The sequence below is a fragment of the Arachis stenosperma genome, chromosome 4 (genome assembly GCF_014773155.1).
Source record: "Arachis stenosperma cultivar V10309 chromosome 4, arast.V10309.gnm1.PFL2, whole genome shotgun sequence".
NCBI lineage: Eukaryota > Viridiplantae > Streptophyta > Magnoliopsida > Fabales > Fabaceae > Arachis > Arachis stenosperma.
In genome coordinates this window covers 120,015,119-120,087,207 of record NC_080380.1, presented here as the reverse complement: position 1 = coordinate 120,087,207, position 72,089 = coordinate 120,015,119, and the positions used below count along the sequence as shown (strand labels likewise).

The 72,089-nt window shown below is 32.0% G+C and overlaps 1 protein-coding gene, 1 long non-coding RNA gene and 1 pseudogene across 5 annotated transcripts; 2 read left to right on the top strand and 1 right to left on the bottom strand.

Moving 5' to 3' along the window:
- Positions 1-15,735: 15,735 nt before the first annotated feature.
- On the top strand, positions 15,736-19,345 carry LOC130976441 (uncharacterized). 4 transcript variants are annotated; one of them, XR_009084679.1, is made up of 7 exons: positions 15,736-15,953; positions 16,381-16,485; positions 18,047-18,147; positions 18,332-18,622; positions 18,752-18,794; positions 18,892-18,932; positions 19,158-19,345. It is a non-coding gene; the product is annotated as an uncharacterized LOC130976441 (long non-coding RNA). The 4 variants fall into 4 exon arrangements; XR_009084678.1 differs by having other exon boundaries at positions 18,039-18,147; XR_009084681.1 differs by having other exon boundaries at positions 15,736-16,071.
- A 1,932-nt stretch (positions 19,346-21,277) lies between these two features.
- LOC130978488 (small nucleolar RNA U3) lies at positions 21,278-21,473 on the bottom strand (annotated as a pseudogene).
- Positions 21,474-42,025: 20,552 nt separating this feature from the next.
- On the top strand, positions 42,026-43,915 carry LOC130975389 (protein MAIN-LIKE 1-like). Its single transcript, XM_057900194.1, has 5 exons — positions 42,026-42,097; positions 42,735-43,022; positions 43,132-43,376; positions 43,600-43,687; positions 43,784-43,915. The coding sequence occupies exons 1-5, from the start codon at positions 42,026-42,028 to the stop codon at positions 43,913-43,915; spliced, it is 825 nt and encodes a 274-aa protein (XP_057756177.1).
- Positions 43,916-72,089: the final 28,174 nt, after the last annotated feature.

Here is a 72,089-nt window from a genome sequence, read left to right as displayed (position 1 = left end):
TGTATGCATTGACACGTGAATGAAGACGTGCACAATGATAACACTATTAGGTGGGATGATAGTGACACGTACATATAATATATAGTGAAAGAGACTAACTCAATTGCGGTGAGTGAGTTTTTAGCCTGCACCTGATACCTGATATACCTGATACTTTTTTAGTTTGCTGTCCTTACTACCGTATTGACGTGTGGAATGTGAATTGATAATTTAACATGAAGTGAGTTACTTTATAACCGATGAATTGAATTACAAGTCTTTATGCAATATAGTTATTTTGACGTTGCAATAATGCAAATTTGGCATACTTAAATATAAAATATTCTTTTGGCATTGTTTTTTAATTTTTACTATATTTTATATAAAAGGTTTATATTTTTTGAAGTTCATAATATATAAGTTGTTAGATAATAACAAAAATGATAAAGAGCAAAAGTTACTTTAACAATTTTTTAAAAAAACCAACTGAAGACCGAAAAAAATTAAAACCAAGTAAAAAAAAAAAGAAAAAAGTCAAGTGAAAAATAAATATAAAGTACATAAAAATAAAATAAAATATAAAATATAAAAAATTTTTAATCCCAATAAATACATGTTATATTCAAATGTTCTATACTTTGTTTGGTCCGAATCATTTTCAATGAGTGAGATAAAATGAGTTTAAAAAAAATAAAATAACTATTTTATTTAATTATTGGTTTTATCTTATCGGAGAGTTTTACAATTTTTATTAATAGTTATATTGAACAATCTAAATAAAATAATAATCTTTTGAGGTTTAAGATAAACACCCTATAAGAATCTCATTATAAAACTTGTATGCATAATTTACGAGAATATTATTATAATATTTACATATATTTAAAAATTAAAAAGTTCTTGTTTCATATGCACATACTTTTGGTTACAATGGAAACAAATATTTATATAAAGTATTTGTTAAAAAGTATAGTATCAATACTTAATAAAAATGTGTATTTATTTTGTGATTTTTTTGCATGCAAAAAAAATTTCTGAAATAAATTAAAAAATAATTATTTTTATATCAAATAATTTTATTTTTAATTTTTAAAATATATTTGTTTTTAAGAATTTGAAACAAGTTTGTCCACTGAAATCGCAAACTTACTCTTATTTTTATATAATCTAGATGGTATTGGTATGTTTTTTAATTTAATTTACATAATTTAAATAGATATAATTTAACTTAATAATTTAATTTAATTTGATTAAAATAAAGTAACCATATTATTGTATTGATGTGATTAATTATATTTATTTAATTTAAAAAAATTAACTTAATTTACTCTTTTAAATTAATTTAATATTTAACAAGTTAAATATTTCAATAATGCATTAAATATTATAATATTTATATCTTATTTACTTGAGTTCCTATCTTGAGTTTAATGTTATATATTTTAAAAATTTTATTAAATTTTAAAATGAGTCTAAGATAATTATTCACATAAATTGTCTATTTTAATATAATATTTTTAAAACCGTCCATTTATTCTTGTGTAAAAGCATGTAATTAATTTATGATATTGTGAAAAGATTTAAATTGTTGATTTATTAAGGGTCTATTTAAAGAGTGTTTTTATTTATAATTTTTAATTTAAAAATAATATTAGTACATTGATTTTATAATTTAAAATTATCAATTTTAAACTATTAATTTTTTTAAATCGAATAAACATAATTAATCATGTGAGTAAATAATATGACTACGTTTATCTTTATCAAATTAAATTAAATTATTAATTTAAATTATACTTATTTAAATTAAAAATTTTATAATTTAAAATTTTAAATTATGTGAATTAAATAAAAAAATATTCTAATACAATTCAAATTATATGAAAATAGGAACTTATTGGTTTCACTGAAGTTTGCCAGCAAATTTCGTTTAGTAAATTTGTAATAAACTTGTTTCAAACTCCAAAAAGTATTCTAAAAATTAAAGATGAAATTATTTATTTTAGAAAATAAAATAAATATAAAATTTCAAATAAATAAGATCATTAATATATATATATATATAATCGAGTAAGCTCACGAGCTAATGAGTTGAGTTTATCCAAACTCAAGCTCGACTTATTTAATTTATGAACTCAATTCCAAGTTCAAGCTTGGCTCACTAGCTCACGAGCTTAGCTTATCAAGCTATTAACGAGTCGAGCTCGAGCTAGTTCATGAGCTGGCTTGACTCACTTCCAGCCCTACTTCTGACCTAAGTTAGTGCTTTGGTGTCCAGTTTTTGCTAGGGGTGGCAATGGGGCGGGTAGGGACGGATTTTTACTCTATCTGACCCTGTCGTACAACAATCCGCGTAGAACCCGCCCCACTTCTACCCGCAGATAATAAACGTTGAACCCTAACCTGCCCCACCCCTACCCGTCCCTATAATTATTAAAATTCAATAAATAAAATTAAATTTCAAAATTTATATAACCATCATCACATACATAACATAAATTAAAGTAAAAATTTAAATATAATATAATATTATTAATCATTTACTAATTATTTACATATATTATATATATTATATATTAAAATTATATATATTATATACCGGGGCGGGTATTACCTAAATCCGATCCCGCCCCGCCCCTCTAAAAAATTCTCCCATCTGAAAACCCGCCCCGATGCGAGACGGATAATTATCCTCTCCGAGCGAATAGGAGCGGGATGGGTACCCGCGAATTCGGATGATATTGCCATTCCTAACTAATTTTTGCATGAAATTCATAAAATCTCATCAGTTGCTCAAAATTATTTAATAGTCTTAAGAAAACAAATATTTTCATAAAAATCTCATACTGAACAGATGAGCCTATAAAATTATAATAATACGAATTATTTTACTTTTTTTTTGTCATGTAAATCATTTTTCTTTAAACAAGATAAACATGCGTAAGAAACTAAAGCGAAACAATAACATGAAAACCAATGTACAACACTAAGAGTTTTTGAAAAATTAAATAATGAGTTATTCATGATTTATTATTATATTTAAAAAAAATTATTTTTTAAAAATAATTAAATTAAAATTTAAATATTTTAAATTTAAAATTTATTAAAATTTTAAAATAATTTTTAATATAATAAAATATCTCAAAAAAATAAAATCATCAATAGTTTTTTTCTTCCTACTAGCCAAATGCCATAAAAAAAAAAGCCAAAGCCAAACAAAGAAAATAAGATGGCTTATATATACACATGTACATACATATATAAGCTTGGGTCACTTTTATTAGCAATAACTTAAATTATCATTTGTTTTAATCACAATGCCTTAGTTTCTTTCTTTCTAACCGAAGAAAGAAAACAACGTGGCTAAATGTATTCATATATATATATATATATATATATATATATATATATATATATATGACACCTATCCTTCTATTTATTAAGGAAAAATATATAGAATCAAAAAGGTATCGACCAAAAACTAAACAAAACTATATTAATTTATATTAATAATTAATTTAAAATTTTTTAAATTCAAAATTTAAAAAATTTAAAATTGATTAACTAAACTTAATTAAAACCTATAAAAACCTTCATTTTCTCTCTCACATTAATCTACCCACCTCTAACAATCACACACACAAATCTTTCTCTCTCATCGTCAGTCGCCAGTCCTCTCCGCCTCTCCACTGTGATCCACTCCTCCGATCGCTCCGCTTCCAGTCGGAACTGTCTTTACCAGATCGAGAACTCGTGAACCTCATGTTCGGACTCGGACTCGGCTCTCGGAGCTTCCACACGTCAGCGCACGTGACTTTCCCCTTGGAGCCGGCGTCAACAGCGACAGGAATAGACGCGTCGAAACCAAGTAGGATCATGCCGAGTAAAGTGCTGTCATCGATGAGGAAGTCGGAGTCTTCAAGTTTGCGTTTTGATGGAAGGTGGTGATCGATGGTGGGGCCACCGTGGAAGACTCCGTCGTGGTTACGGATGAAAGACATGAAGCATGCGGCGCTGCGGGTGGTCAGCAGAGGAAGGCCATTAACAGTTGAAAAGTTGGGGTTTGTGAGTTGAGGCCAATCAAATGGTGTGCAATCGTACAGAGAATTGAGAATTTCAGAGGCTTGGGGAACTTTCTTGGGTTTATTTTTTGGTGCATTTTATTTTTTTGGGTACTTTCTTAGATTTTGCTTGGCTGCTTGCATTCTTCCTTCCCTTCTCATTGTTTTCTATTTATTATTTTTAATAAAATATTTTTATCTTCAATAAAATTTTATTATTTTAAAAGAATTATTTATCATCACGATGTTGCTCTCTGCGTTTTGGGATATTAGGTGCCATTTTGATGATTGAAGAGACTGCAAATTACACAATTATAGAAATATAAAAAAAACATTCATTTAATATGAAAAAAATATCCTAATACTTAACAAAAAAAATATCCAATTATATTTTAGCAAAAATAATTAAATATCTATAAAATTTAAAAAAAAATATGAAATTCTTAAAGAAATAGAGGCATTCACATTTGCAATACAAAAAAATTCGAAAAATATATAAAAGAACATCCATTTAGTATGAAAAAGAAACATTCGGATACTTAGCAGAAGAAACATCCATATATATTAACTCGTAGAGATTTTGAATTCACCAAAAGTATTTTGGCTGGTTTTTAGCTAATACCTTTTTGGTTCCCTAGCATTACTCATTTATTAATTATCATTACCATCTTTACTTCATTTGATTTCTTTTATTACCGAAACCAAAATTCAAGGATTAAGGGAAAGAAAGAGTGACCGAAAGTGAGGGAGAGAAACCGTCGAACCTTCAAATTTTCGACTCCGATTACTTTAAATTTCTAACTCCAATAAAAAATCTAATCCGATAAAAGTATTTGTATCCTCCTTCTCTACATGTTGGTATTATTCTTGTCCGCTAAAAGTTGACGGTGACATAGTTCCTCTCCTCCTTGAATTTGGCCAATTGGAGTTCTAGGAGGCACAGAAGATTTTCGACGTTTTTTTTGGCTACTCGGTCAGAAAGTTTCTTCAGAATTTTGAGTATTTTGATTTCGTAAGAAGGTAGGGTTTGGTAACTTTATAATAATTAAATTTGAATTTGATAAGTGAATGTCGATTTTGTTAATTATTGTTTGAGTTTGAATGAATTTGTGTTGAATTATTATTGTTGCTTGTGATTTGTTAGTTTGGCTATGAGGAACAGCTCAACTGTGGTTGTTTTATTGATTTTGAGACTGTTGTGATATGATATTTTTGAGGAAATTGGTGAGATTTGGTAGTTGAAAGATTGAATTAAAAATTGAAAAAAAAATCGGTAATAGTAAAACTTAAAAAATAGACTTAAAACTCAAGCTAAAAACTTGAAGAATTTTGGAAATGAGATTCAATTTTTTGATAAAGTTATAATCGGAGAATTAAGATTTATATTTGAGAATGAAATAGTAATTTAATAAAAACTTGAAGTTAATTTTATAATTATATATATTTTTTGGGTATTTTGGGTAATAAGTAAAATTTAGGGGTAAAATAGATATTTTATAAAAGTTCAAACTATTTTTATAGATATGAAAATAATTGAGGATTTGAATATAATTTTATAAAATATTGAGGTTAAAAAAATAGAACATTAAAAGATTCGTGATTTAGAATGCAATTGATAAAAGTTTAAAAGTAAGATTTTATAAACTAAGTTTTAAGAAAAGATATAAATATATTATTTATTTACTATTTAAAATATCTTATTTATATTATTGTTGTTATTATTTTATTAAGAATATTATCTAGTAAAGATATTATTAATATTATTATATGTTAGAGAAGAGCAAACAGAGTAATCTTAAAAGTTTTAGAGAACGCAAACTTAATTAAAGTACTTTACAATTCTTTTCCATAAGATACTTAGGAAAATGCGAGGGAAGAATGTGAAGTTGAATTATGATAAAGAATTAAAAGATTGAAAAAAAGAAAAGAGAAAGAAAAGAAGTAAGAAAATAAAAAGAAAGATGAGAAAGAAAAGAATGTATTAACTAAAGGAATATCTGCCACAGGAGAGCAGAGACCAAAGATAAAAAGATTTTAAAAGACTGTCTGCCACAAGAGAGTAGCGAGCAAAGACTAAAAGATTTTTATGAACGTCTGCCACAGTAGAGTAGATAGAAAAGAAAGTATTAATTAAAGGGATCTCTACCGCAGTAGAGTAGAGAGCAAAGATTGAGGAGAAATTGAGTGTTGTTTGGGCCTTAGTGCCAAGTGTCTAGTGAAGACGCGATACGTAACGCTCACTTGACACTATAAGGACGGCTCAGTGAGGACGGCGATGCGTAACGCTCACTAGAGAGTGAAAGAAAGGTTCCCCATGAAGACGGCAATGTGTAACGCTCATGGAGGAGACGTTGATACTACAGGGACGACTCAGTGAGGACGGCGATGCGTAACGCTCAATAGAGACCGTAAAGAATGTTCCTATAAGAACCGATTTAACCGCTTTAATAAAATAATAATTTAATTATCCGAAATAAGTTTGAAAATATAGAAATGATATTTTGAGAATAAAAAGGTGAAATTTGATTTCAATGAATTTTTCTGAGTTGGAAAATGTATCTTTTTTAAAAGTTTTTGTAAAAATACGTACTGGCGCTTAAGCCGGCAATATCGGCTCTAGTCTGTCCAGTACCGCATATTTTGGAAAATAAGATTTTGAAAAAATTAAATTTATTGTTTTGAAAGGATAAAGATAATTTAGAGTAAAAAACCGAGTACTAATTTTAAAGGTTTTTACCCAAAATGGGCCAAACGAACCAAAAACACTTAGCGGATCAGATCGGGCCCAAGTCCAACATATATATGCCCTAACTAACGAGCTTTGAGCTCATTTTCATTGCAAAGAGAGAAAGAGAGGCGCAGTTTGAGAGAGGAGGGAGAAGAAATGGGGTAACACTATTCATTGTCACTTTTCGGGAGCCATGACTTGAGCTACGGAGCTCCGATTGACGAGTCGTTTACGGCCACGCGAAGCTCTTGACAAGATCTTCGTTTCTATCTAGATTTTTCTGGTAAGATTTTGAAACTCAAGCTCCAATTTTCATCCCTAGAATTTCTACTTTTTTGTGTTTGATTTTTTAGTATATTTTGTGATTTTGTTTGTTTAGGTAATCTCTAGTAGCGGGTAATTTCGAGCTTTCTCCCAATCACCATTAAATAAGGTAAAGAACCTCTATATCCTTGTGGTTTAGTGTAGTGTGAGTTTTAGTTGTTAATGCATGGTTATGTTGTATGTATGAAGCTTATTTTTGGAGTTATTGTTGGTGGCTTTTGGTTTGGCTTTGGTGGTTTGGAGTTTGGTGGAAGCTTATTGGAATCCAGTGTGGGGTTTGAGTATATTGAAAATCAGCCAATATATGGTTTCGATTTTCTTTATGTAATATGTAATGTTTCTGGAAACTTAGGCTAGTAGACCTTAGGATAGGATTGAATTGATGTTAGTTGTTGGTTGTTATTGATTATTGTGGTTAATGATGATTGTTGGGAATTATTGGTGTTGATGAGTATTGATGGTGATTGGTTATATTGATGATTCATGAGGATTATGAGAATTTATGGTAATAAGTAAATGTATAATATTTGCGATGGTTTGGAATTATGAATATGTCACTTATTAATTGTTGAATGGATTGTTGGTTATAATGGAGATTTGTGTTATAGGAATTGTGGGAGAAATAGAGGATTTGAAACTAAATGATTTAAGTATAGTGTAATGGTTGGGTGAATTTGGTATGGAAATGATGAAAATGTTAATTTTAGGTTGTTGAATGAATTGGAGGATAAGTGAATATAGATTTTTGGTTAACTTTGACAGATCATATCTTGAGCTACGGTTTTTGAAATTGAATGATTTTTGTATTAAATTAAAGATAATTTAAGGAGCTTTAAAATGGTATAGATTTTGTAGAAATAAGAATTTTGTAGAGAAAGATATTATCGTCGGAAGTTGGTGCCAGGAATATGAAATTCTGTGATGTTGCAGAATTGTGATTTCTGGTTTGTGTGCGCACGCACACTCTGGTATGCACGCACACGCTGGAAGGTGCATTCTGTTGAGGGCGTTCACACGTATTTGTGTGTGTACGCAGAATGAAAAATTTTACTCTCTGTGCGTACGCACACGTCTTGAAAATCCTCCTGGGCGTGCGTACGCACAACCCTATGCGTACGCACACTGCCCTGTTTTTCAATAAAAATCTTGTTTTTAACCGTTTTACCTTTTCGACAAGCTTGCAAACTTCTGTAAGACTTGTTTAAAACCTTTTTGCCAGTTTTAGGATCTTGAATCAAGGGAGAAAATAATAAAAAAAATAAAAAGTGTATTTTAGTTATGAGTTTAAAGTCAGTGACCTAGGTTTGGAAGGTTTGTGTAATTTCTAGTTTGAGTGGTGAGTGTTGAGTTGTGAAGTATATGGTTGAAGAGATTTTTGAGAAGTTGAAAACTGGTAATGGTTATGATGAGTTGAGGGCTTGGAAATGAATGAGGAAATTATTGGATTATATGGGAGTGTGCGGAGCCTATATCCCTAGCATGGTAGATTTCTTTGTTGCATGAGTGTGCGAGGCTTATATCCCTGGCGTGGCAGATTTTTCTGCTGCATAAGTAGTTGTGGTTGTTTCCTTCTCTGCTACATGAAGTGTGCATGGCCTATATCCCTGGCGTAGTAGACTCCCTACTGCATGAGTGTGCAGAGCACTATATCTCTGGCATAGCAGATTCGCTACTGCATGAGTGTGCAGGACACTATATCTCTGGCGTGGTAGAAAAGGCTACATCCGAAATGATGTGTCGAGTTGGCATTTACGGACCGACAAGTGATATCATGAGCCAATAGGACATGCATTCATCATATACATCTCTTATGTGCTTGTTTGCTTTGATTACTTGAGTTTGCCTAATTGTATAATATGCCTACTTGCTTCTTGAATTACTTGTTATATATGAATACTACCTATATTTTACTTGCTTGCATTATCTGTGATTGTCCAGTGCTGAGGAGGTTAGGTAGGCGGTGGCGATAGGATCGCATGGAGGGTAGGTTGGTGAATGCTGTGGGACAGCGGTGACTAGTTTTAGTTAGAAATCCCCTAAGTTTAGATAACCATATTTATGGTTTATGGTTTACGTTATTTATTTTGTTAAGGCTTGAATATTCCCTATCGATGTGAAGTTCTAGGATTGCCTTCGGCGTCCCAAAACCTTATATCTTACATTATTAGGCCCTGTTACCATATTGAGAACTTTCAGTTCTCATTCCATACTTTGTTATTTTTCAGATGCAGGTTGCAACCCACCATGGTGAGTTTGCAGATGTGGTAACAGAGCGGAGTATGATCTTCCTTAAGTTTTCTTTCATTTTACTTTTGTTGTAGTACTCTCACCTTTTGTATATTTAACGTTGTGGTCTTAGAGGATTTATTTCTGAAAAACTTTGAGAGATAGGTTGTTGCTGCTTTAAACTTCAAAACTCTGTTGTATTCAGTTAGATTAGCTGGCCTAAACTTCGCAGGCTGTGACTAGTCCTCTTTTTGATATTTCATACTTATATATATCTTGTTAATTTAATTATTTCCTTGTGTAACCTGGAGTTATCTACAAAGTTTTATATGTATTACGTTTTGTCTTGTTCGTACTTGCGCTTTTGTTATCGTGTGTGAACGCTCCCCGTTTTGTAAATCCGCTTTATGCTATTCTTGAGTTTTTATTCTTTTATAGGGCTTCTAGTATTACTATTTTCTTCTAAATATATTATATATTATAAGTTTAGAATTGTTGTAGTACTTTGTTATCCTTTACTTTACGACTAGAGGTAAGGTTTAGGGTAATGGGATGTTACAGTTCCGCATGAAGATGGCGATGCGTAACGCTCATGAAGGGGGACGTTGGCTAAGATAAGGACTGCAGTACGAAATGCTTATCTCAGGACCAGTGTCGAAAATCGGGCAACAAACTGACACATGAGCTCATGACCTATGTAGAACTAGACATACATCATACTTGTTTGTGCATACTTATATTGTGATTATGTTTTCATAATTGTGTGTGCTTGAGATTGGATTCTATGTTCTATAATTGCCTTTTAATTTGTGTTTGTCTTGCATTGTTTGTGCCTATGATTGATTCTGTTTTGTGATTGAGTTTTGATGGTGATTCGTGTTGAATTGGACCGTAGGCCGAGTTGATTTGGACCTAAAACCGAGTTGATTTAATTTGGGCCAAAGCCCGTGATTGGAAGGACCAGCAATAGGCTTTGGTTAAAATGGTTTCTTAGTAAGTGGTGAAATATATGAAATGTCATTTTGCGTGAATTTTTTTATAGGAAAAATAAGAGTTTTAAATTTGGATAATGAACTTAACTTCTAACCCCGACCATACTAAGAACTCCCTAGTTCTTACCCCCTATCTCCACCCCTTTCAGCTACAGGTGCGAAGGCTTATTGCGAAGTTGCGGGAGCACAAAGGAATATGTTTATGGGTTGAGTTGTTAGAATTTATTTTTCCCCTCGCATTGTCAGTTAGAGTTTTATTCAGATAAGTAAGTTCTGTAATTACTTTTGTATGTAATACTACAATGTATTATTAATATTAAGTATGTGAATATGTGTTGTTTGTTCTTGTTAAAAAAGTTATAAGTTTTAGTAAAACCATCGATAGTTTCATATGTAAAGGCTCAATATTAAATAGATAATAAAAATAATTAGGTTAGTAACGCCTCGCTTTTGGTATAATCCTGAGGTACTAAAAATTAGGGTGTTACACAATGACTATTAAAAAAAATATATATCAACGAAGAACATAAAATATATGTTGGAGGGAAATTTTTTGAAATAAATTAAAAAAATTATTTATTTCTCAAAATAAATGATTTCATCTTTAATTTTTAGAATACTTTTTTTTGGAGTTTAAAACAAGTTTATCAAGAACTTACTAAACCAAATTTTCCGACAAACTTCATTGAAACCAATAAGTTCCTATTTTCATATAATTTGGATCGTATTTGAATATTTTTTTATTTAATTCACATAATTTAAAATTTTAAATTATAAATTTTTAATTTAAATAGGTATAATTTAAATTAATAATTTAATTTAATTTGATAAAGATAAACGTAATCATATTATTGTACTCATATAATTAATGATGTTTATTCGATTTAAAAAAATTAATCGTTTAAAATTGATAATTTTAAATTATAAAATCAATGTACTAATATTATTTTTAAATTAAAAATTATAAATAAAAACACTCTTTAAATAGAGTTGGCACTTAATAAATCAACATTTTGAATCTTTTCATAATATAATAAATTAATTACATGATTTTACACAAAAATAAATAGACAATTTTAAAAACATTGTATTAAAATAGACAGTTTATGTGAAGATGGATCTTAGACTTATTTCATAATTTAATAAAATTTTTAAAATATATAACATTAACTCAAATTGGGAGCTAAAGTAAATAAAATATAAATATTATAATATTTAATGCATTATTGAAATATTTAACTTGCTAAATATCACATTAATTTAAAAGGGTAAATTAAGTTAATTTTTTTTTAAATTAAATAAACATAATTATTCATGTGAGTACAATAATATGACTACTTTTATTTTTATCAAATTAAATTAAATCATCGAATTAAATTATATCTATTTAAATTATGTAAATTAAATAAAAAATATATCAATACGATCTAAATTATATAAAAATAACAGCAAATTTGCCATATCAGTGGACGAACTTGTTTCAAATTCTTAAAGAAAAAAATATATTTTAAAAATTAAAAATAAAATTATTTGTTTAGAAAATAATTATTTTTTAAATTTATTTCAGAAATTTTTTCGGATACGAGAAGATGCACAGAATAGATACACATTTCTATTAAGTATTGTTCCTACACTTTTCATCAAATACTTTATATAAATATTTGTTTCCATTATAACTATAAGCATGTGCATATGGATTCAAACAAAATCTTTTAATTTTTAAATATATGTAAGTATTATAATAATATTCTCATAAATTATGTATACAAGTTTTAAGAGATTCTCATAGGGTACTTATCCCAAAAAGTCTCAAAAGATTATTATTTTGTTTAGGTTGTTCAATATAACTATTGATGAAGATTGTAAAGTTTTTAGACAAGGCGTGAAACCAATAATTAAATAAAATAATTATTCTATTTTTCTTAAACTTGTTTTATCTCACTTATTGAAAATGACTCGAGTCAAGTAAAATATTGAACATTTGAATATAATATGTATTTATTGGAGATTAAAAAAAACTTTTATATTTATTTATTTTATTTTATTTTTATATACTTTATATTTATTTTTCACTTGACTTTTTATTTTATTTTTTTCAATTTTGCTTTACTTTTTTTTAATCTTTAGTCTTTAGTTTCGCTTTTCTAAAAAATTGTTGAAATAACTTTTACTCCTTGTAATTTTTGCTATTATCTAACAACCCATATGTTATGAATTTCAAAAAACATAAATCTTTTATATTAGTACAGTGGAAGTCCAAAAGTAATGAAAAAAAAATATTTTATATTTAAGCGTGTCAAATTTGCATTATTACAACATAAACCCAGAATTAAGGTAACTATGTTGAAAGATCTGTAATTTAATTCATCGGTCATAAAATAACTCATTTCATGTCGGATTAATAATTCACATTTCAGACGTTAACATTGTAGAAAAAACAACAAGCTAAAAAATATCAGACGTATTATTCACCATTTCACTTTATTTAGCCTCATCGTTTAAATAACAGTAATTTAAATGATAGTGACACGTATATTTATTAATTTCAGCACTATTACGGTGAAAAAAACTAATTCGGATTAGGTAATGTATTTTTTAATTTGGTAAACACTGAAAATATGTGTATAATTTTATTTAAATAACTATTAGATTTGATGATAATGATGAACATATGTATTATTGATTTTAGCGCTATCACGATAATGTGATACATTTTTTCAATTTGATCAACACTAAAAATATTTGTATAATTTTGTTTAAATAATTAATTTTTATATATACTAACTAAAAAATTAGAAGACGAAGATATTAGATGCAAATGATATTTCTACTTATAAATTAGTATTAAAACGCAGCTTCTAGAAATTTTTGGATTAGCAATACTTAGTATTTTTTATTATTATTTGATTAATATAAATATTAAACTATTTTTAATAAATAAAATTTATTAATTTATATATATAAATTTTAAAAAAATAAATATAAATTATATTAATTTATGTATATAAATTTTACTAACTATAAGTGTAAATTATATAATTTTTGTATATAAAATTTTTGTAAATATAAAAAATTATTAATTAAATATTGGCCAAAATAATAATATTTACTGATCATATAATATTATTCACATATAATATAATAATAATTATTATTATTAATTAAAAATATTTAATACTAAAAACATCTCCAATACTTAAGGTTTTAATTTTTTTATTTATTTTGAATCTTATAAAATGTCGTATTTTTGAGATTATATATCATAAAATTTAATTTTAAATTTAATATAAGATTTATTATTTTAATATTTGACTTTATTTTAATTTAAAATTAAATATTTTTTAATTATTTCAAAAATTAGAATTCTATAGATGTAAGAATTGAGAATTTTATACATTCAAATTGAAAAAAAATTAAAGTTTTATAAATAATTAATAAAACTTATATTAAATTGATTTAGATATATATATTTTTAATCAAATTAATAAAAAAATAAAAAAATAGAATAATAAAATATAGGAGTACAATTGAATACTTCTAATTGATTTGAGTATATTTTGATTAAGTGTTTGTTGTAATGTTATAAAAACAATATTACAATGTTCATTTAATAGTTGGGTATTTATAGAAATTTCTCGAATGGTACCACAATTCACCCGTCGTACAACAATGTGCTGAACTATTTCAACAAGTCTGTGAGTAAGATATTCAACATCTGATGTTCGTACAGCAGTATCCACAACTTCTTTACGATTCCGTAACAAGAAATTATATATTCTGTTAAAGAGAGTAAATTACTTTGAATGGATAAATCAATCAGCATATTACTCATCTTTCTTTAAAATAATACAGTATCTCCTTATTGTTAACGTTGCAGTTGCAAATGTGAGAAGTATATGAATTTAGTCGCACATCAAAGAAATTAAGAGTGAGGGGTTTATAAAATAATAGACCCATTAATTTACTATCTTAAGATTTTGAGTTGGATATGATGTTTTCTCATTTTATGTTATCTTGATTCCTCTCTTCCTGATCGGTCGAAAGCTCCATGTTGATTAAAAAAAATAACAAATTTTATATTAAATCTTAAATTAATTTTTATAATATATAATCCCATAAATATTTATGTCGTATTATATGAAATTTAAAATAAAATTAAATTAAAGTAAAACTAAATACCAAAGATACTCTTGATACTCGTATTAAAATGGTATCTAATACTACGTCAAATTAATTTTTATTTAAGTGTGCATTTTCTAGCTCTATTATTCTTCTTCTATTGAACTTCTATATATTAACTTGAGTCAGATTAGGACTTGCTAAACATAAATGCTATAAACTTCTACTCTACAGTCTACAGAAACTAAACAAGTCAACAACCATCTAAACCCCTATGGCAGCTGAAAGCCTCCCTATACATTATAAGAATTATATTTAATTAGGTGAAAATTCAGTTACAATCGATTTTATATTAGGAATATGTATAAGTCTGTTGAAATTGGATTTGATGTGATTCAGACTCGTCCTGAAATATATTTCGAGCCTATTTATTAGATCCGAACCCGGTCCTAGACCTGATGAAACCTATACACTTTCAGACCACGATTATACCGGTAAAAATTGGGTGAAAACCGGGCCATTAACATTACATTATCTTGATACTTTTTATAAGCTAGCATGTGAAAATATCCAAATTTCCAAGGCTCCAACTATTATTTGACATGGTAAAATTCACTTAGAAAAACAAGAACCGACTCTTCTCTAAAATTAACGCATAATCATAATCAATACTAATATTGTATAATAACACCAAATATTTAAATCAATACAAATAACACAACATTATGCATTAGTCTAAAATCTTATGCATTTTAAACATAAAACATTAACTTATAGTCTTATAATAACTAATAACACAAAATATTAAGGTTTACAATACTTAAATTTCACATAAGAATAGCCATCATCCATCACTAATAACACAAAATATTAATTGTGTATGATGACTGGGCCGACTTCGGGTGACCTGAGCCATGGCCCAGACCCGACCCGAAATAATGACCGAGTCTATTTTTGAGACCCTTATCCGACCTTAGACCCGATGAAATCACACCAAATTAGGCCCTAAAGTGCTCGGGGCCGGGCCAGGTCTTCAGACCGGGCTGGGCCATGTACACCCTACTTCACGTGAAGTTGATAGTTGAGAGTTGTTAGATGAAAATTTAGTTAAATTAGTCAGATTATCTAACGGCTCTCAATTATTAACTTCACGTAAAATCAACTATATCTGAGTTTCTACCATTTAATTAAGAAAATTTTTTAATAAAAATTTTTAAAAACCTCTAAAACACACTTTATTTATGATAATTTATAAAAATCCTTTAATAGTTAGTTTATAAAATTTAAACTCTCACCCTAAAAAAAACCCTCTTCTACTGAGTTTTCAAAACTCACCGAGGCAGAGAGAAGACAAGAGAATGGTGTAGCTGTCGTTGCAGTCGCCGTTTCAGCCGTCGATTCCATCGCCGTTGTTGCCACAGTTGTCGCAGGAAGCTTCTCAATCGAGCCGCAGTAGTTGCCCCGGTCGAAAGCTTCTGAATCGAGCCACTGTTTTAGATTGTTTTCTCCTTCGAGCTACCGCTGGTATTCTTCTTCTTCTTCTTCTCCATATTTCACTTGTCTCTGTCTCTCTGCTTCTTTGAAGTTCCAATTGAGATTGTTCTGTTCTTCTTGAATGGTGAGTCCCACCTTAGTCACGAAGGTACTTTCCTCCATTTTCTCAATATTTTTGTTTGCTTATAATGGTGACTGATAAGCTTGCGAAGTTCTTTTGTGCATCATCCAAATTGAACAAGTTTCTTTTTTACCTTCTTATATTTCTTTTTCACTAATCTTATTTAGTATGATTTCATTTTATCCTTTTGCTACATGTTTTATGTTCCATTATCACATTATATCAACTTTTTATCCTCAATAGTTAAGGATGTCTCCAACACTAGTATGTGATTGTTCTCAACAACTTATATATGTTGTTTTTAAATATATATTCAATTTGGTGATTGTGGAGCAGAACCCCCTTCCGTATCTTGCTCGTTATCCTGAAGCAGATGTATTGACGTCTAGCGATCAAGTTATACCAACAGTTGTTGATGATATCTGGAAGTTTGGCAAGAAGGTGAAAATCTGATAATGAACAGAACTTAATGATTTAGATTTTAGTGTGACCTGATTGCTCTTCTAGTGGGGCTTATTTACTTCAACTGCATAATTATGAATCATGTTGAACTCTTAACATATCATTTGCAAGTGATAATCAAGTGAAACCTATTTATATGAGAATGCTCCTTATAATGATAGTCACCTTTTATGCCATTTTGTACACACTTAGTTTTTCAGGCATCATTTTAGATTTCCTCATCATGCTTTTGGAATGACTTAAGATATGAAACCAGCAAAATTTATTTTCAGGATGAAGCTTTTTACTGTAGTATTATTGGTATTCTTTGGTTTCAGAAACAAAATTTAATCTTAAATGAGATAAGTAGCTAATTGATAAATAAGTAGATGATACCTTTTACAAACTAGGTAAGTTTACATTTCCATTCAACAAGGCATTCAAGTTGATAGTGCATTAATTTTTCTTCATATGCTATGGAGGTTATGACTATGATTTTATATACTTAATAATTATAAAAAAAAATTTCCTATCTTTTGTTGGGTCTATTAGCTCTTGAAGTCAAGGTTTTGAAGTGTAGAAACATATAGATATAGACCTTTTTTGCTTAAGCTGTTGTGTAACACTGCATTTTCCTTTTTTGCCAATCACTACATAGGTTGTGATTAGGATTGTATTCGGAAGTCAACAACTGCCATAAAATTGTCTGTATGGCATTAAAAATTTTGGTCGGCTTATCCTTTCGTTCATTAGTAATGCACTAAGCATGGTTTTGAACATCTTCATGTAGTGCTGTGGCCTGTGGATAACGAAACAGGATAACAAACTTGGTAAAGAAACGAGTTTATTGTAATTAGGAGGTGCCTTGTGACATTTTAGAGATGAAATCGGTTGAAAACGGTACTGTAAAAATGTTCTATGTAAAAATGTTATCCAAATTGGATTTATTGCATGATAATATTTAGGGTGCACAATCTCACAGCATAATGAACTCCATGACGGGTTGTTATTTAGTTTTAAAATTTTTTTCCGCTTTGGTTCTGGGTGTGTGCTTTTGAATGTAATTGGGCCAGAGTCCTTGTGAGTTGTTGTTATATCACTTGTCTCTGAAATTTTCTGTTTCAGTTTATGAAGTCTTATTCATAAATTAAATATTAAAAGAGATTTAAGCATAAATGCGCTTTAAACACACAAGGCTTTGTTGTTGTCGTCATCGTTGTTTGGTTTATAAAGCTTTGTATATTTTGAGGAACATGCCACAAAAACCATATAGCCAATGAAACTGTATGTCTTTGTCTAATGCAGTTGTTTCTATTTGACAGATGAAGGCATGTGATGTCGTCAATAGCAGAATCCACTTTTGTTGTTCCAACTTAGTTGACACATGCTTGCTTTGATTATTTATTGGCAAGAGTAGTTATTCTTGACTAAAAATTAATCCATCCAGATTTTGAAAAGGAAAAGTAAACTAGTTGGTTTAGATTGTTAGAAAAATAAAGTAAATTTTGACTAAGTATTTTATTTATTTATTTATATATTGTGTGCTACAAAAGAATTTCAGGTTTTTATGATGGGCGAGTCAGGAACATCAAGAAGAATGGAAACGTGTTCCCTAAGAATGGAAAAGGTACGATCCCCAACAAGCTTCAGAATGTTCTTAAGGTAGGTCAATCAATTATATTTTCAGCTTATGGGCATGTTATTGTTAATTAGCATTTCATTTCTCTTTATGGGCATGTTCTATCTTATAGAAAATCTTATTTTTGTACATGCAGTTTTTTTGGATCTTAGTGGTGTATTGTTTTGAAGCCAATAGTGAGACAATAATATATACCATGCATTTCAGGTCCATATTACTAATGCTAAAGTCTGGAATGCATAGGATCCAAGTATCAAGGAACTGGCTGAACAGATCAGCTTGAGGAGAGAATGGCACGCATAAAAAAAGATCCATCTTTGAAGCATATTTTAGATGAGATAGAGACTGGTGGCCCTGCTGTTATGATGAGGCTTAGATGGCAAAATTTCTTATCATTTTGGCCATTTTAAAATTTCTATCAGTTCAATGTTTTCCAAATTTTAAATAGTTTCTGAAGTGTTTCAGGTTGTTTGTGCAGTTTGTGACACTGAGCAGCCGGTAAGTATTTTTCTTCCAACTTATTTCTTGGAGATGGACTAGGCTGAATTTGATGCATAATTCCAGCCAGGGATTGTTAATATTCTTGCTTCCTCAATGATGCTGAATGTTTTTTTAATCAATTTGCAGATAGGGAAACAACTGTTTCATTGTGATGATTGGGAATCTGTAGGTGCGATTCACTTAGCTGTGCTTGAGTATATCCATCTCTTATGTCACCTGAATTTATGACATACAAGCTAATTTTTTATGATCTAATTTGGAAACAGGGTCGGTGGTCAAGAGAATTATCTCCACTGCGAGAAGTGTGGTATGCATTCATCATTCAACCAGCATTGTGCATTTTTTTTCTTTCCCTTTTGTTTGCTTTTCCTAAGCTTGTCCATACTTTGTTTTTCTGTGAATAATTAGAAGGGTTTACTCCTTTCAGGCTTTGGTTTATCAGTATCATAGAATAATTTTAAAATTTAGTCCTTGATCAATGCCATGCAAGGTCATGCTAGTCATAGAATAATTTTCTGTGAATAATCTGCAGGGTCTTACTATTCAGTTACACTACGTGACAATCATTGTGTGGAGAACTTCATGGGCATGTGCATTACTGATGCTGCTGTTATTGCAATTATGTAGTTAGATGATATGTTTGGAACTATTGACATTGAGTACTTTTATATATATAGAGAAAGAGTTGTCTTATATTGAGAAATTACTATTTTTGGTGTCATTAAGGAATTATTGTGCTATAAATGATTTAATTTTTAAATTTTAATGTTAAAAAAATTTAATTTGAGTAGTGCGTAAATGAGATGAAATTAATGAATATTTTGAAATGAAAAATAAATAAACAATCAAAAGGTTTGTGAAAGTTTAAAAATCTCGTAAAATAGATTATTTTTGTTAAACTAGAAAATTAATTTGTAAGAATTTTAAATTGCCATAAAAGTAATTTAAAATTATCACAAAATACTGGTATAAAATTATGTGGCATTTTAAATTTTAGAGGTTTTAAAAATTTTTCAAAAATTATTTAGTGGGGGTTATAAACTTTCATAAATAGGAGAAAAAATTTTCACAAATAAATAAAAACTTTGTAATGCTAGGACGCTGAGAATAGAATCATAAAATTGCATATTTTATATTTTATATGAAAGTGGCAGTTTATATATTCATATCTTCACATAGAAGAAGAGAATTTCCTCTTAAACACAGCGAGAAATTTTAAAGTTGAAAACAAGAAAAAAAAAAACTCAGTCTATTCGTTAAAAAAGTTTTATTATTTAACAGCGACAATTAAAATAGCAATATAAAAAGAAGTCTTAGAATTTTTTTAGTATCATTAAGTTAATAGAAAACAAATTTAATAAAAATATTTTTTTAGTATATTTGATAAAATTTTAATAATAAAAATAAAATATAAAAAAATCTAAAGTTATAATTTATATTTTTTCTAAAATTTTTTATTTAAAAAATATATTTTTAATATAATAATAAAATATAGGTTTAATTATTCTGTTGGTCTCTATAGTTTTGCAAAATTTTTATTAGGTCCCTGTACTTTTTTTTCTTTTAATTGAGTCTTTGCACCAAAATTTTTTTTATTTAGGTCCATACACTTTTTTTTTCCTTTTATTTGGGTTTCTATACCAATTTTTTTTAATTGAGTCTCTATAAAATTAAGCCAATTACTACCAAGAGAAATCTAATTGAAAAAAAATTTGGTGCAGGGATCCAATTAAAAGAAAAAAAAGTATAGGGACCTAATTGAAAATTTCATGAAATTATAGGGACCAACAGAAAAATTAAACCTAAAATATATTATTGTATTTAAATATAATTGTTAAATAATTTTTTATATAAAATATTTAAATATAAAATTATTTTTACTTTATTAAAAGTGTTTTAAAAAAATAGATTATTTTAAAAAAAATTGTAAAAATTTATCCAAATAAACTCTTATTTTATCTTTTTAAATTTAATATTAAAAAAATATATTTTGGCCTTTTAAAATGTATTCTTAGATATTTTAATTTTTGTTGAAGTCAAATTTAAATTTAATTTTTAATACAATTTAATATTTTTTAATTTAAAATGGTATCTTAATTCTTTTCTAATTAATATTTTTCTAAAATATTAAAAATAACATTTTAATACTTTTACAACATTATTCAAAGGAAAATTTTTTAAATAAATAATTTAATTATTTTATTTACTAAAATATGTAATTTGTAGTGTATTTATTAATTTACATTGCATTGATTTATCTCGTTTACTGTATAAACGATATATATATATATATATATATATATATATATATATATGGTGAGTTCTACCCAACCCCCTCTATTTCAACATGTAAATTACCCCTCGTGACGTGACATGCTTTAATTGGATGCTTAGTTTTAGTTTGAGTTAATTTAACTCAATAAGAGTTAATATGTTAACTAAAGTAGGGTAATTTTGTAATTAAATATTTTTATAAGAGATAAATATATAATTTTTATAAACATTAAAAAATAAAGTTATATTTTTATCATTGTGTAGAAATTCAATTTACCCCAGTCCCATTTCTCTCTGAAATTGAAAGTGTTCCATATTTTGATGAACCAGGAGTATTTAGAGAAAATAACTAATTAAATGGCCAGAAAAAAATATTTGAGTCTGTCAGAACACCGTGAGACCATCTCGACCACAAGGTTTTAGCGCGAACGATCCTCCACCATTCAGATGGCATGCGCTTTGGAACAATTAATCACGCTCTGACCTCACGGTCATAGTTCAACCAAAGTCTTCTTAGAACTCAAGGATACAGATGTACGAGCCTATAGAACAGATCCTGTTCAAGTAAGGTCGTGTTCTGTGTTTTGTGTTCTTTGTGTTTAGTGTTCTTTGTGTTTAGTTATAAAAACTGCTTTTGTTTTGTGAATCTAACCCAGGTGTGATGGTGATGGTGATGATGATATGGGATTTCTGGATGGCATTGAAATTAAATTTGGAGGTATTTAATTACATAATCATCCACTTTGGGCTATAATTTAATTACCAATAATTTAACCATAGTTAACATAGCAACCAATTAAAAGATGACATGTCACAGAGGGTAAATTACATGTTATTATAGGAAGGGTAGGCTAGAATTTACCTATATATATATATATATATATATATATATATATATATATATATTAAAATCGCTTATCTTTTCTATTATTTGGAAGCGTTCTATTTTTAAGAATTTGTTCTAATTTAAATTATTAATATTTTTTATTATTTTTAAAAAGTATATTTTTTATTTATAAATACACATATCTCGTTTACATTGTAAACGAAATAATTATGAATGTATTTCGTTTATACCGTAAACGAGATAGATATATTTTTTAAATTTCATATATCTCGTTTATACAGTGTAAATAAGATAAATTAATGTGATGTAAATTAATAAATACGCTACAAATTTAATTAAAATAATTAAATTATTTAGTTTAAAAAATTTTCTTATTCAAAAAATATTTTAATTTTCTTATAATTATTTAAAATAATATTTTAGTATAAAATATCATATAATATATTTTTAAATTAAATTAATATCTGAAATAAAATTATAAGAAAATATAAAAGTTAAATCTATCTTGTCTTCATATGCAATTAAATAAGATTCGGCTTTTGTAACTGTGAAAAAAGATAAACTAGACATAACATGTTGAATGTATATTAAAATTAGTTACTAAAATTAATTATTATATATTTATATATAAATATATGTATAATTTAGTTTATTTTTTATATGTATTTTATATTTTAATGTGTATTTTACTTTAATAATTAATTTTAATAATTAATTTTAGGGTATAAATAACATTCGATAAAAATATGATCCTATAAAGTTTTTGTTCTTTTAGAAATGTTTACAGTGATAATTAAAGACGCAATCTGAATGAAAAATAAGTAAAGAATAACATAATTTATACATAGTTAGAAATAAATAGGGTTACATTGCATGTAACCACTAAAGATAGTAGACTCGTGTACAGTTCCATGCATTGACTCGTATATACGACTGTTATATGCTTCCATACATTGACACGTGAATGAAAACGTGCACAATAATAACACTCTTAGATTGTATGACAGTGACACCTACATTGTAGATTTCAGCGCTAATACGGTGAAAGAGACTACCTTAATTGTAGTGATGCATTTTTCAATTGAATAAATATTAAAAATATGTGTATATTTTTATTTAAATAACTGTTAGGTTAGATGATAGTGATACGTACATTATTGATTTCAGAGCTATCACAATAAAAAATACTAATTCAGAGTACTTTTAATTGATTTGAGTATATTTTAATTCAGTGTTTTTTATAATGTTATGATAATATTTAGAGTAATTTCAATGATATATTATTTTATTTTATTTTATTTTATTTGTTAAGAAAAAATTAGAACCCGCAATCTTGTAAATGAATATAGAGAGATTATGTCATTTGAGCTATAATTAATTGGCAGCATATTTTTTTATTACTTTGAGCTTTTACAGTAATTGAATTAATTTAAAATTAAATTTTTTATTAGATATTATTTTTAAAATAATACTCATATTAGTAAAATAATACCATATCATTTTAAGGAAAAACTAATAAAATACTATCTGTATATCTATTAAATTCATTAAATAAACATTATAATTTTGTTATTTAATATTAAGTTAAAATAAAACAAAGTATTAAAATAATAAATTTTATATTAAATTTTAAATTATTTTTTATAATATATAATCTCATAAATATTTATGTGGTATTACGTGAAATTTAAAATAAAATTAAATTAAATTAAAACCAAATATTAACGATACTCTTGATGCTAGTATCAAGACCAAATACTTTATGTGTGTATATTTTAACTCTATTATTTTTCTTCTATTGAATTTCTATATATTAACTTCAGTCAGGTTAGTACTTGCTAAACATAAATGTCCTATATATAACCTTCTACTCTACGGAACTAAACAAGTCAACAACCATCTACACTTCCATGATAACTGAAAGCCTCCCTAGGACGTTGAGAATAGAATCATAAAGTTTATATATTCATATCTTCTTCACATAAAAGAAGAGAGTTTCCTCTGAAACAAGAAATTTTAAAGTTGAAAACAAGGAAAAAAAGAAAACTCTCAGTCTATTCGTTAAAATGGTTTTATTAGCGACAATTAAAATATCAATATAAAAGGAAGTCTTAGAATTTTTTTAGTATCATTAAGTTAATAAAAAACAAATTTAATAAAATTTTTTTAGTATATTTGATAAAATTTTAATAATAAAAATAAAAATATTAAAAAAATAAAAAATTTAAAGTTATAATTTATATTTTTTCTAATATTTTTATTTATAAAATATATTTTAATATAATAATAAAATATATTATGTATCTAAACATAATTTTTAAATAATTTTTTTATATAAGATATTTAAATATAAAATTATTTTACTTTATTAAAAGTTTTTCTAAAAAATAGATTATTTAAAAAAAATAGTAAAAATTAATATTTTTAATATAATTTAATTTAAAATGGTATCTTAATTCTTTTCTAATTAATATTTTTTAAAATATTAAAAATAGTATTTTAATACTTTTACGACATTATTCAAAGGAATTTTTTAAATAAATAATTTAATTATTTTAATTACCGAAATATGTAATTTATAGCGTATTACTAATTTATATTGCATTGATTTATCTTGTTTACACTTTACAGTGTAAACGAGATATGTGTATTTGTAAATATAAAAATATAATATTTGAAAATAATATAAAATATTAATAATTTAAATTAGACCAAACTATTATGTGAAACCGTCCATCTTTTCTATTATGTAAAATTATCCATCTTTCCTATTATTTGAAAGTGTTCTATTTTCAAGAGTTTGGTCTAGTTTAAATTATTAATATTTTTATTATTTTTTATATATCTTGTATAAACAAAATAAATCAATGCGATATAAATTGATAAATATGCTACAAATTTAATTAAATTATTTATTTTAAAAAATTCTCTTATTCAAAAAAATATTTTAATCTTCTTATAATTAGTTAAAATAATATTTTAGTATAAAATATCATATAATATATTTTTAAATTAAATTAATATCTGAGATAAAAATATAAAAAATATAAAAGTTAAATGTATCTTGTCTTCATATGCAATCAAACAAGATTCAGTTTTTGTAACTGTGAAAGAAGGTAAACGAGAAATAACATGCTAAACATACATTAAAATTAACTATTAAAATTAATTATTATATATTTGTATATAAATATATGTATAATTTAATTATTTTTTTATGTGTATTTTGTATTTTAATGTGTATTTTACTTTAATAATTAATTCTGATAACTGATTTTAGTATGTAAATAATATTTTTGGACTGAGACATACAAAGAAATAAATGCAAAATACCCCTTAGAAAAGCCACTAATATTGCTTGAATATGGTCATCTTCTTGAAGGTGATAACCAATGACAAAGAAGGCATCAACAAGTTTTCTTATTTTGCCAAAATAATTAGAGACAAAACTAGTCTTTCTCACCAATTAAGCTGGGATTTAAGACTCTGAATCCGTGTCTTGGAGGATGTCTGAAATTAATTCTAAATTAAAGACCAGACTTAATGAAATTGATAAAATGCTACGATCTTGTTCGTGAAAGGAGTAATATGACAGAAGCAAGCAACCAAGTAAAGAGAGTCAAGTATAAAATCTATCAGAAAGATAAGAGAAAATTTCTATTGATGTATTGTGAAACTGTGAATGATTCGTAGCACCTTGTCAGTGACACACTATAGCTATATATAGCCTCACTTCATCAGTAACAAAATATCACCAATACTAACAGATTCTGTTAACTATATGTCCAAGTGAGGAAAGTAGTTATAAAGTAGTTACACAGTTTCACCAGAATTAACACAACTAATATTCCTTTCCTCCTGACAGTAAGTTCTCAAAAACATGAAAGGAAATCGTTGTGTCAAAATAGTGTTGGGAATAAGGAGTATGACCACAATCCAATCAATCATGTTTCAAATAATTTGTTATTGTTATTATATTAAATGTTAATATAATAATGTCCTTGATTAAATTTAGAGATTTATCATTGTGATAGTGATCATAATATTGAGAGATAAATCTTTTATAATTTAATCTAAATTGTTCTTGATCATAGGATTATTAAAAAGGGCATTAATAATCCGGAAAGACCAATATATATATAATGGTCTTCATTGGATGAAGATTAATAGATCTCATTTATTAAATTATATATATAGATGGTGCATATAGAGATATGACCATTGAACTGACTCACTTTGAGAATTCCTAATGGTTATAATTACCGGATATTTGTCAATAGGATATTCTCAAGATGAACATAGTAATAGAGTTTCCTTTGACCTGCGACTGTCATAGTAATTAACAATGTATTTATTATACTTTGATTCCGGACACCTAATACCCTAGGGTGCTAGTTGAATGGATATTGGGTATGATTTAAATACTTGTAGAATTAATGATTAGTCAATAAGGAATCCGTCAACTCTCGGTAAAGAATTTGAGCTATATGATTATAATGACTGAGATGAATAAAACCTTGGCCAAGGGGATTGAATGAATGAAGAAATGAGTTTCTTAGGTCATTCACAATTCATTATAATAATGGTAACATGTTAGAGTTTGACAATTAAACCATACTCTAAGGGTTAACCAAGAGCTGGAAAGATGGAAGGAAATATACTTTGTTCTTCTAAGGTTCTTAGTAAAAATATATTACTTCATACTATCGGGCCGTTGAGGAGTGTTGCTAGACGCCAACCTTGATTAGTAAATTTAGTATGACTAATTTACTACCCGCTTAGTATTGAACCTATGGGGTCACACACTAACGAGTGTTCTAATCTTTGCTATAGAATTATTTAATTATTATTTTGATTTAATCAAATAAATAATTATATTAATTCAAATGGAATATTATTATATTTTTTGCTAGCACCAAAAATATAATAATAGTATGATAATTGAGAATATTAAATGAGATTTGAGAATAATTAGTTATTCTATTTCTAAATTTGAATTATAAAGTTGGATGAGATCCTAACTGATTCTGTTTCAAATTGAGTTATGATATGATTCATAAATTTGAAGGATTCAGATTTAGAATTTTAAGATATGATTTAAATTTGAATTGAGATTCAAATTTAAAATCAGTAACAAATCTCATACTATATATATGTATGCCAAGAGTAGAAGAAAACATGAGAAAGACAGAGAGAATAACAAGGGTTGTTATTCCTTTATCTCTACGCACATAAATGTATATGAACCTAATTCTTAGAGACGAATTTTATGGTGTGCAAAGAGTTGCAAGAGGTTTCTCAATTAGATCAGATGTCCATTGGTCAAGGGATTGACAGCAAATATTGGTCTCGGTGTGGATACGCATAGCGCCTTCGTACCATCGAAGGAGAAAAGGATTTTTACTAGCGTACTCAGGTATTTAAATCTGATATACTACTATCTATATATTATTGGAATAAAGTTTAAACACAAAATATATCTTTAAGGATTACTTTCTTTTCTTCCGCTGCGTGTGTTATGAACACATGGTAATCCTTCAGTGGTATCAGAGCTTTGGCTTTTTGTGTTTAAATTTTTATTCCTATTTTTTAAAGTTTGTAAATTAATAGGATTAATTCAAATTACTTTTTTTAGTATATGATGTATTTATTTCCATTGAGATGGTTTTCTAATAAATTAATAGTTAATTTATTTTAATTATGTAATTGTGATTAAATTATCCGTTTTTAATATAAAAGTTATATTTATAATCAAATATTTTGTATGATTTTATTTATTTATTAAATTTTATTGTGATTTTGATCACAATAAAAAGAATAAGATACAAAATATCTTTTGTTCATTTTTTATATATAAGTGTATATATAAAGGTCAAATTTGATTTGATCATTTTAAATGCTAAACGTTAGTACATGAAAAATCAAATTTTGATTTGATTGATGTGTTTTGAACACTATAATTTTAGAAATTAGTTTTTCTAATATTCTTGATTATAAAGAGCGGCCTGACAACCAGGAGTTTTATTTTCAAAATAATAATCAGTGTATACATTTGATGTATTAAGAATTTAATTTTATATTTTTTACCTAGACAACCTGGGAGTATAAAATTTAATCCATGAATACTGATAGAAATTCTCTAACAAATGAAATAAATCCTAAAAGTTAGGATATTGTCAAAAATAAATTTTATCTATTGTTTACAAGGAGCAACCTGAGAATCAGGAGACTTGTACTCAAAGACAGAATTTATTTATTCATATGATGATGTATAAGGAGAATTAATTTTATACTTGAACCTAGACAACCTAGGGGTATAAGATATAATTCAGTTAAATAATTGTTTGACAACCAGATAATTATTTGGGATTATAATTGTATGTCATACAATTTAATCATATTTATTTGGAATAGGTATGAGCAACAACTTGACAATCAAGGTACTCATTCACGATTCTAAATAATTTTGCCAGAAATATAGATTTCTTGGTTTACTTTCATGTTTTAAATTTTTAAATATGTCTATCTTTTGTATGGCATGCTTGAAAGTAATAAATTGACTATACATTGAGAATTGTTCTTATGTATAAAAGGATTCCATGGACATGATAATCCTATTGAAATAATATTGTCCAATAAAAATTGGTGATAGAATAATAAGTACTTGTGAAGTATTTAAAATATTATTTTATTACAGTATGGATTGTTTTTGACAACTATGAGTTCTAATTTCAAAAGCATATACCCACTATTTATTATTGAACATCTTGAGAAGATGTATGGTGTCCAAGTAAGATAGTATGACTATCAAATATTTTATCTAAACTAGTGGGAGTATTGGGCAATATATTTTGAATTAAATAACTTTAGAAGTTGGAATGCCATTAGCCAAATGGCTTTAGCGAGAATTGTTCTTGCAAGCATTTTTAGAGATTTATTTTGTTACAAACAATTTATAATTGGCCCTAATATGATTAAGGTTTGCAATCTTTTTGGAAAAGCTCAATATGAGTATTGAGGATGCCAATCAAAATTGCTCTTAAGAGTTGGTTTGACCAATAATAAAGATATTGAGTATTTTTATTATAAGAGCTTAAAGTAAAATCTCTAATTATCTAATTGATATTCTATTGAATAGAGAATGAGATTCTCTTCATGCACAAATACTAGTACTCTATGTACTCCATTATATTTAAGAAACATGAAATTTGATTTAGTTGACTATTTTGTTAAATATTTGGATTACATTTTAGAAATTTTGCTAAATTAACAAATTTCTCACTAAATCAATTTTTTTTACCATATGAGATATGGAAAACACATAAGCTAAAACTCAAGAACATTAGAGTTTGGAGATGTCTTATATGTGTTAAGGGATTGCACAACAATAGAATTGATATTAGGTCCGATAAATGAGATTTATTGGTTACCCTAAAGAAATAATGAGATTATTTTTATCACTCTTCTTATGACAAAGTGTCTATGACAAGAGGTTCAACTCTTTTTTGGAAAAGGGATTCCATCTTAAAGAAAGAGTGGGAGTACAATTACTTTTATTAGAATTATATACCACTCAATAGAGGATGTACTTTCTCCTAAAAGTATAAAAAGTTTGATCGTCAAACTAACTTTTCGAAAAAGTAGCCTATTTGTATAATGATACAATTTTATAAAGATAGATCTAATGGTTACTTAGATTTTTTTATAATTATGTTCAATAAGGATTGTCCTTAAAATAAAATTATGCATTATTGTAGTGGGAGATTTCATGTTTTAAGAAAACGTGATATTTATTATACATTAAGTGTATTTTGCAAAAGGTCAAAGCACACATGCTCAAAAAGCTAAGGTGTTTAAGGTCAAAAGAGTTTTGATAAACACAAATGTGCATTGAAAAATTATACACATGATTGATTGGCTCTAGTGCAAGTGGAAGATTATTGTGATAATAGTATGCCCAAGATCCAATCTATCATGATTGGCTCTCGTGCAAGTGGGAGATTGTTGGGAATAAGGAGTATGACCACAATCCAATCAATCATGTTTCAAATAATTTGTTATTGTTATTATATTAAATGTTAATATAATAATATTCTTGATTAAATTTAGAGATTTATCATTGTGATAGTGATCATAATATTGAGAGATAAATCTTTTATAATTTAATCTAAATTGTTCTTGGTCATAGGATTATTAAAAAGGGCATTAATAATCCGGAAAGACCAATATATATATAATGGTCTTCATTGGATGAAGATTAATAGATCTCATTTATTAAATTATATATATAGATGGTGCATATAGAGATATGACCATTGAACTGACTCACTTTGAGAATTCCTAATGGTTATAATTACCGGATATTTGTCAATAGGATATTCTCAAGATGAACATAGTAATAGAGTTTCCTTTGACCTGCGACTGTCATAGTAATTAACAATGTATTTATTATACTTTGATTCCGGACACCTAATACCCTAGGGTGCTAGTTGAATGGATATTGGGTATGATTTAAATACTTGTAGAATTAATGATTAGTTAATAAGGAATCCGTCAACTCTCGGTAAAGAATTTGAGCTATATGATTATAATGACTGAGATGAATAAAATCTTGGCCAAGGGGATTGAATGAATGAAGAAATGAGTTTCTTAGGTCATTCACAATTCATTATAATAATGGTAACATGTTAGAGTTTGACAATTAAACCATACTCTAAGGGTTAACCAAGAGCTGGAAAGATGGAAGGAAATATACTTTGTTCTTCTAAGGTTCTTAGTAAAAATATATTACTTCATACTATCGGGCCGTTGAGGAGTATTGCTAGACGCCAATCTTGATTAGTAAATTTAGTATGACTAATTTACTACCCGCTTAGTATTGAACCTATGGGGTCACACACTAACGAGTGTTCTAATCTTTGCTATAGAATTATTTAATTATTATTTTGATTTAATCAAATAAATAATTATATTAATTCAAATGGAATATTATTATACTTTTTGCTAGCACCAAAAATATAATAATAGTATGATAATTGAGAATATTAAATGAGATTTGAGAATAATTAGTTATTCTATTTCTAAATTTGAATTATAAAGTTGGATGAGATCCTAACTGATTCTGTTTCAAATTGAGTTATGATATGATTCATAAATTTGAAGGATTCAGATTTAGAATTTTAAGATATGATTTAAATTTGAATTGAGATTCAAATTTAAAATCAGTAACAAATCTCATACTATATATATGTATGCCAAGAGTAGAGGAAAACATGAGAAAGACAGAGAGAATAACAAGGGTTGTTATTCCTTTATCTCTACGCACATAAATGTATGTGAACCTAATTCTTAGAGACGAATTTTATGGTGTGCAAAGAGTTGCAAGAGGTTTCTCAATTAGATCAGATGTCCATTGATCAAGGGGTTGACAGCAAATATTGGTCTCGGTGTGGATACGCATAGCGCCTTCGTACCATCGAAGGAGAAAAGGATTTTTACTAGCGTACTCAGGTATTTAAATCTGATATACTACTATCTATATATTATTGGAATAAAGTTTAAACACAAAATAGATCTTTAAGGATTACTTTCTTTTCTTCCGCTGCGTGTGTTATGAACACATGATAATCCTTCAAATAGTACATTGTGTTTAATTTGTTAGGCTTTCTAGACAGACATTTCTTCTCAATCAAACCTCACGGAATAATTAAACGGCACCAAAAAGAAAAAATGAAATATACTAGAATGCACCTGCCTTAATAATATCACTTCTTCATCTAATTATTAATTCGATCTACATGAATTCCTTGGCTTCCTATCATCCTATGTAACTTTCGTACATTAACTAATCATCAGTGGCAACTTGCAAGAGCAGTCACCAACATGCCAAGTACGAGAAATGGCTCTGCACTAGCCTGCAAACATTAAAATAAGACACATATTTCATTTGATATAAGTGTAACTCCGCTCTTTAGATTTTCATAATAGTAATTTTCCTTGTAATAAATGCAAACAATTATGTTTATTTTCAGATTATTCGTACGTACTTCTTCGATCAATGATGGATAATAGATAATTGAAAAAGAGAAAACTAATAATTTGTAAGGACATATATAAGAAAATGCGTCTAAACTATTTTATTTAAGAAGCAGAGATAGTGTCAACCAAAGTTTCACGTAGTGACTGGTGAACATGTACTTATATTTAACATCGTATTTCTCAGGGTCCTTGAGGAAGTACTGGAACTGAAAGGCAAAAGCCATTAAACTAATCATTTAATATTGTTATGCAATTTTTTAGCAAATTTGAGTTGGTTTAATATCTAATGATTGGGGAGCGAAACCTACTTCTCTTTATAAATACCAGTTTTAAATTGTGCACTTTGTCCGTGTTAAAAATTTGAAATGCCTCGACTTTTTTAGAATAGGTCCGAGTCAAATAACAATGATTTGAAACACTTTACACTATTTCGAAAATTCAAAGACACAATCGTATGGATATGTAAAATACTGAATTTTCAATCCTAGCAAGAAAAGGGGGAAACGAATACTCAATTTCAAAGTGAGAAAATAGAATTCCATACTCGATCTCATAGATACATATGGATACATATAGAATTCTGTGGAAAGCCGTATTTGACGAAAGTCGAATGCACGGCTTGGGGGGAGATCTTTCAAAAATCTTAATTTGAACTAACAAAAAAAAAACTTGAAATGAAAAAGGGAAATTGAAAAGACTAAAATAAAAAAGAATTCAAAAGAAACAAAGATAACGAAATAAAACTAATTTAAATAAATAAAATATCTCTGACATGATCCGAAAACTTTGAATTCAAATACAATGTGTAAGCATAAAAGAAAGTAAAGAAAGGAAAAGCTTTGTAAAGAAAGTAATTTGCAAAAAAAAAAAGGAATGTAAAATAGTGGAAGGAATCCAAGAGTAAGATAAAAAAGTTGTTGGGATGTGAAATTGCTGAGTGTTTTTTGTAAAACAAATTCCAACCTCATTTCCTTCCAAACTTTGTCTATTTATAGCCAAATTCAACCAATCAAATTCAATCACGTGTTTTGTAAATGAAAAATCAAATATAACTGTTTCCGCCATATAAATGATGTAATAACCGTCTTTAATTATCTCAATTACTAGTCTTTCTATTGCTTCGATCATCGAATCTTACACAAACCTTTTCGATCAATATTCCTTGTTCATCGATGACCACCTTCAATAAACTCAAGAACCTACTCGACGAATTCTAACAAATATTGTTGATATATTTACTACTAATTTTGGATTTATTTCGAAGCAACAATTTGCCCCCTTGAATCGACGACTTCTAGGCTTAGAAAACAATAAGTCTGTCGATTCAAACAAATTTTTCTTTTTCCTTTTTATCTTAGTAAAATTTGCGAAGAAGAAAAGAATTTAAATCTAAAGAGAGAAAACGTTTGGAATCCATAATTGACATCAAATATGAAAAACTGCTCCATTAAGTATATCTATTAAATGCGCATCCCATCATGCACACTTCCCTATTAATTTCAGAGGTTTAACTTCTCCTTTATTAAATCCTTTCATTTTCTTTTATATATACTTCACTTCATGAACTTTTGAATTTTTTCAAAAGCTTCTTCATTACACACCTTTCTTTTTCTAATGTAATATTATTTCAATTACCTTGTTCTTTGTCTATAAGCAAAAATCTTTTCCTTTTCAAAATTTTTATTGTCTGCGGAATTCAACTTCATCAACTCTTTCTTTTTTCAAGGTTTTCAAATTTCCACTGTTGGTGGAATTCAGCTTCATCAAACTTCTTTCTTTAAGGTATTTTTCGTATACTTGCCACATACTTTTGAATCATCAATTAAATATAGGTTTAATTACTCTGTTAGTTCTGATAACTTCACCAAATTTTTAATTAATTTTCTATACTTTTTTTTCTTTCAATGGGTTCCTATACTACTTTAATTTTGTAATTAAGTTCTTCCTAATGTAAAAAATATTAGAGTTAACTGAATATTTCTTCGCAAATTAAATGTATTTATAATTAAAACCTTAATTAAATCTTTGACTGCATACATTCTGATTTAATTTTAACATTTTTAACATGAAAATGACATAATTATAAAATTAAAAGCAATATAAGACCCCAATTGAATGTATGTTGAAAATTGGCCCAACCATAGGTGAAAAACCTGTCACTATTGCTGCATCGAAGAAAAAAGCAGAATCATCCAAAGTTTCAAGAAAAAAAATGAAAGCCTCGAAAGCTTCTTCTGCAGCATCAAGTTTGGCATATGTATCAAAACAAACAATATTTCTAATTATTTTTTATACTTATGTTTCAAAGATAGTTATCTAATTTTTTTAGGCAAAAAAACAACACTCTAATAAGTCAGTCGAATCTCCTTTAAAAACACCAAGTACCAGAAATTTTCCATCAAACACTGCAAGTGTTGAGGTTGACCCTGAAGACATTTTTTCTAATTCTTAATTATAACTTAGAAGATTCTGAGGAAACTAAAGCATTTACATTTTTTATTACATATACAAACATAAGAATACAACCTCTTTAATTGAAAGGTTTGTATGCAAGAAACAACTCCTCCTCAAAGTTCACCAATTGTCTTTTACTTCTTTTAGTGCCAACTCGTCTTTACCAATCAATACTGAGCCAAAAAAAAAAAACAAATATTAAAATAAATTTATTGCAAACTCATTGAAGTTCCATCGACTACACATGATATCATCATAAATACTCCTTTTAACAAAGTCGAGCTCACATCCTTTGCATAAGATCCAATTTCTTATTTGCTTCAGACTAGAAATACAGAAGTCATAAACCAAAAAGAAGAAATCATTGATATCAGCCAAGGTGATGATGTTGTTAGTGAGTTTCTTGGGGTTATCTCGAAGATTTCCAAAGGCAAAAAAGCTAAGTTATCAAGTTCTGAGAACAAATCAGTTCATCTAAATCAGAACCCATAAGTTCCTAATCTTCTTGAAAGCACACATGATCAAAATATAACAAGAGATTCTATTGATCCAGGTGTTTTCAATCTTCTTCAGAAACTAAAACTTCTGCTTGTCAATCCTGTTGAAGTATGGTTTTCACAAGATGGACTTAATGCTGAATTTAATCAGATTTTGATTTCTAATATTCTCCTTCAAGATCCTTCTATTCAAGTCAAGCCACTCGTATCTTTTATCAATCACACAAAAAATTTTCTCATGCCAAAATGAACTTGAGCTCCATCGAAAAGGAATGAAAGAGATTAAAAAATCAAAGTGTCTAGGTTGAAGTTTCCTTAGCTGATAGAAAAAATAAAGCATCAAATTATGAAGCTCATCTAACTGATGCTTCTATTGAAATGAATCAACTAATCATTAGAGAAAAGGAACTCGAAAGAGAACTCGCTGAAATCAAGCAAAATAAAGTTCTTCTCCAAAAACCTCTCGATAAACTTCAAAATACCAAACGTTTACTTGACAAAGAGGTTCTTTCAGTTTTAAAGGAAAAAGATGATTTGGACAGTCGAGCTTTCCAACATCAGACTGCAGAAAGCGAGCGTCTTCAAGAACTTCAGTCACTTGCATAAGATCACTCCTGGATAAAGGAACAACTAGACCAACTCTTGCAACTCTATGAAGATTGAAAGCTTGGAATGTCAAGTTTCTTTTTTGTAAAGACATTTTGAATTTATCTTTACTTCAACTTCAAACTCAATTACCGTTTTGCAAACATCGATACTATTTTAAGTACTTTCTATTTACCGATTTAATTTCTATTCCAGTATCAATATGTTTAATTCGATATACATTCTCTGCATAAAAATTAATTATTTGAAAAGGTTCTTCTCAAGTAGGGAACCATTTTTCATAAACTCTATTTTTTATTAATCCGCAAAATAACTTTTAAAACTAGTTCACCAATACCAAATACTTTTTCTTTTACTCGTCGATTATATATGCGAGCCACATTATCTTTTTGATGAATAATGTGATCGAGTAGTGCTAATAAATACTCATTATCCAAGTCAACTTATCAAATATTGCATTCCAATAATTTTTAATTAATAATTTCTCTTGACGCATCATCCTCATAATATTAAGATTAATTTCTAAAGGCAAAACTACATTATAACCATAAACTAATTTATAAAGAGAAATTGATGAAATAGATCATTACTAGTAGTAATAATTTTTGTGATATTGATAATTTTTTATTTTTATTTTTCAAGATTTTATCAAAAACAAAACAGAGTGAAAAACAATAAACAAAAGATAGAATTATATATGCTATTTTTTTATTATAACTTTGACTCTTTTTTTCCATAAAATTTTAAAAATGAAAGTACAAAATATTTTTCAAACTAAACAGGTCTTTATATTTCTTAATTTTGAAAACCACCATATTAGATGTACACAAAAAATAATCATTAAATTATGTTTTAATACAAAATACACTTTAGGTGAATTCTATCCAACTCTCTGTAAAATAACATGTAAATTATCCTTCATGATGTGTCATATTTTAATTGGTCATTATCTTAACCATAGTTGGATTATTTTGTAATTTATTATTTGAAATGAGTAATGATATAATTTTTTAAAATATCAAAACTTCACTCCTGTTCATTGAAGCATCTTTCCATTCCTCCGTTCTTTCTCCGTCACATAGCTTCCGTCATTCCAAGCATCGCCGTCGCCGTGGTGGCAAGAAGCGCCAGACGTTGTCATCATCTACTGCCCTCTCACAATCTCTTTTTCTTCCTCCTTTAACGACGTCGTCGTTAAATTTCCGTCATCAGTAACTTTGCCGTTCTATTCAATATAGCCAACGCTGACGTCATCGCTATTTTCTATTCTCTCACTCGATCCCTCTGTCCGTCGTGGATCACTCTTTACTAACATAAGTAATGTTTAGTTTGGTTATTAAATTGTTTCATTCAAATAAATCTTTATTTAATTACACGATAGAACATATATTCATATGTAAAATATAATATAATAAAATAAATCTATTTAAAATAGTTAAAGATATAATTAAAATAAGGAACATACAAATATAATAGTAAAATTTATAGTCTAAACAAGTAAACATATCTTTTATCATACATAAATTATTTTAAAAAAGAATAAATTATTAAAATTAACAACACAAGTTTAAAATGATAAAATCTAACTTTCTTATAAATATTTTCTATAATATTTTTATTCTTTAATTTTTAATTTATTTGTACTTTATTATTTAATTAATGATTAAATAAATTATTTTTATGAGAAATTATTTTTTTGTATTATCTTAAAAGAAGAGACCAATATAATCGTTTAAAAAATAATGTAAAAATAATTTTTAAATAAAAAATAGATAATATTAAAATTTTTAAATACAAAAATAAATTGTATAGATAGATATTTAAGAGATAAATATGAAATACATGTCTAAAATAAATAAAACAGACAAAAATAATTCTCTATTTCTCAAGAGTCCTCCTATTTTATCTGTTTTATTTATTTTAGGTATGTATTTTATATTTATCTCTTAAATATTTATATAATTTATTTTTCTATTTAAAATCTTAATATTAAATATTTTTATTTAAAAAATTTTTTAAATTTATTTTTTAAATTATTATATTGATCTCTTCTCTAATATAATATAAAAAATAAATTTTTGTAAAAATAATTTATTTAATTATTAATTAAATAATAAAGTACTAATAAATTAAAAAAATAAAAATACTCTAAAAAATACGGTAAAAAAGTTAAATTTTATCATTTTAAATTTCTGTTATTAGTTTTAATAATATATTTATTTTTTAAATAATATATATGATAAAAAACATGTTTATTTTTTTGGAGTATAAATTTTATTATTATATTTGTATATTTATAATTTTAATTATACTTTTAAATATTTTAAATAGATTTATTTTATTATATTATATTTTACATATAAATATATGTTTCATCACGTAATTAAATAAAGATATATTTTTTTAATGAAAAAATTTAATAATTAAATTAACCATTAATTATGTGGGTAAGTAATGATTCATGGCAAAAAGAGGCGCTAGCTATATTGAGAAGGACGACGAAGTTACAAACGATGAAATTCAATGACGTGACTAAAGAATGATGCACTGAAGAAAGAGATTGTGTGGGAGGGCAGTAGATGGCGTCGGCGCTTTTTGTCATGAACGCGACGGCGGTGCTTTGAAGGACCTAATCTACGTGATAAAGTGAGGAAGAAAAAATGGAGGAGTGGAAATGTGCTTCAATTCACAGGAGTGAGATTTTGATATTTTAAGAAATTATACCATTTCTAATCTAAAATAATAAATTATAAAATAACCCAACTATGATTAAGACAATGACCAATTACAATGTGACACATGATGAAGAATAAGTTACATGTTATTTTAAAGGGAGTTGGATAGCATTCACCTATATATATATTAGCTAATTTGGTGATTGATTTTTAGTGTGAACATAGCATTTTTTTTGTTTCACAAAATAATGACCTCCTGGCCTCTTCTTCTTGAAAATAAATAAGCTAAGCAACATTCATTTTTAGAACTAACTAACTCTACTTCAGCATGCACCGGATAAATACCAAAACACTGAATTTTAGTTGAAAGTTACTCGTTGAAAAACATTTAAAAAAAAAACAAATAATCAAATCAATAGCAACTTGCTACTAGATCTCTTAGCACAGTAAAAATGTACCACACCATGGCAAACTGATGTAACTTGCTCCAAGGGCCAGGTTTCCTATCCATCCATTTCGTTTTAACTAGAAAAATTAGAACACTTGTGAAGCTTAGACAAATGACAATACAAGATAAACGAAACAAGTGATGAAATATAGACAAAAGACATGGAAGATAATATAGTTGTAAACTCACCTTTTAAATCGGGTACCAAATTACATGGTCTATTTAAAATCAGCACATATACGAAAGGATTAACATGCCTAAGATAGATGAAAAACTTCTTTTTGTCTTTCATTTTTGTTTTTTGGTCAACAGAGGATATTATTAGAAAGGGTAATGTTTTTTTTTCTTTCGGGATTACAATGAGTTTCAAAAATATTTAGTATTTCATTTATTTTGATTTTATTTCTAATGTTTACGATTAATTTTAAAAATAATTTTTTATTAATTTTTTATAAATAACAATTAGTCAACTTTTTTTTTTTAATTTTACCCTTTAATAATCCTCTATTCTAAAACACTAACTCAGCATAGAATTTGATGGCGTTGCTATATTTGAAACTTTTAAGTTGTACCAATTAAAAGTTAGAAAAATTATCCCGCATGCCACTTGCTTTTAGGCTTTTAGCAGAATATGGTATGGTAGATACGAACAAGTTGTCCAAAACTTGTTTGTCGTATAGGGATGGGTGAATAAATTAACTGTGATAATCCTATTTTTATTAGTCGAAATGTCTTAAATGCCCAACTCAATTTTTTTTCATGATATCTTTTAATTTGATAGGTTAAAAACTAATTTATTGTAATATTGAACTCTATTAAAAGTTTGTTACTAACCTATGAGTAACCAACTCAATTTTAACATAGAAGGGTGACGTGTGATAAGAGAAGCTTTATTTTTTTTTGTATTAAGACGGGACTAAAAGTTCTGTGACTTTGTGAAGAAGTTTTTTTTTGTCGGTTAATTGAGAGCCAATCGATGTTGGGCTTAGGGGTGCCAAGCGAAAAAGTCCATCCCGTTCTGTCCCGCTCCGTTCTGTCAAAAACCCGTCCTTTTGTGGGTTGATCCGTTCCGTTCTGCCTAGTGAGTTGGTCCCAAAATTCCACCCCGCCATGCCTAACAGCGGACTGGCGGGTTGGCGGGTTGGCGGGTTAAATCCGCCAAATATCATCTTTTTCTTTAACTATTATAATTTCTAAAGGCATAAAAAAATTATAATTTTTATATTCATAAACATTAAAGTCTTTGTAATTATAAATATCTAATAAACATAATTATAAATAAAGTTTTCATCCAAAATATAATTATAAATATTGTCTTCAAAGCAAAATAAATATAATTTAAAACATAATTATAAATATTATCTCCAAAACAAAATAATTGAATTAAAGGAAGTTGAATTTTAACAAAAAAAATTGTAAAAATATCTCTTATCAAAACATACTAAATTCAATGAAAAAACCTGTCCCATTCGCCAAAACTCAAGATTTAAGTTGTATAAATTAAGCGAATTTTTACTATTTGACTGTTCTAATTTTTTATCCTAACTTACTTTTTTTTAATGAGTTACGTAGATTGATCTGACGAATTTAGACGTGTTTGTCATCCTAATTGGAGTAAGCTGTTTTTGTTCGATTCAAAGGAGTTTCTTTTAGCAGTGTCAGGTTGTTGAACTTACATTGAGAGGTGTTGCGTTTTGTTGGTGCGTTTTGTCTGACGGCTTCATTAGAATCAGGCACTAATAAAATACCAAAATAATACATCTAATTGAATTGAATATATTTTAAATTTTTATTACAATATTATAATAATAATAATATTATAATTATCATTCAACAAATTTAATAAATTATATAATTAACAGTATATTATTTATTTTTTTTAAAATAATACGATATTTTTTTATTGATTTTAATATCATTTAAATAATATATCTAATACAAATTTTAATTTTAAATTATTTCAATTACATTTAAAAATAAAAAATAATATCTAAAATTAATTCCATTAACATTGTTCTAAATTTAATATTAATATTAAAATAGTATCTAGTACGCTTAATTAATTGTTATTTAAGTGTGCATATTCTAACTCTATTATTCTTTCTTTATGGAACTTTATATTAACTTGAGTTAAGTTAGCACTTATTAAACATGGATGCCTTTTATATAAACTTTCCCTTTACATAATTTAAAAGAACAAGTCAACAACCATCCAAACTCTCATGGAAGCTGAAAACCCTCCTGACTCTATAAGAAGATGTAGCATAATGACTTGAATGAAGAAACCAAGAGCAACGTAATTTATATATAGTTAGGGGGTAAATATGAAATTGCATGTAAAATAGTAAAATCATAAATAGTAAATAACAAAGGATACGTTCCATATATTGACACATAAAAACAGATGTAGCTAAAAGTGAATTAAGACGCGCACAATAATAATACTGTGAAGATAAATTATATTAACGAAGATATACACAATAATAACACTGTTAAATTAAATGATAGTGACACGTACATTATTCTTTTAGCGCTATCACAATAAACGAGACTAATTCAGATGCAGTGATGTATTTTTTAATTTGATAAACACTAAAAATGTGAATAATTTTGTTCAAATAATTAATTTATATATATACTAACTCAAAAAGATAGAAGAGGAAGATACATGTGCAAATAATATTTCTACTGTTAGCTGAATTTTGTTTATAAATTAATATTAAAACCCAGCTTCTGCAGCGGTCTGTCAAATATATAACGAGAAATTGTTGGGTTAGAAATATTTAGTATTTTTTTATTATTATTTGATTAATATAAATATTAAATTATTTTTAATAAATAAATTTTATTAATTTATATATATAAATTAAAAAAATCAGTATAAATTGTATTAATTTATGTATGTAAATTTTTATAAATATAAAAAATTATTATTAATTAAATATTAACAAAAAATAATAATATTTACTGATCATATAATATTATTCACATATAATATAATCATAATTATTATTAATTAAAATTATCTCCAATGCTTAGGGTTTCGTTTTATATTTATTTTGAATCCTACAAAATGTTATATAGTATTTGTAAAATTATATATTATAAATGTAATTTAAAATTTAATATAAAATTTAGGGTAAAAAACACAAATAAATCATGGGAGGAAAGTTGTTACATGAATAAGCCAAATTGAAGATTGATTCACGAATGAGTCAAAGCATACTTATATGTAATTCGAACTTATTTGGTTCGAACTACATTTCCATATAAATCGAACCTATTTGGTTTGAATTACACACACATAATTCGAACCTAATTGGTTCGAATTACACACGAATAGGTGCCATCACATAATTCGAACCTAATTGGTTCGAATTACTCATGATTAAGTGCCACCACAAATTCAAACCTAATTGGTTCGAGTTACGTACAATTGGGCTATATAAGGAGTTCGAATCAAGCAAATTCGAACCATTTCTCATTTTTCATTCTCCACCAAATCCCAGAGAAAACGACCCAGATTCAATCCGAGAAATAGTAGAACCGAAGACTCAGCTGATGGGGGACGATCCTGCAAGGCTGTACCGGTTGGACGGGGTTGCTCATATAGCCGGGGTCATCAACGACGAGGTTAGTACATAGAAAACTTTGTGCACATGGTTTATTTGAGTTAGTGGTTTTGCATGTGGTTTTAGTGGCAGTTTATGTTAGTGGTTTATCGTGGTGGTATTGCAAATGGTTTATATTAGAGGTTTTGCATGCGGTTTAGTTGGTGGTTAATGGTAAGTGGTTTTTTGTAAGTGGTTTTATATGCGGTTGTGTTAATGGTTTATGTAAGTGGTTTATGTTAGGTGGTATTGTTAGTGGTTTATTGTAGTGGTATTGCAAATGGTTTATTTTAGTGGTTTTGCATGCGGTTTAGTTGGTGGTTTAGGGTAAGTGGTTTTATATGCGGTTGTGTTAATGGTTTATGTAAGTGGTTTTTGTTAGGTGGTATTGTTAGTGGTTTATTGTAGTGGTATTGCAAATGGTTTATTTTAGTGGTTTTGCATGCGGTTTAGTTGGTGGTGTAGGGTAAGTGGTTTTTTGTAAGTGGTTTTATATGCGGTTGTGTTGATGGTTTATGTAAGTGGTTTATGATAGTGGTTTTATATGCAGTTGTGTTGATGGTTTATGTAAGTGGTTTATGTAAGTGGTTTATTGTGTTAGTTTTTTTAGTTACCAGTATTGTATGTGGTTCTAATAATGCGGTCCATTTAATGCGCAGCCGCAGCGATGCATTAGGAGCATGCGGCGGCAACAAGGCATGCCACTCGATGAGCGTTATGTTCCCTACTTACAGATGGCCGAGTTATACCATCTGGCTAGGCTGAACGATAGATGGTTCCGGTTAGATGAGCCCCTTGTCAGCGCCTTCGTCGAGCGGTGGCATCCTAAGATGCACACCTTCCATATACCCTTCGGAGAGTGCACGATCACGCTTCAGGACGTGGCGTACCAGTTGGGGTTGGTAGTGGAGGCGTTATGTCAGCGGTTGCCTTACAGATTTCCATATGTATATCGAGGGTGGACGTCCAGATTGGGTGTGGTTCGAGGAGTTTCTTGGAGTGATTCCTCATCCGAGCCAGGTTCAGAAGTTCGCAGTAAATTGCACCTGGTTCCAGGAGACTTTCGGAGAGTGTCCCGAGGGAGCCGATGAGGAGACTGTGCGGCGCTTTGCTCGTGCCTATATCATGATGTTGTTGGGCACTCAGCTGTTTGCCGACAAGTCCGGCAACTGCATTCACATCAGATGGCTTCCCTACGTAGCTAGGCTTGAGGAGATGGGTTCCTACAGTTGGGGGTCTGCAGCATTGGCATGGTTGTACACTTGTACCGGTGCATGTGCCGAGTGGCAAACAGACATGTGGTGAAGTTAGCGGGCCCACTTCAGCTACTTCGGTTCTGGATCTTCCAGCACTTTCCCAAGTTTAGGCCTGCTGGGTATGATACGTGCAGCTGGCCTTTGGCATCTAGGTACGCTACTCAGACTTTTCTATTTCAAGTTAAAATAACTAATGTTCATGTACACTTGTACTATATTACAAATCTGTCATACTTCTGATTAAACATAACACCCATGTGCGCTGCAGGTGGTCAGGTTACAGCCCTTCCTACAGCGAGAAGGGTCCTAGAGTGCAGAGCACGAGACTGAAGATAGACATGTTACAGCCTAGGAATGTGAGTGTTGTTCCAGTTATTTTTATTTGAATAACTAGACATCAGATGTTTCTGTAGAGGGAGTTGGCGTGACAACATAGCTATTTTTTTGTGCAGTTTATCTGGATGCTGTATAGCTCCCCCGAGGTACTTCAGGTTGTGCATCCGGAGGCGTTGGAGCCTCGACACATGGCGGTGTGGCGGTCTGTCACGTCGCTGATATACTTTACCGTTGTAGAGTGGCATTAAGTAGATATGGTTCTACCACAATTCGGTGGTGTGCAACCCCTCCCGCGTCCCGCCCTTAACATCAACTTTCTGATGTCGAAGGACGGGAGAGGCGGTGATCGTTGGTTCCCGTCCGCTTTACAGCATTGGCATATTCTTTGGGAGACCCGTGCGGACCACGTCCTTCGGTTCGATGTTGTTGCTGACCCTGGACCTTCGCACGCCTACCTAGACTGGTGGAGTCAGCATGGAAAGAGGTTCTTGTCACCCGAGTTTTATCTGGGGGATCCGAGGGGCGTTCCTATTCCTGTCGAGGCGTCACAGAGGGGTCCTGGGCGAGTTCCTGACATGGATCGAGTCGACGACATCCCTGATAGGTGTCGGGTTGAGAGGAGAGCTCGTGTCGGGACATGACGGAGTCAGCGTGAGTGGAGGTGGCTAGAGCAGGCTATGAAGGAGGCTGATGAGGCAGGTAGGGGTGGTGGTCGAGGACGAGGACGTGGAGGCAGACGGAGGGCACCCGTTGCGGGCCACGACGATGGTGATCTTCGTGACGTGGATGGTGGGGGAAGGGGTGCAGTCGGGGTTGTTAGTCCCCATCATGGCGACCTTGGTGGAGAGGGATACGCCACCGGAGATCCTACTGCCCATGGTGAGGCTAGACTTAGGGAGGGGCCGCTCGGAGATTACTTCGTTGAAGTTCCCCCTGACGACCACACACTTCAGGAGAGTACGCCATGGGTGAGTCCGGGCAGCACGTTTTCAGACCTCCTTGCCAGTGTTGGGTATGATGGGGATTTTGGTGGATCCCCCTTCTTAGATGAGATCAGTGCTATCATGCATGATGATGAGGCTGCCCATGGGCGGAGTCAGACGACGGAGACACAGGCACCGTTACATGTCGATCTGAATGAGCCTCCCTCCGTGCCTCCTCCTGAGTATTTCGCTTTGGGTGGTACCCCAGTTTCGGCACATACTGCTGGGTCGCATTTAGTTGTCGGGCCGTCCTCATCCCAACCGGTACATGTCCAGCCTAGGACGCCTGCACAGCCAACCCCGCAGGACGAGGACGAGGACGACGAGATCGAGGATGAGGAGCCGCTTATCTGGAGAGGTCAGAGGACACGGATTCCACGTCGTTGCTTCACGGGGTCGCACCTGTTTAGATGATTTCTTTTTCGAGTTGTATGTTACCTATCTTCGTCTATGTATTTTGTTATCAGTGTTATTTCGTATCCACCTTTAGATGTTTGTGTGTATTACTATGAAAACATCTGTACTTTACATTTTGATGTTATTTAATTTCCGCATCATGTCTTAATTAATTTAATTCGTAGACTAATTTATTCCCATGTGTGTTTAACAGACATTTCGTTTAAAACTCCTTAAACGAAACATATTCATCAATTACGATCCCATGCACGTAACATATTCAGGTCTGTTCCTTAGTAATTCGAACCATCTTGGTTCGATTTACAATTACTGGAATTCGAATCAATTAGGTTCGAATTATGTGATGGCACCTATTCGTGTGTAATTCGAACCAATTATGTGTGTGTAGTTCGAATCAAATAGGTTTGATTTATATGGAAATGTAGTTCGAACCAAATAGGTTCGAATTACATATAAGTATGCTTTGACTCATTCGTGAATCAATCTTCAATTTGGCTTATTCATGTAATAACTTTCCTCCTATGGTTTATTTGTGTTTTTTACCCTAAATTTTATTATTTTATATATATAAGTTTTGATAAATATAAATTATATATTTTTATGTAAAAAATATCTGTAATATAATTAATATTATTATTCATTAATTAATTAAGATTATTTAATACTAAAAACATCTTCTTTAATTTATTTTGGATTCCATAAAATGTTCCATAAATATTTGTGAGATCACATGGAAACCGACCTTAAAAAGCTAACAGATTTATTTTGACTCGAAGTGATTCAAAAAGAAACCAAATTAAACCAGGTCGATTTCATGAAACATTAGTATATACAAATTTATAAATTTTATATATTAAAATAATAAAATTTTTCTTTTAAAAAGTAAATTTAACAAATGTTATATGATATTTATATCAAAATAAATTATTTTAAAACAAAAATATTACCATATAATATAAAAAATATTAATTGAATTACAAAAATATAAAATAACATTATTAATTATATATATATATATATATATATATATATATATATATATACTTTTTATTGTAAAGAGCAGTTTTGAGCCGAGTAAGTGACTCGAAACAAAATTTGAATCTGACCAGAAAATAACACCAGCCAAAAATAGAAACTGAATCTGACAAAATATATCTCGAATTCGAACCAGGCTAGATTGGATCTTGAACACCCCTAAAATTATATATCATAAAATTTGATTTAAAATTTAGCGTGAGATTTGTTATTCTAATACTTAGTTTTATTTTAATTTTAATTTAAATATTTTTTAATTATTTTAAAATTAAAAAAATTAGAATTCTAAAGATGTGAAGATTTAAATTAAAAAAAATTACATTAAATTGATTTTGATCTATTTTTTATTAAATTGATAAAAAATAATTAAAAAATAAAATAATAAAATACAACAGTACAATTGAGTACATCTATTTGATTTGAGTATACTTTGATTAAGTATTTGTTGCAATATTACAATAATAATATTATAACTTATCTTTCTTTAAAATGATACGGTATTTTTTTATTAATTTTAATATCATTTTAAAAATAATATTCAATACAAATTTTAATTTTAAATTATTTTAATTATGATTAAAAATAAAAAATAATACCCAAATTAATTCTATTAAAATTACTCTAATATTTAATATTAATATTAAAATGGCATATAGTATGTCTAATTAATTGTTATTTAAGTCTGCATATTCTAACTCTATTATTTTTTTTAATGGAACTTTATATTAACTTGAGTCAAGTTAGCACTTGCTAAACATGGATGCCCTCTATATAAACTTTCACTCTACATAACTTAAAAGAACAAGTCAACAACCATCCAAACTCCTATAGGAGCTAATTCCTTGCTGACTCTATAAGAAGAAGCATCATATCGACCGATTTGAATGAAGCAGCAGTCAAGAGCAACATGATTTATATATAATTAAGGGTATGTATGGTTGCATTGCATGTGAAATAGTAAAATAAAAATTAAAATAGTAAATAATAAAAGACTCGTTTTATGCGTGGACACGTAAAAACAGACGTAGTTAAAGGTGAATTAAAGCACGCACAATGATAATAGTGTAAAGTTGAAACATGGTGACACATGCATTATTACTTTTAAGATTAGCGTGCTGAATTATACCAGTCATAGTGATATATCTTTTTGATAAAAAGTAAAAATAATTTTATTTAAATAGTTAATTTTTATATACACTAACTAAAAAAATAAAAAATAAAAAATAAGAGATGTAAATGATATTTTTTAATCTGAATTTTGTTTATAAATTTGTATTAGAGCCTGGCTTTGATAGTGGATCTGTCAAATATATAATGAGAAACATTTGAGTTAGTAATATTTAGTAGTTTTTATTATTATTTGATTAATATAAATATTAAATTATTTTTAATAAATAAATATTATTAATTTATATATATACTGATAAATATAAATTATATATTTTTGTGTATAAAATTTCTGTAATATAATTGTTGATCGAAAAATATTTTCGATAAAAATAAGTTGGTTCGAAGCAATAGAGAAGTCAGAGACAAACAGTTTTCAAAAAGATATGCGTGTAAGCATAGGCTGGAGGTTATCGACGCGGATTCGATTACATTTATTTTATTAAATCGAATGGGCTTAATCGAACAAGATATTTGAGATACATAATCAAACGTGATATTCGAATCAGTGGATCGAGTAGTTATGGTAGCGGAGAAGTCAAACGTTTTTATCACGCGAGGAAATCAACGTTTATAGCCAAGAAGTGGGAACGATCACTAAGGAGTATGCATTTAAGGTTGTGATTTTGTAATTGATTGTAATTAATTGTCAATTACCAAAAGTAGATTATAAATACTAGAAAGTTTTAGGGAATAAAGGTTGGAACTTTAACTCAGAAAAACACTCAAGCCCACTCACATCTCCAGAGAATTCTTGAGTCTGCGATCGAGTCACTTTTCTGTAGGGTTCCTTCCACATTTTCTTCTTCCAATTTATTTTCTTGTAAACTTTATCTTTCAAGCAAGTTTATCTTTCAAGTGCTTTTTACTTTCAATGTCCAATTTATATTTTTGCACTTCTAGTTTTCATGTCAAAGCCCATTGACCCAGTCAAAGGCATTTTTTTATTGCTTTTCTTTTAAGTTTCAATGCAAACTTTTCCGTTTCCAGTATATTTTCTTTTCGAAAACTTTATTCATTAATTTCCTTTATCGGTTTCTAAATTTTATTTTATCTTTTATCCCGAACGCCATCTAATCGAAGACACTTTGATGCACTTTTAGAAAACTGGTACCTGCAAAGAAGAGTAGGTTTCGCTCCCAGATCACTAGATATTGAACCACCATCGATTTGCTAAAAATCGACAAAACAAAGTGGCACACCCAGTGGGACAGTTTTTAAAAATTTGAAGTGTGTCAAATAAGAAATTTTGGTGTCATTTGGTGTTGCGATTACGAAGTGGAAAGATCATTCACATGGCCTATGAAATGTCAAATATGATTGGCAGTTCATCCACCAATGATAGCATACCAGTAATTGTGCAACAAGCAGACGTGACTTCACGTTCGGAAAGTGCAATTGGAAGTGAAAGTATAGCAGTTACAACTGTTCAAACTGAAAACGTTGGACATAACACTCGTCCACGTGGTACTTTGCTACCATACCAGCCTCCACTAACCGCTGGTTGGCCTCGTTATGGTCTTCTGATGAGCGGATAATTTGTACGCTTTTTGGCATTATTTTTAGTATGTTTTTAGTAGTTTGAGTTGAGTTTTTAGTATATTTTTATTAGTTTTTAGTTAAAATTCACTTTTCTGGACTTTACTATGAGTTTGTGTGTTTTTCTGTGATTTCAGGTATTTTCTGGCTGAAATTGAGGGACCTGAGCAAAAATCTGATCCAGAGACTGAAAAGGACTGCAGATGCTGTTGGATTCTGATCTCCCTGCACTCGAAGTGGATTTTCTGGAGCTACAGAAGCCCAATTGGCGCGCTCTCAACGGCGTTGGAAAGTAGACATCCTGGGCTTTCCAGCAATATATGATAGTCCATACTTTGCCCAAGATTTGATGGCCTAAACCGGCGTTCAAAGTCACCTTCAGATTTTCCAGCGTTAAACGCCGGAACTAGCACCAAAATGGGAGTTAAACGCCCAAACTGGCACAAAAGCTGGCGTTTAACTCCAAGAAGAGTCTCTACACGAAAATGCTTCATTGCTCAGCCCAAGCACACACCAAGTGGGCCCGGAAGTGGATTTTTATAATTTTACTCATCTCTGTACACCCTAGGTTACTAGTTTTCTATATATAGGACCTTTTACTATTGTATTTTCATCTTCTGATCTTTGGGATCTTCTGATCTTTGGAATATTTTGATCACTTTAGATCTCTAGATCATCTTTGGACATCTAGTTCTTAGATCATTGGGAGGCTGGCCTCACGGCCATGCCTAGACCTTGTTCTTATGTATTTTCAACGGTGGAGTTTCTACACACCATAGATTAAGGTGTGGAGCTCTGCTGTACCTCGAGTATTAATGCAATTACTATTGTTCTTCTATTCAATTCCGCTTGTTCTTTGTCCAAGATATTCATTTGCACCCAAGAACATGATGAATGTGATGATTATGTGACACTCATCATCATTCTCACTTATGAGCAAAGTGACTGACAACCACTCTTGTTCTACAAGCAAACGAGGCTCTAATGTTTATCTCTTGGATTCCTGATAACATGATGCATGGTTGATCGCCTGACAACCGAGTGCTCGCCTGACAACCGAGCCAGCCATTCCGTGAGATCAGAGTCTTCGTGGTATAGGCAAGAACTGATGGCGGCATTCAAGAAAATCCGGAAGGTCTAACCTTGTCTGTGGTATTCTGAGTAGGATTCAATGATTGAATGACTGTGACGTGCTTCAAACTCCTGAGGGCGGGGCGTTAGTGACAGACGCAAAAGAATCACTGGATTCTATTCCGGCCTGATCGAAAACCGACAGATGGATAGCCGTGCCGTGACAGGGTGCGTTGAACATTTCCACTGAGAGGATGGGAGGTAGCCACTGACAACGGTGAAACCCTTGCATAAGCTTGCCATGGAAAGGAGTAAGAAGGATTGGATGAAGACAGTAGGAAAGCAGAGAGACGGAAGGGACCAAGCATCTCCATTCGCTTATCTGAAGCTCTCACCAATGATATACATAAGTATCTCTATCTTTATCTTTATGTTTCATTCATCATCTATACCCATTTGAGTCTGCCTGACTAAGATTTACAAGGTGACCATAGTTTGCTTCATACCAACAATCTCCGTGGGATCGACCCTTACTCGCGTAAGGTTTATTACTTGGACGACCTAGTGCACTTGCTGGTTAGTTGTGCGAAGTTGTAGTGATCACGATTTCGCGCATCAAGTTTTTGGCGCCGTTGCCGGGGATTGTTTCGTGTATGGACAACTGACGGTTCATCTTGTTGCTTAGATTAGGTATTTCTCAGAGTTTTTAAGAATGAGTTCTAGAGTTTCATGATGATCTGTTGAAGTCTGGCTGGCTGTGAAGCCATGTCTAATCTTATTGGACCGAGGTTTCAACTGATCATCACAAGAGCTTATTGATTTCTATCAATCTTGCTATTGGAGCAATGATCTGCTAAGGCTTGGCTGGCCATTGGCCATGTCTAGTGTTTTGGACCGAAGCTTTCTTTGAAAGCTTGGCTGGCTGTAAAGCCATGTCTAATTCCTGGACCGGAGTCTTAGACTAGCATTGCAATGATTCCTGGAATTCCAATTAAGAATTCTGAAACCTTTATTTTCTTCTTCCACTTAATCTTCGAAAAATCCAAAAAAAATTTCAAAATCATAAAAACCAAAAATATTTTATGTTTCTTGTTTGAGTCCAGTGTCTAATTTTAAGTTTGGTGTCTTTCATGCATTGTTTATTTGATCTTGGTTCTATTTTCAAGTCAATAGTACTGGGAACTGAAGATTCAGAACATGCAACAAAGGAATTACACAGAAAAAGCTGGGCGTTCAGAACGCCCAGTGAAGAAGGACAGACTGGCGTTTAAACGCCAGCCAGGGTGCCTGGTTGGGCGTTTAACGCCCAAAAAGGTAGTGCATTGGACGTTAAACGCCAGAATGTGCACCATTCTGGGCGTTTAACGCCACGATGGCACAAGAAGGAAGATTCTGTTTTTAATTCAGATTTTTTTCAAGTTTTCAAAGTTTTTCAAAATCAAATCTTTTTCAAATCATATCTTTTCAATCAAATCTTTTTCAAAATCAATTTCTTTCCTTTTTCAAAGATACTTGCTAACAATTAATGATTTGATTCAACATTTCAAGTATGTTGCCTTTTCTGTTGAGAAAGGTTTAATGTTTGAATCATATCTTTTCTTGTTAGCCAAGTCATTAATTTTTAAAATCAAATCTTTTTAAAATTGTTTTCAAATCATATATTTTCAATCATATCTTTTTAAAACCATAATTTTTCAATCATATCTTTTTCAAACTAGTTTTCAATCATATCTTTTTAATTTCTTATTTCAAAATCTTTTTCAAAAATCACTTGACTTCTTTCCCACTTTTTGTTTTCGAAAATTATCAATCAATTTTTCAAAATGTTTTTAAAATCTTTTACTTTATTTTCGAGAATTTTTTCTCCTCTTCTCACATCCTTCTATTTATGGAGTACCACTCCTCCTCAATGCACAATTCGAACTCTGTCTCACTAAGTTCGAATTCTTCTCCTTCTTCCTTCTATTTTTCTTTTCCTCTGACACCTCAAGAAATCTCTATACTGTGACATAGAGGATTCCACATTTTCTTGTTCTCTTCTCTGTCATATGAGCAGGAACAAAGACAAAGGCATTCTTGTTGAAGCTGACCCTGAACCTGAAAGAACCTTGAAGCGAAAGCTAAGAGAAGCTAAAGCACAATTCTCTATAGAGGACCTGACAGAAACCTTCAAAGAAGAAGAACCCATGGCAGTCGAAAACAACAACAATGCCAACAATGCAAGGAAGGTGTTGGGTGACTTTACTGCACCTACTCCCGACTTCTATGGGAGAAGCATCTCTATCCCTGCCATTGGAGCAAACAACTTTGAGCTTAAGCCTCAATTAGTTTCTCTAATGCAACAGAATTGCAAGTTCCATGGACTTCCATTGGAAGATCCTCATCAGTTCTTAGCTGAATTCTTGCAAATCTGTGACACTGTCAAGACTAATGGGGTTGACCCTGAGGTCTACAGACTAATGCTATTCCCTTTTGCTGTAAGAGACAGAGCTAGGATATGGTTAGACTTACAACCTAAAGACAGCCTGAACTCTTGGGAAAAGCTAGTCAATGCCTTCTTGGCAAAGTTCTTTCCACCTCAAAAATTGAGTAAGCTTAGAGTGGAAGTCCAAACCTTCAGACAGAAGGAAGGTGAATCCCTCTATGAAGCTTGGGAAAGATACAAACAATTGATCAGAAAGTGTCCCTCTGACATGCTTTCTGAATGGAGCATCATAGGTATTTTCTATGATGGTCTCTCTGAACTGTCCAAGATGTCTTTGGATAGCTCTGCTGGAGGATCTCTTCATCTGAAGAAGACGCCTACAGAAGCTCAAGAGCTAATTGAAATGGTTGCAAATAACCAATTCATGTACACTTTTGAAAGGAATCCTGTGAACAATGGGACAAATCAGAAGAAAGGAGTTCTTGAGATTGATACTCTGAATGCCATATTGGCACAGAACAAGATATTGACTCAGCAAGTCAATTTGATTTCTCAAAGTCTGTCTGGAATGCAAGCTGCACCAGGCAGTACTAAGGATGCTTCATCTGAAGAAGAAGCATATGATCCTGAGAACCCTTCAATGGAAGAGGTGAATTACCTGGGAGAACCCTATGGAAACACCTATAATTCTTCATGGAGAAATTATCCAAATTTCTCATGGAAGGATCAACAGAGACCTCAACAAGGTTTCAATAACAATAATGGTGGAAGAAACAGGTTTAGCAATGGCAAGCCTTTTCCATCATCTTCTCAGCAACAGACAGAGAATTCTAAGCAGAACCACTCTGACTTAGCAACCATGGTCTCTGATCTAATCAAAACCACTCAAAGTTTCATGACTGAAACAAGGTCCTCCATTAGAAACTTGGAGGCACAAGTGGGACAGCTGAGCAAGAAAATTACTGAACTCCCTCCTAGTACTCTTCCAAGCAATACAGAAGAAAATCCAAAAGGAGAGTGCAAGGCCATCAACATGGCCGAATTTGGAGAGGAAGGAGAGGCAGTAAACGCCACTGAGGAAGACCTCAATGGGCGTGCACTAACCTCCAATGAGTTCCCTAATGAGGAACCATGGGAATCTGAGGCTCAAAATGAGACCATAGAGATTCCAATGAATTTACTTCTGCCATTCATGAGCTCTGATGAGTATTCCTCCTCTGAAGAGGATGAGTATGTCACTGAAGAGCAAGTTGCTAAATACCTTGGAGCAATCATGAAGCCAAATGACAAGTTGTTTGGTAATGAGACTTGGGAGGATGAACCCCCTTTGCTCACCAAAGAACGGGATGACTTGTCTAGGCAGAAATTACCTCAAAAGAGACAAGATCCTGGGAAGTTTTTCATACCTTGTACCATAGGCACCATGACCTTCAAGAAGGCTCTGTGTGACTTAGGGTCAAGTGTAAACCTCATGCCTCTCTCTGTAATGGAGAAGCTAGGGATCTTTGAGGTACAAGCTGCAAGAATCTCACTAGAGATGGCAGACAACTCAAGAAAACAAGCTTATGGACTTGTAGAGGATGTTCTGGTAAAAGTTGAAGACCATTACATCCCTACTGATTTCATAGTCCTAGAGACTGGGAAATGCATGGATGAATCCATCATCCTTGGCAGACCCTTCCTAGCCACAGCTAAGGCTGTGATTGATGTTGATGGAGGTGAACTGATCATTCAAGTGAATGAAGAATCCTTTGTGTTTAAGGCTCAAGGATACCCCTCTGTCACCATGGAGAGGAAGCATGAAGAGCTTCCCTCAAATCAGAGTCAAACAGAGCCCCCACAGTCAAACTCTAAGTTTGGTGTTGGGAGGCCACAACCAAACTCTAAGTTTGGTGTTGAACCCCCACATTCAAACTCTAAGTTTGGTGTTGGGAGGTTCCAACATTGCTCTGAGTATCTGTGAGGCTCCATGAGAGCCCTCTGTCAAGCTACTGACATTAAAGAAGCGCTTGTTGGGAGGCAACCCAATGTTATATTTTATCTATTTTCTTTTGTTATTTTATTTTTTTTGTAGGTTGATGATCATAAGAAGTCACAAAATCAATTGAAAAAGCAAAAACAGAATGAAAAACAGGAAGAAAAACAGCACACCCTGGAGGAAGAGCCTACTGGCGTTTAAACGCCAGTAAGGCTAGCAGGTGGGCGTTTAACGCCCAGTCTGGCACCATTCTGGGCGTTTAACGCCAGAAAGGGGCACCAGACTGGCGTTAAACGCCAGGAAAGGGCAAGAACCTGGCGTTAAACGCCAGAAATGGGCACCAGCCCGGCGTTTAACGCCAAAATTGGCTAAAAACGCAATTTTGCATGCCATTTGGTGCAGGGATGACTTTTCCTTGACACCTCAGGATCTGTGGACCCCACAGGATCCCCACCAACCCCACCACTCTCTCTTCTTCTTCACCCATTCACCAATCACCTCAATACCTCTTCCCCAAAAACCCTTCACCTATCAAATCCCATCTTTCTCTTCACCACTCACATCCATCCTTCATAAAACCCCACCTACCTCACCCTTCAAATTCAAACCACTTTCCCTCCCAAACCCACCCATACATGACCGAACCATGAGCCCCCCTCTCCTATATAAACCCTTCTTCACCCCTTCATTTTCACACAACCTAAACACCACTTCTCCCCCTCTTTGGCCGAAAACAAAACCATTCCCTTCTTCCTCATTTCTTCTTCTTCTACTCTCTTCTTTCTTCTTTTGCTCGAGGACGAGCAAACCTTTTAAGTTTGGTGTGGTAAAAGCATTGCTTTTTGTTTTTCCATAACCATTTATGGCATCCAAGGCCGGAGAAACCTCTAGAAAGAGGAAAGGGAAGGCAAAAGCTTCCACCTCCGAGTCATGGGAGATGGAGAGATTCATCTCAAGGGTGCATCAAGACCACTTCTATGAAGTTGTGGCCTTGAAGAAGGTGATCCCCGAGGTCCCTTTTTCACTCAAAAAGAGTGAATATCTGGAGATCCGACATGAGATTCGAAGAAGAGGTTGGGAAGTTCTCACCAACCCCATTCAACAAGTCGGAATCTTAATGGTTCAAGAGTTCTATGCCAATGCATGGATCACCAAGAGCCATGATCAAAGTGTGAACCCGAACCCAAAGAATTGGCTTACTATAGTTCGGGGGAAATACTTGGATTTTAGTCCGGAAAATATAAGGTTGGCATTCAACTTGCCTATGATGCAAGGAGATGAACATCCTTACACAAGAAGGGTCAACTTTGATCAAAGGTTGGACTAAGTCCTCACTGACATTTGTGAAGAGGGCGCCCAATGGAAGAAAGATTCAAGAGGGAAGCCAGTTCAATTGAGAAGGCATGACCTCAAGCCCGTGGCTAGAGGATGGTTGGAGTTTATCCAACGTTCAATCATTCCCACTAGCAACCGATCCGAAGTTACTCTAGACCGGGCCATCATGATTCATAGCATCATGATTGGAGAAGAAGTGGAAGTTCATGAGGTTATAGCCCAAGAACTCTATAAGGTGGCGGACAAGTCCTCTACCTTGGCAAGGTTAGCCTTTCCTCACCTCATTTGTCACCTCTGTTATTCAGTTGGAGTTGACATAGAGGGAGACATCCTCATTGATGAGGACAAGCCCATTACTAAGAAGAGGATGGAGCAAACAAGAGACCCCTCTAATCATGAGATCCCTGAGATGCCTCAAGGGATGCACTTTCCTCCACAAGATTATTGGGAGCAACTGAACACCTCCCTAGGAGAATTGAGTTCCAACATGGGACAACTAAGGGTGGAGCACCAAGAACACTCCATTCTCCTCAATGAAATTAGAGAAGATCAAAGAATCATGAGAGAGGAGCAACAAAGACAAGGAAGAGACATTGAGGAGCTCAAGCACTCCATAAGACCTTCAAGAGGAGGAACAAGCCGCCATCACTGAGGTGGACCCGTTCTTTAATCTCCTTGTTCTTTATTTTTCTGTTTTTCGAATTTTCATGCTTATGTTTATCCATGTTTGTGTCTTATGATCATTAGTGTCTTAGTGTCTATGCCTTAAAGTTATGAATGTCCTATGAATCCATCACCTCTCTTAAATAAAAAAATTTGTTCTTAATTGAAAAAGAGAAGAATTGCATGAATTTTGAATTTTATAATAGATTAATTATTTTGATGTGGTGGCAACACTTTTGTTTTCTGAATGTATGCTTAAACAGTGCATATGTCTTTTGAATTTGTGGTTCATGAATGTTGGCTCTTGAAAGAATGATGAAAAAGGAGACATGTTACTGAGGATCTGAAAAATCATAAAAATAATTCTTGAAGCAAGAAAAAGCAGTGAATACAAAAAAAAAGAAAAAAACGAAAAAAAAATGAAAAAGAAAGAAAAAGAAAGAAATAAAGTTGTGATCCAAGGAAAAAAGAGTGTGCTTAAGAACCCTGGACACCTCTAATTGGGGACTCTAGCAAAGCTGAGTCACAATCTGAAAAGGTTCACCCAATTATGTGTCTGTGGCATGTATGTATCCGGTGGTAATACTGGAAGACAGAGTGCTTTGGGCCACAGCCAAGACTCAATAAGTAGCTGTGTTCAAAAATCATCACACTTAACTAGGAGAATCAATAACACTATCTGGATTCTGAGTTCCTAAAGAAGCCAATCATTCTGAATTTCAAAGGATAGAGTGAGATGCCAAAACTATTCAGAGGCAAAAAGCTAAAAGCCCTGCTCATCTAATTGATACTGATCTTCATAGATGTTTTTGGAATTCATTGCATATTCTCTTCTTTTTATCTTATTTGATTTTCAGTTGCTTGAGGACAAGCAACAATTTAAGTTTGGTGTTGTGATGAGCGGATAATTTGTACGCTTTTTGGCATTGTTTTTAGTATGTTTTTAGTAGTTTGAGTTGAGTTTTTAGTATATTTTTAATAGTTTTTAGTTAAAATTCACTTTTCTGGACTTTACTATGAGTTTGTGTGTTTTTCTGTGATTTCAGGTATTTTCTGGCTGAAATTGAGGGACCTGAGCAAAAATCTGATCCAGAGACTGAAAAGGACTGCAGATGCTGTCAGATTCTGACCTCCCTGCACTCGAAGTGGATTTTCTGGAGCTACAGAAGCCCAATTGGCGCGCCCTCAACGGCGTTGGAAAGTAGACATCCTGGGCTTTCCAGCAATATATGATAGTCCATACTTTGCCCAAGATTTGATGGCCCAAACCGGCGTTCAAAGTCACCTTCAGATTTCCCAGCGTTAAACGCCGGAACTGGCACCAAAATGGGAGTTAAACGCCCAAACTGGCACAAAAGCTGGCGTTTAACTCCAAGAAGAGTCTCTACACGAAAATGCTTCATTGCTCAGCCCAAGCACACACCAAGTAGGCCCGGAAGTGGATTTTTATAATTTTACTCATCTCTGTACACCCTAGGCTACTAGTTTTCTATATATAGGACCTTTTACTATTGTATTTTCATCTTCTAATCTTTGGGATCTTCTGATCTTTGGAATCTTTTGATCACTTTAGATCTCTAGATCATCTTTGGACATCTAGTTCTTAGATCATTGGGAGGCTGGCCTCACGGCCATGCCTAGACCTTGTTCTTATGTATTTTCAACGGTGGAGTTTCTACACACCATAGATTAAGGTGTGGAGCTCTGCTGTACCTCGAGTATTAATGCAATTACTATTGTTCTTCTATTCAATTCCGCTTGTTCTTTGTCCAAGATATTCATTTGCACCCAAGAACATGATGAATGTGATGATTATGTGACACTCATCATCATTCTCACTTATGAGCAAAGTGACTGACAACCACTCTTGTTCTACAAGCAAACGAGGCTCTAATGTTTATCTCTTGGATTCCTGATAACATGATGCATGGTTGATCGCCTGACAACCGAGTGCTCGCCTGACAACCGAGCCAGCCATTCCGTGAGATCAGAGTCTTCGTGGTATAGGCAAGAACTGATGGTGGCATTCAAGAGAATCCGGAAGGTCTAACCTTGTCTGTGGTATTCTGAGTAGGATTCAATGATTGAATGACTGTGACGTGCTTCAAACTCCTGAGGGCGGGGCGTTAGTGACAGACGCAAAAGAATCACTGGATTCTATTCCGGCCTGATCGAGAACCGACAGATGGATAGCCGTGCCGTGACAGGGTGCGTTGAACATTTCCACTGAGAGGATGGGAGGTAGCCACTGACAACGGTGAAACCCTTGCATAAGCTTGCCATGGAAAGGAGTAAGAAGGATTGGATGAAGACAGTAGGAAAGCAGAGAGACGGAAGGGACCAAGCATCTCCATTCGCTTATCTGAAGCTCTCACCAATGATATACATAAGTATCTCTATCTTTATCTTTATGTTTCATTCATCATCTATACCCATTTGAGTCTGCCTGACTAAGATTTACAAGGTGACCATAGTTTGCTTCATACCAATAATCTCCGTGGGATCGACCCTTACTCGCGTAAGGTTTATTACTTGGACGACCCAGTGCACTTGCTGGTTAGTTGTGCGAAGTTGTAGTGATCACGATTTCGCGCACCATCTTCCTCCTGGTTATATCCCACCAATGGGTGGTTTTGTTCCACCTATTCATTTTGGGAATACAAGAGGAGTGAATAACACTCAAAATCCACAACAGCATTCCGAGTATTCTCGTGATTATAATGTGAGCTCTACTTCGAATGCTGCTAATTCAATGGCAGTATATCGACAACAAGTAGAGGAAAGTCATCATGACTTAGTCAATTTGTTGACTCAACAAATGACTACGATTCTAAACCCCATGATGGCTGATCATGAATCGAAATTCGAACGTCTTGCTAGACAAGTCGAATGAATTGCTCAAATTATTGATTATGATGAGGGCGAAGAGCATAATGCCAGAGAAAATAATGAAGGATTTGGGAATGGATTTCAAAATGAAAACAATATTTTTAATGGAGAAAATCCTCATATAGTTCCTCGTGGGAAAAATGCGGATAAAGTTCTGGCCAGGTTACGTGCTAATCATGGCGGTGAACATTATCAAGTCACCAGAATTGTAGAAGAAGTACTGAATTGAGTTGGTCTGAATGTTAGTTTTATGAATCAACCACACTTTGTGTCTGCTTTTTCTCAAGTTGTTCAAATGGTAGAAGTGCCAAGAGGGGTAAAAAATCCAAAGATAGTCACAAAGTTTACTGGGGAAGTTGGAGAATCAACCACTGAACATGTTGCTCGATATTTGGTTGAGATTGGGAACTTAGCCAATGATGAAAATTTGAAAATGAAGTTTTTTCCTTCTTCGTTAACGAACAATGCATTTACTTGGTTGAATCTCAGACCAAATTCGATAACAACATGGAATCAGTTGGATACTACTTTTCACGCTCAGTTTTATCGAGGGAAAATGAATGTGATAGTTACTGATCTAGTGGCTCTGAAACGTGAAGATGGTGAAACCATTGATGATTATCTAATACGTTTCAAGAACGCTAGAAGTAGGTGCTATGTGTCATTACCTGAAAGTAAGATAGTGAAAATAGCAACTATGGGGCTAGAATTTTATATGCGCAGAAAGCTGCTCAATATGCATATCCCTGATTTAGCCCATTTGGCTAAAAAGGTTCGTCAGACTCATGAAAAAGGAGAAAGAGAAATATAGGAGTGAGCAAAGATCGAAGAGTAAACCCTTTACTCGAAAAGAGAAAGTTGCTTATGTGACTATGGAGTCCTCGGAGGAAATCGATTTCGAAACAGAAGTCGATTTGGCTAAACTTAAGAAAGGCCCTCCGTATGTTTGTTCTTTACTCAAAAATCTTCCTAGTAATGAAAAGTTGAATGATTCAAAACTAAAAAGTGAAAAGAAATACAGTTTTGATATTTCAAAATCTGATCAGATTTTTGATGTGTTGCTTAAAGATAAACAATTAATTCTGCCTGAGGGTAGAACTTTACTTTCAGTGAAAGATTTAAAAGGGAAACCTTATTGCAAATTTCACCAAGCAACAAGTCATTCGACTAACAGTTGTGTTCATTTCAGGGACTTAATTCAGGAACCAATAATGAAAGGAAGGTTGAAATTTGATGATGGCAAGAAAGAAATGAAGGTTGATGTTGATCCCTTCGAAGTTGATGCCAGCTTTGTCGAGCCATGTTTTGGAGTGAACATGGTTGGCATGTCCTATGATTTTGATGTGGCTCTTGATGATTTTAAGTCACCAGTAAGATCGGTGTATCCCCGGGCGGGAGATAGTTTGTTGGACTTCCTAGTTCAGGCAAAAGATTAAAGATCGGGATGTATCTCTGTGTCCACGGTGTAAAGCTATTTTTGATGTGAAGCAGCAGCAATATTCAAAAAGGAGAATGAAGAAAGAATTGGCTCATAGAAAAGAGCAAGTGTGCCGGAGACAACCGATTCGGCGCATAGAGGGTCAGAGTTCTAAGACTCCTCAACAAAGTGTGTCTGCACCTTTAAGCCGATCTCAGGCTATAGGTGTTCAATGGATTCAGAATTGTCAAGAGTTCTAAAAGCGGGATGCTCTGTATCGACACAACCCTCAGTGGGGACATCGAGGACCACCTTGAAATCAGTATCCCTATTATCGTAGCAGAGACAGAGGGTATCCGAGAGGTAGAGGAGGAAGGAAAAACTTCAATCAAAATAAAAAGCCTCAGACAGAAGTAAGTAAGGGGAAACGCGTGTGAAGGTTGGATTATCCAAACGAAACACTGTATTTGTGGTGGTACCATCAAAAGCAAGTTATAATGCTTTGTTGGGGCAACATTGGATCCACGGTTTAGGGGATGTACCTTCTACTGTGCATCAAAGCGTGCTTCTTTGGTCAAAGGATGACAAGCCTGAAGTCATTAAGGCAGATTCGAACATCTATGTCGAATAGTTGCACGTTGATTTCAGGATGTATAATCCTAAATTAAAACCTCTGAATGTTGACAGGACACTGAATTCTTATAATTGTGAAGATTGCTACCTGTCTTCGGAAGGTTTGTCTGTGAAGCTGCGTTATCCAGAGTTGGGATTTGCTCCAACTGGTTGGAACTGTCTGTCTTGAAGATCTCTTGGAGATTGCCTTATGGACCAGGTTGAGGAAGTTTCCGATTACCTGGTAACTTTACGTAATTATTTAAGTAATTTTCTTCTTGTAGAAAATAAAGATGATTCTTCTGATGAAGTGGGATCACATAGGGTTAGTAGTTCTTATAATTATCATTGTATCAGCTCGATTTCTTCAGTCGAGTCTTGTCATGATTTAGATATTTCTTCTATATGTAATGAAAGTGGTGCTTCAAGTCCAATGGCTAATTTAATAGCAGAAGCACATTGTAATGAAAGTCGAAGGGATATTAATAAAGTAAATAAATCCGTTTGTTCTATTTCTAATGACTTTATTGATTTCACCTTTGACTGCATCTATGATTTGGAACCTTTGAGTTTCGAGAAACATTATGTAAAAGATGAGGAGCAGTTTAAGTGATTTGAATCTCAGGATCCCTTAGAAGAAATTAATTTGGGAACTGCTGAGGATGTTCGAATTACATATATTTGCAAGGGTCTTGCTAATCCTTTTCGACCTGAACTTTTTCATCTTTTACATGAGTTTAAAGATTGTTTTGCTTGGGATTATCATGAGATGTCCGGTCTCGATCGTTCCCTTGTGGAACATCGATTAGTATTAAAACCAAATGCTAGACCTGTGAAGCAAACTCCACCACGTTTTGCTCTAGAAATCAATGAAAAGATTAAAGAAGAAATATAACGCTTGACTAAAGCAAAATTTATTCGAAGTGCATATTATGTTGAGTGGGTTTCAAATATTATTCCTGTAGTGAAGAAAAATGGGAAGTTGAGGGTATGTATTAATTTTTGAGATTTATTTCGAATCTTTCTGATCGAACCCGAGTATTTTCACCTTTGGTAAAATTAAAGAATGATTCGCAGTTCGAATGGACGAATGAACATTAATTAGCATTCGATTCAATTAAAGATTATTTAAGGCTCCGATCATGGCGAATGTTTGTTCGCATGAGCCCTTGAAATTATACATTGCAGCATCTAAAAACATAATTGGGTGCATGTTAGTCCAAGATGATGAAAATAGACATGAGCGGGCTGTTTATTACCTTAGCCGAGTTCTAACTGATATCGAAACAAGGTATTCCCCGATAGAGAAGCTATGTTTATCTTTATATTATGCTTTTATGAAACTTAAATGTTATATGGTGGCTAAATTGGTGAAGGTTATAACACAAATTAATCTCATCAAATATATGTTAAGTTTCCCAATGTTACGGGGACGTCTAAGGAAATAGATGCTGGCATTAACAGAGTTTGATTTACAATACGTCCCAGCCAAGGCTGTAAAAGGGTAGGTCATTACAGATTTTCTTGTGGGTAATTCGAATAATCTAAATAACCAGGGGCAAATGTAATTGATATCGAGGTCGATTATTGGTAGTTATATTTTGAAGATCGAAACATAAGGATGGTGTAGGAGTTGGAATTCTTATTATCTCACCAGAAGGAATTCCATCAGAATTCTTGTTTGAACTAAAATATCCCTGTTCGAATAATGTGGCAGAGTACGAAACTTTGATTTTGGGTCTTGAAATATTAAATAGTAACGGAGATTTAGAAGTTCAAATATTTGGGGATTCTCAGTTGGTTTTAAAGTAGTTATCAAAGGAATTTAAATGCAATAATGAGAAGTTGCAAACATATTTAACAACTGCTTGGGAATTGTTAACTTCCTTTCGAAAAGTTTCTTTGGTTCAAATCCCCAGGGTCCATAATGAAATTGCTAATGAAAGAGAAGTTTTGTGTATAGATGAATGGAAAGATAATGATTGGAGAAAGCCTATTGCTCAGTATTTAAAGAATCCCAATATTCCAGTTGGTAGAAAGATGAAATTGCAAGCAATAAATTTTGTCTTGATGGCTGATGAGTTGTATAAGAAAGGGATCGATGGGAGTTTGTCGAGATATTTAGGCCAAGATGATCAAAACATTGCCTTGGGTGAAGTTCGTAATGGGATATGTGGGGCCCATCAAGCTGAAAAAAAGATGAAATGGATGTTATATCGCAACCATGTGTATTGGCCCACTATGATAAAGGATTGTATCGATTATGTAAAGGCATGTCAGGTTTGCCAGAAACACAGTTCAATACAGTAGATTCCGGTAGCCAAGTTGCATTCGATAATCAAACCATGACCATTCAGAGGTTGAGCTTTGGATTTGATTGGGTTGATTCACCCTCCTTCATCAAAACAATATAAGTTTATCTTGGTGGCAATTGATTATTTCACAAAGTGGGTTGAAGCAATTCCCCTAAAAGAAGTTGGTCAAAGTGAAATAATAGACTTCATCGAGGAACATATTATCTATCGATTTGGTATTCCTCAAACATTAAGTACTGATCAAGGAACTATGTTTACTGGTCAACGAATTAAAAATTTTGCAGCCTCGAGGAGTATCAATATGATTACCTCAACCCCTTATCATGCGCAGGTTAATGGGCAAGTAAAGACAGCAAATAAAATCTTAATAAGTTTGATAAAAAAGCATATTGGGAACAAATGTCGAACGTGGCACAAGACTTTAAGCTAGGTATTATGAGCTTATCGAAATTCACCAAGGGGGTCAACGAATACTTCACCCTATAAATTAGTTTATGGCCATAATGCAGTGCTACCATTAGAAATTAATTTGAATACTTTGAGGATATCAAAGCAACATGATTTGCCAGTTGATGATTATTGAAATTCAATGTTTGATGAATTGAATAAATTAGATTCAGAACGAATCCTGACACTTGATAATATGATTCGACAAAAAGAAAGTATTGCTCGAAGCTATAATCATCGAATAAGAGAGAAGTATTTTAGTATAGGTGAGTTGATTTTAAAAGTAATTTTGCCAATGGAAAAGAAATCAAAATTTCTTGGCAAATGGTCCCATACTTGGGAAGGCCCTTTTCAGGTAGTAGGGTCATATTCTGGAAATGCATATCAGATCAAGGATATCGAGTCAGGAAAAATAATTGATTTGATCAATGGAAAGTACTTGAAATAGTATTACTATTGGTTAAATTAAAGTCAAACATGCATAAGTCTAGAAAAGAAAATCATTACAAAAAGTAAAGCCTGAAGTAGAGAAATTCAAGATGCCAGAAGTTTTGCCAAGTCTTAACGCAGATTTGCCCTTTTGTTGTCCAAAGCTGTAAGTGCCTCGATCTGCTTAAACTTGTCGAATTGGACTATCTCAAGTTGTTTCTCATATTCTTCTTGCTTAGTCTCAATCGAAATAATCTCTTGGATGAGATGTTGTTGTTTCTGTTGGGCAGTAGTCAGAGGTGTGGCTATGTCAGTTCGTCTTTGGTGTACTTTTGCAAGCTTTTCATTAATTTGAGCTAACTCTGTTTCAAGTCTTGCTTCTTCTTTATCATAAAAAGTTTGAATAGAGATAGCACGAGAGATGCTTAGATCGAATTCCTCACGGGAAGCTTTGATTGGTCGAAGGGTTGTAGTGCAATTTGATGAGCGGATAATTTATATGCTTTTTGGTATTATTTTTACATAGTTTTTAGTATGATTTAGTTAGTTTTTAGTATATTTTTATTAGTTTTTAAGCAAAATTCACATTTCTGGGCTTTACTATGAGTTTGTGTGTTTTTCTGTGATTTCAGGTATTTTCTGGCTGAAATTGAGGGACCTGATCATAAATCTGATTCAGAGGCTGACAAAGGACTGCTGATGCTGATGGATTCTGACCTCCCTGCACTCGAAATGGATTTTTTGGACTATAGAAATCCAAATGGCGCGTTCTCAACTTCGTTGGAAAGTAGACATCCAGGGCTTTCCAGTAATATATAATAGTTGATGAGCGGATAATTTATACACTTTTTGGCATTGTTTTTATATAGTTTTTAGTAAGTTTAAGCTACTTTTAGGGATGTTTTCATTAGTTTTTATGTTAAATTCACATTTCTGGACTTTACTATGAGTTTGTGTGTTTTTCTGTGATTTCAGGTAAATTCTGACTGAAATTGAGGGATTTGAGCAAAACTCTGAAAAAGGCTGACAAAAGGACTGCTGATGCTGTTGGATTCTGACCTCCCTGCACTCGAAATGGATTTTCTGGAGCTACAGAACTCCAAATGGCGCGCTCTCAACGGCGTTGGAAAGTAGACATCCAGGGCGTTCCAGCAATATATAATAGTCCATGCTTTATTCGAAGAATGACGACGTAACTTGGCGTTAAACGCCAAGTACATGCTGCTGTCTGGAGTTAAACGCCAGAAAAACGTCATGATCCGGAGTTAAACGCCCAAAACACGTCATAACCTGAAGTTTGACGCCAAGAAATGCCTCTACACGTGGATTGATCAAGCTCAGCCCAAACACACACCAAGTGGGCCCCGGAAGTGGATTTATGCATCAATTACTTACTCATGTAAACCCTAGTAGCTAGTCTAGTATATATAGGACCTTTTACTATTGTATTAGACATTCTGGATCCTGGATTGTATTTTCTATCCGGTGATCACGTTCAGGGGGCTGGCCATTCGGCCATGCCTGGACCTCTCACTTATGTATTTTTAACGGTGGAGTTTCTGCACACCATAGATTAAGGGTGTGGAGCTCTGCTGTACCTCAAAGATTAATGAAGTTCTATTTTCTTTTATTCAATTCCTCTTTTATTCTTATTCCAAGATATTCATTCGAACCCAAGAACATGATGAATGTGATGAGTTAATAACCCTCATTATTATTCTCACTTATGAACGCGCGTGATTGACAACCACTTACGTTCTACATGCAACACAAGCTTGAATGTGTATCTCTTAGATTCCCCAACAGAATCTTCGTGGTATAAGCTAGATAGATGGCGGCATTCATCTGGATCCGGAAAGTCCAACCTTGTCTGTGGTGTTCCGAGTAGGATCCTGGGAATCCGGAAAGTCTCACCTTGTCTGTGGTGTTCCGAGTAGGATTCCGTTCATGAATGACTGTGACGTGCTTCAAACTTTAACCTGCTGGGCGTTAGTGACAAACGCAAAAGAGGGATTCTATTCCAGTAGGAGCGGGAACCAACCGGTGATTGGCCGTACTGTGACAGAGTGCGTGCATAGCTTTCACTGCGAGGATGGGATGTAGCTATCAACCATGGGTGATGCCTCCAGACTGGTTAGCTGTGCGAGTGACAGCCGTACAGGTTATTTCCCCGAGAGGAATGAAAGTAGCCACAGCTGATAGTGAACCCCTATACAAAGCTTGCCATGGAAAGGAGTAAACTCAGGATTGAATTGAAGCAATAGAAGAGCAGGCGTCCGAGAGCTCTACAGCATCTCCATTCCGCTTATCTGAAATTCCTACCAATGAATCTGCATAAGTATTTCTATCCTTTTTATTATTTATTTTCTTTTTATTTTCGAAACCCATAAATCCATATTTAATCTGCCTGACTGAGATTTACAAGGTGACCATAGCTTGCTTCATACCAACAATCTCTGTGGATTCGACCCTTACTCACGTAAGGTTATTACTTGGACGACCCAGTACACTTGCTGGTTAGTTGAACGGAGTTGTGAGTTCCAATAAAGAAAACCTCACACAGGTGCTGCCCCTTAGAAGCCTTCATCTCAAAATAAACAGTGTCCTAAGGGTATATTCATACTAAAGCTCAAAAGATAGATTCCATACAAACTTAAGGATGTTGAATCACAATTTCGTCCACCAATAGTCCATACTTTGCCCGAGTTTAGATGACGCAAACTTGCGTTTAAGGCTAGCTTTCTGCCCTATTCTGGCGTTAAACGCCAGAAACAAGTTGCAAAGCAGAGTTAAACGCCAGAAACAAGCTACAAACTGGCGTTTAACTCCAAGGAAGACCTCTACACATAAAAGCTTCAATGCTCAGCCCAAGCACACACCAAGTAGGCCCGGAAGTGGATTTCTGCATCATTTACTCATTTATGTAACCCTAATAACTAGTTTAGTATAAATAGGACTTTTTACTATTCTATTTACATCTTGGATCTTACATCTTTGATCAGTTTTATGCTATCTTAGACTTTTATGGGGGCTGGCCATTCGGCCATGCCTGGACCATTATCACTTATGTATTTTCAACGGTGGAGTTTCTACACACCATAGATTAAGGTGTGGAGCTCTGCTGTTCCTCGAGTATTAATGCAAAATACTACTGTTTTCTATTCAATTCATGCTTATTCTTATTCTAAGATATTCATTCACACACAAGAACATGATGAATGTGATGATTATGTGACACTCATCACCATTCTCACTTATGAACGCGTGATTGACAACCACTTCTGTTCTACATGAAGACAAGCTTGAATGTATATCTCTTGGGTTTCTAATCAACGATTCACATCGACTCCCCTCTGACAATGGGGCATCTGAATATGATATTGGAACCTTCGTGGTATAAGCTAGAATCAATTGGCAGCATTCCTGAGATCCGGAAAGTCTAAACCTTGTCTATGGTATTCCGAGTAGAATCTGGGATGGGATGACTGTGACGAGCTTCAAACTCGCGACTGTAGGGCGTGGTGACAGACGCAAAAGGATAGTAAATCCTATTCCTACACGATCGAGAACCAATAGCTGATTAGCCATACGGTATCTGTGCATGATATTTTTCATCCGAGACGAGCAATCTGACAGTTGATTAGCCGTACAGAAACCGTAGAGGACCATTTTCACTGAGAGGACGGAAAGTAGCCATTGACAACGGTGACACCCAACATACAGCTTGTCATAGAAAGGAGTATGAAGGATTAAAAGAAGGCAATAGGAAAGTAGAGATTCAGAAAGAACAACGCATCTCCATACGCTTATCTGAAATTCCCACCAATGAATTACATAAGTATCTCTATCTTTATTTTATGTTCATTTATCTTTTAATTTTCAAAACTCCATAACCATGTGAATCCGCCTGACTGAGATTTACAAGATGACCATAGCTTGCTTCAAGCCGACAATCTTCGTTGGATCGACCCTTACTCACATAAGGTTTATTACTTGGATGATCCAATACACTTGCTGGTTAGTTGTGCGAAGTTGTGAAAAAGAGTTGAGATTACAATTGTGCGTACAAGTTGTTGGCGCCATTGTGTATCACAATTTCGTGCACCAAGTTTTTGGCGCCGTTGTCGGGGATCGTTCGAGTTTGGACAACTGACGGTTCATCTTGTTGCTCAGATTAGGTCATTTTCCTTTATTTTATTTTCAAAAAGTTTTCAAAAATCTTTCAAAAATTTTTTTCTTCTTTTTCGTTTCTCCAAAATAATTTTCAAAAAATTAAAAAAAAATCATAAAATCATAAAAACTCAAAAATATTTCATGGTTCTTATTTGAATTTAGGGCCAAATTTCAAGTTTGGTGTCAATTGCATGATTTTAATTGTCTTGCAATTTTCGAAACACATGCATTGTGTTCTTGATGATCTTCAAGTCGTTCTTGATGAATTGCCTTGTTTGATCTTCATGATTTATTGGTTTGCACTGCATGATGTTCTACATATGCATTCTTGCATTCATATGGCCCAAACATGAGAAAGTTTTAAGTTTGGTGTCATCCATGTTTTTTTTCATTAAGAAAACTGAGTTCTTGATGTTCATCTTGATCTTCAAGATTGTTCTTGGTGTTCATCTTGACGTTCATAATGTTCTTGCATATATCTTGTGTTTTGATCCAAGAATTACATGTTTCGACTCATTTTGTTGTTTTTCAAAATTGAAAACATATCTTCTTGAATAAAGGATTTAGCAAAATGAAGATCCAAGAACATAAAGTAGAGGAATAACAGAGAAAAAGCTGGGCGTTCAAAACGCCCAGTGAAGAAAGAAAACTGGAGTTTAAACGCCAGCCAAGGTACCTGGCTGGGCGTTTAAACGCCCAAACCATGCAGCAATTGGGCGTTAAACGCCCAAAACATGCAGCTCCTGGGCGTTTAACGCCAGGATGATACAAGGAGAGGAATTTTGTTTTCAAATAAAATCTTTTTCAAATCTTCATAATTTGTCAAAATCAAATCTTTTTCAAATCAAATATTTTCAATCATATCTTTTTCAAATCATTTCTTTTCAAACATATCTTTTTCAAAAATCAAATCTTTTCCTCATATTTTCAAAAATCTTGATTAAAAAATTTCAAGTTTGTTACTTTCTTGTTAAAAAAGGTTCAATCTTTAAATTCTAGAATCATATCTTTTAGTTTCTTGTTAGTCAAGTCATCAACTTCAATTTTCAAAATCAAATCTTTTTAAAATTTCTTTTTCAAATCTTTTTCAATATAAATTTCAATCATATATTTTTAATCATATTTTTTTCAAATCATATCTTTTTCAAAAATCTTTTCTAAACTTCCTATCTTTTCAAAATTACTTTTCAAATCTTTTTCAACTAACTAATTGATTTTTTGTTTGTTTTACTATTTCTTATCTTTTTCAAAACCACAACCAATTTTTCAAAAATTTATTTTAAATTTTATTCTTTTTATTTTCGAAAATTCTTCTCCCTCTCTTATCTTTTTCTATTTAAACACTAACATTCCTCCTCTATTGTCAATTCGAACTCCATCTCTCTTTGAGTGTTCGAATTCTTTCTTACCTACCTAATCCTTCCATTCTTGTTTTCCTCTGACACCTCAAGGAATCTCTATACTGTGACATAGAGGATTCCATATTTTCTTTGTTTTCTTCTCTTTTATATGAGCAGGAACAAAGATAAAGGCATACTTGTTGAAGCTGATCCTGAACCTGAAAGGACTCTAAAGAGGAAGCTAAGAGTAGCTAAAGCACAAAACTCTGAAGAAGACCTCAATGAAATTTTTGAAAAGGAAGCAGCAAAAGAAACAATTATGGCCGAACCAAACAACAAGGCAAGGAAGATGCTTGGTGATTTTACTACACCAACTTCCAACTTTTATGGAAGAAGCATCTCAATCTCTGCCATAGGAGCAAACAATTTTGAGCTAAACCCTCAATTAGTTTCTCTACTGCAACAGAACTGCAAGTTTCATGGACTTCCATAAAAAAACCCTTATCAGTTCTTAACTGAGTTCTTGTAGATCTGTGATACTGTTAAGACCAATGGAGTTGATCCTGAAGTCTACAAGCTTATGCTTTTCCCTTTTGCTGTAAGAGACAGAGCTAGAACATGGTTGGACTCACAACCTAGAGATAGCCTGGACTCTTGGGACAAGCTGGTCACGGCTTTGTTAGCCAAGTTCTTTTCTCCTTAAAAGCTGAGCAAGCTTAGAGTGGATGTTCAGACCTTCGGACAAAAAGATGGTGAGTCCCTCTATGAAGTTTGGGAAAGATACAAGCAACTGACCAAAAAGTGTCCTTCTGACATGCTTTCAGAGTGGACCACATTAGATATATTCTATGATGGTCTGTCTGAATTTTCCAAAATGTCACAGGACCATTCTGCAGGTGGATCCATTCACCTAAAGAAAACGCCTGCAGAAGCTCAGGAACTTATTAAAATGGTTGCAAATAACCAGTTCAAGTACACCTCTGAGAGGAATCCTGTGAGTAATGGGACGCCTCAAAAGAGATGAGTTCTTGAAATTGATGCTCCGAACGCTATACTGGCTCAGAACAAAATATTGACCCAACAAGTCAATATGATCTCTCAGAGTTTGAATAGATTGCAAAATGCATCCAACAGTACTAAAGAAGCATCTTCTGAAGAAGAAGCTTATGATCCTGAGAACCCTGCAATGGCAAAGGTGAATTACATGGGTGAAGCCTTTGGCAACACCTATAATTCTTCATGGAAAAATCATCCAAATTTTTCATGGAGGGATCAATAGAAGCAAGGCTTCAATAATAACAATGGTGAAAGAAACAGGTTTAGCAATAGCAAACCTTTCCCATCATTATCTCAGCAACAGACAGAGCATTTTGAGCAGAATCCTTCTAGCTTAGTAAAACGTAGTCTCTGATCAATCTAAGGCCACTCTTAGTTTCATGACTGAAACAAGATCCTCCATTAGAAATTTGGAGGCACAACTGGGCCAGCTGAGTAAAAGGGTTACTGAAACTCCTCCTAGCACCATCCCAAGCAATACAGAAGAGAATCCCAAAGGAGAGTGCAAGGCCATTGATATGATCAATATGGACGAAACCTTAGAGGAGGAGGAGGACGTGAATTCCAATGAGAAAGACCTCAGGGAACGTCTAATGGTCAGTAAGAAATACCTTAATGAGGAACCAAAGGAATCTGAGGCTCATACAGAAATCATAGAGATTTCCTTGGACCTTCTTTTACCATTCATGAGCTCTGATAACTATTCATCTTCTGAAGAGGATGAAGACATTGTTGAAGGGCAAGTTGTCCAATATTTAGGAGCAATCATGAAGCTAAATGCCAAGCTATTTGGTAATGAGACTTGGGAGGAAGAGCCTCCCTTGCTCACCAATGAACTGAATACATTGGTTCAGCAAAATTTACCTCAAAAGAAACAGGATCCTGGTAAATTCTTAATATCTTATACCATAGGCACCATGACCTTTGAAAAAGCTCTATGTGACCTGGGGTCAGGGATAAACATGATGCCCCTCTCTGTAATGGAGAAACTAGGAATCTATGAGGTACAGGCTACCAATTTCTCATTGGAGATGGCAGATAACTCTATGAAAAAGGCTTATAGACTAGTAGGGGACGTGCTAGTGAAGGTTGAAGGCCTTTACTTCCCTACTAATTTCATAATCCTAGACA

What these genes read in the sequence shown, in the direction of transcription:
- LOC130975389 (XM_057900194.1), top strand. Translation starts at nt 42,026, where the DNA reads ATGGGGGACGATCCTGCAAGGCTGTACCGGTTGGACGGGGTTGCTCAT. An exon ending in CCGGGGTCATCAACGACGAG is followed by an intron (nt 42,098 to 42,734) that starts GTTAGTACATAG and finishes TTTAATGCGCAG; the next exon opens with CCGCAGCGATGCATTAGGAG. An exon ending in GAGTGGCAAACAGACATGTG is followed by an intron (nt 43,377 to 43,599) that starts GTGAAGTTAGCG and finishes TGTGCGCTGCAG; the next exon opens with GTGGTCAGGTTACAGCCCTT.